At 42.4% G+C, this 60,948-nt stretch overlaps 2 protein-coding genes across 2 annotated transcripts; both read left to right on the top strand.

Moving 5' to 3' along the window:
* Positions 1-431: 431 nt before the first annotated feature.
* On the top strand, positions 432-41,423 carry LOC120043683 (ectodysplasin-A-like). Its single transcript, XM_038988237.1, has 5 exons — positions 432-554; positions 39,812-39,961; positions 40,171-40,222; positions 40,480-40,610; positions 41,163-41,423. The coding sequence occupies exons 1-5, from the start codon at positions 432-434 to the stop codon at positions 41,421-41,423; spliced, it is 717 nt and encodes a 238-aa protein (XP_038844165.1).
* A 7,792-nt stretch (positions 41,424-49,215) lies between these two features.
* On the top strand, positions 49,216-51,309 carry LOC120043682 (protein Wnt-11-like). The gene is made up of 5 exons (XM_038988235.1): positions 49,216-49,223; positions 49,858-50,093; positions 50,212-50,489; positions 50,696-50,988; positions 51,135-51,309. Exons 1-5 carry the CDS (start codon positions 49,216-49,218, stop codon positions 51,307-51,309), a joined length of 990 nt encoding a protein of 329 aa, XP_038844163.1.
* Positions 51,310-60,948: the final 9,639 nt, after the last annotated feature.

Here is a 60,948-nt window from a genome sequence, read left to right as displayed (position 1 = left end):
CCGGCTTTCTAGTCACCACCGATCCATTTTTCTGTTTCGTTTTGTTTTGTCTGCATAATTACACACCTGGTTTCAATTCCCCTATTATGTTCCCTATTTAACCCTCTGGCTTTCATTTCTGTTTTGTCCGTGATTGTTTGTTACGTTAGTGGTTGTAGTTATTTCATAATATGTTTTGTAATTATTCCCTTTGTGGAATTTTGCTGTCATTTTTGAGTAAACGTTTTGTGTTTCGCTCAACACCTGTGTCCTGCATTTGACTCTGCTACTTCGCCGCACACAACCCTGACAGAATCACGGACCAAACTTCAAATGGAGTCAGCAGGCACAGCCAGCCCCTCTCTTCCAGTCGGGGAGCAAGTTCAACAGCACGCGACCATGTTGCACAGTTTAGGGACCGCCATGGATCGCGTGCTGCAGACAATGGACCGATGGGAGAGAGGAAGTCTCCCGGTAAATCATACCCCATCACCCCCACCCGCGCCTCTCCCTACTCCACCGGTCATCCCTCCATCGTCAGGACCCAGTGGGATTCGGCTCTCGCTCCCAGGAGCGTATGATGGTACAGCAGCCGGGTGTCAGGGGTTCCTCCTACAGTTGGAGTTATACCTGGCAACTGTTCATCCGACCCCTTCAGGACGAGAGAGAGTGGGCGCCCTCATCTCCTGTCTGACTGGAAAGGCCCTGGAGTGGGCCAACGCCATCTGGGGAAGAGAGGGCCAAACCCTGGATGACTATGATGACTTCTCTCGCCGCTTCCGGACGGTCTTTGATCATCCACCTGAAGGGAGAGCGGCGGGAGAGCGTTTGTTCCATCTCAGACAGGGGATGAGGAGCGCTCAAGATTTCGCCCTGGATTTCCGTACTCTGGCCGCTGGTGCGGGATGGAATGAGCGGGCCCTGATCGATCACTACAGGTGTAGTCTACGAGAGGACGTTCGTAGGGAGTTAGCCTGCAGGGACACCACTCTTAACCTGGACCAGCTGGTGGATTTATCTATCCGGCTGGATAACCTGTTGGCCTCCCGCGGACGTCTAGATCGGGGTCCGCCCGTTCCATTACCCAGCCCCTTGGATCCTACACCGATGGAGTTAGGAGGGGCTGCTAGAAGGGAGACCGGAGGGAGGACCACTCCATGCACCAACTGTGGACGCAGAGGACACACTGCTGTCCGGTGCTGGGGTGTTTCTCCTGGAAGTCGAGGTAGCAGGCGGAGCACTGATGGGTCATCTCCGGTGAGTAGGCACATAACTCACCCAGAGTCTTCTGTTGCGCACATGTGGTTACATATAGAATTTCCTGAGTTTTCCTCGCATCCCCAGCATAAGGCGCTAGTAGATTCAGGCGCAGCTGGGAACTTTATTGATCGCTCTTTAGCACATAGATTAGGGATCCCTATTATTCCTGTTGATGTTCCCTTCCCTGTACATGCCTTAGATAGTCGTCCTTTGGGGTCGGGGCTGATTGGGGAGGTCACAGCGCCCATCGCTATGAGAACGCAGGGGGATCACGAGGAGAGAATTAGTCTCTTTTTGATCGACTCTCCTGCGTTTCCTGTTGTGTTGGGTCTTCCCTGGTTGGCCTCTCATGATCCGATTATTTCGTGGCAACAGAGGACTCTCAAGGGATGGTCCTGTCAGTGTTCAGGTAGAGGTGTAGGTGTTTCCTTAGGTGCCACTACGGTGGAAAGTCCAAACCAGGTTTCCAACATGCACATTCCTCCCGAATATGCCGATTTGGCACTCGCCTTCTGTAAGAAGAAGGCGACTCAATTACCACCCCATCAACCGGGGGATTGTGCGATAGATCTCTTGGTAGACGCTAAACTTCCCAGGAGTCATGTGTATCCTCTGTCACAGGAGGAGACGGTGGCTATGGAGACATATGTCACCGAATCTCTGGGACAGGGATACATTCGGCCTTCCATCTCACCTGTCTCCTCGAGTTTCTTTTTTGTGAAGAAGAAGGATGGAGGTTTGCGCCCGTGTATTGATTATCGAGGATTAAATAAGATCACGGTAAAATACAGTTACCCGCTACCACTCATAGCCAGTATGACCGAGTCATTACACGGGGCGCGCTTCTTTACAAAATTGGACCTCAGGAGCGCTTACAACCTGGTGCGTATTAAGGGGGGAGATGAGTGGAAGACAGCATTTAGCACCACTTCTGGGCATTATGAGTACCTCGTCATGCCGTACGGGTTAATGAATGCTCCATCAGTCTTCCAATCATTTGTGGATGAGATCTTCAGGGACCTGCACGGGCAGGGTGTAGTGGTGTATATCGATGACATTCTAATATACTCCGCTGCACGCGCCGAGCATGTGTCCCTGGTGCGTAGGGTGCTTGGTAGACTGTTGGAGCATGACCTGTACGTCAAGGCTGAGAAATGTCTGTTCTTCCAACGATCCATCTCCTTCCTAGGGTACCGCTTTTCAGCGTCAGAGGTAGAGATGGAGAATGACCGCATTTCAGCCGTGTGTAATTGGCCGACTCCAACCACGGTAAAGGAGGTGCAGCGGTTTTTAGGGTTTGCCAACTACTACCGGAGATTTATCCGGGGTTTTGGTCAGGTAGCGGCTCCCATTACCTCACTGCTGAAGGGAGGACCGGTGCGACTGCAGTGGACAGCTGGGGCGGACAGGGCTTTTGGTCACCTGAAGGCTCTGTTTACCTCGGCTCCAGTTCTGGCTCATCCTGATCCTTCCTTAGCATTCATAGTTGAGGTGGACGCGTCCGAGGCGGGGATAGGGGCTGTGCTGTCTCAGCGTTCGGGTACGCCACTAAAGCTCCGCCCCTGTGCATTCTTTTCGAAGAAGCTCAGCCCGGCGGAGCGAAACTATGATGTGGGGGACCGGGAGTTGCTGGCTGTTGTCATGGCTCTGAAAGCGTGGAGACACTGGCTTGAGGGGGCTAGACACCCTTTTCTCATTTGGACTGACCACCGCAATCTGGAGTACATACGGGCAGCGAGGAGAATGAACCCTCGCCAGGCAAGGTGGGCCATGTTTTTCACCCGTTTTGATTTCACCCTTACCTACAAACCAGGTTCCCAGAACGTTAAGGCAGATGCACTGTCCCGGCTGTATGATACAGAGGAGAGGTCCACAGATCCCACTCCCATAATTACAGCCTCTCGCCTGGTGGCACCGGTGGTGTGGGAGGTGGACGCGGACATCGAACGGGCGTCACGTACAGAGTCCATTCCACATGACTGTCCAGCTGGGCGTATGTACGTTCCGTTTGATGTCCGCGATCGTTTGATCTGTTGGGCTCATACGTCACCCTCCTCTGGTCATCCTGGTATCGGTCGGACGGTGCGCTGCCTTTCTGGGAAGTACTGGTGGCCCACTTTAGCTAAGGACGTGCGGGTTTATGTTTCCTCCTGTTCGGTATGTGCACAGTGCAAGGCACCTAGACATCTGCCCAGAGGGAAATTACAACCCCTTCCCGTTCCACAGCGACCATGGTCACACCTATCGGTGGATTTCGTGACGGATCTTCCCCCGTCGCGGGGTAACACCACGATCCTGGTCGTTGTGGATCGGTTTTCTAAGTCCTGCCGTCTCCTTCCTTTGCCCGGTCTCCCTACGGCTCTACAAACTGCGGAGGCTCTGTTCACCCATGTATTCCGGCACTACGGGGTGCCTGAGGATATAGTTTCTGATCGGGGTCCCCAATTTACGTCTAGAGTCTGGAGGGCGTTTATGGAACGCCTGGGGATCTCGGTCAGCCTTACCTCAGGTTTCCACCCCGAGAGCAACGGGCAGGTGGAAAGAGTAAACCAGGATGTGGGTAGGTTTCTGAGGTCCTATTGCCAGGACCGGCCGGGGGAGTGGGCAGCTTACATCCCCTGGGCCGAGATGGCCCAAAACTCCCTCCGCCACTCCTCTACCAACCTATCACCTTTTCAGTGTGTGCTAGGTTACCAGCCGGTCCTGGCACCATGGCATCAGAGCCAGATTGAGGCTCCTGCGGTGGATGAATGGTTTCGGCACTCAGAGGAGACTTGGAACGCTGCCCACGTACGGCTACAACGTGCCATCAGGAGACAAAAAGCGAGTGCCGACCGCCACCGCAGTGAGGCCCCGGTGTATGCACCGGGGGATCGGGTCTGGCTCTCGACCCGAAACCTACCCCTTCACCTGCCCTGCCGGAAACTGGGTCCGCGGTTTGTGGGGCCATTTAAAGTCCTGAGGAGATTGAACGAGGTTTGTTATAGGTTACAACTCCCCCCTGATTACCGTATTAACCCCTCGTTCCATGTGTCTCTCCTCAGGCCGGTGGTGGCTGGTCCGCTCCAGCAGTCTGAGGTGCGGGAGGTTCCTCCGCCCCCTCTTGACATCGAGGGGGTCCCGGCGTATAGCGTAAGAGCCATCATGGATTCTAGGCGTCGGGCGAGGGGCCTTCAGTACCTCGTGGAGTGGGAGGGGTACGGTCCGGAGGAGAGATGCTGGGTACCGGTGGAGGACATTCTAGATCCATCTATGTTACAAGAGTTTCACCGTCTCCACCCGGATTGCCCTGCACCTCGCCCTCCGGGTCGTCCTCGAGGCCGGTGTCGTCGCGCTGCTGGAGCCGCGCGTCAAGGGGGGGGTACTGTCACGACTTCCGCCGAAGTCGGCCCTTCTCCTTGTTCGGGTGGTGTTCGGCGGTCGACGTCACCGGCTTTCTAGTCACCACCGATCCATTTTTCTGTTTCGTTTTGTTTTGTCTGCATAATTACACACCTGGTTTCAATTCCCCTATTATGTTCCCTATTTAACCCCCTGGCTTTCATTTCTGTTTTGTCCGTGATTGTTTGTTACGTTAGTGGTTGTAGTTATTTCATAATATGTTTTGTAATTATTCCCTTTGTGGAATTTTGCTGTCATTTTTGAGTAAACGTTTTGTGTTTCGCTCAACACCTGTGTCCTGCATTTGACTCTGCTACTTCGCCGCACACAACCCTGACATACACTGTATTTCTGATCAATTTGATCTTATTTTAATGGACAAAAAATTGCTTTTGTTTCAAAAACAAGGACATTTCTAAGTAACCCAAAACTTTTGACCGATAGTGTACATAGTTCTGCCGAGACGCTCTTTTAAATGTATAGTTGTTTCCTCAATGACTGGAAGTCTATGTGAACAGCTAGTATGGCATTGCACTAACACTAGTTGCAATGCACCCCCTCCCCCCACTACCCTTTGCCATCACTGCTGAAAAAATCCTAGGGAAAACACTGCATATGTACAGTACATACTTTTCCACTCCAATGTCGCATAATCATTCAGACTGACCCCTCAGCAACAGTACATGCTGTTTAGACAGAGAGAGGAAAGACATTTTTCAAACTCAACTCCACACAGAATAGAACAGTGTTGGCCTTTCGTCAAGGGCAAGACACTGGGTGGTCTGTTTTCAGCAGTGATGAGGAATAAGTCAAATCTCTTGTGTTTTTCTACCCACTGTCTCTCCAGCCCCCTCAGGGGTTAGCGTGTGTGTCTGACTGACTGTGGGCTCCCTCTTGGGCTTGGCCCCTAAGCAGAACACATATCTGACATAGGAGCCTTTAAATCAAGCCTCAGACCCAAGTACATGTTGATGTGACCTCAGGCTCCAGATGTGGACTTGTTGTAACCTTATGATTGAGGCATCATTCAATGTCTTTCAATCCAGTTCGTGCGGGCAAGAATATCACACTAATTAAAGTTGTTATAACCATTGTTCTACTGAAATGATGTATGCAGTCTTCCTTGCCCAAGTATGCTTAGCGGGCCTACATTTGTTTGATACGTTACATGTTGCCAGACACAAAACTGAGGTTATAGCACATTGGAAACATGTCTACTGAGCTTGTTCCAGTATCAGGCATGATATGCAAACAAGTGCTAAACAAAGTATGTTAAACACCCATTGTTATGCTAATCAACAAATGTGTCCCTGATTTTAATTGGTCTGATTTGTGATAAACAATTTGTGACAAACCTTTTTTGGAAGTGGTTATTTTGTGTACAATAATGGCCTGGTAGGAGGGTCCATGCATTATAGACCTTCCTGGTCTCTTGACTGTGTGGAGTTCAGTTGAGTACATCATCCCGGTCCCAGTCCCAGCTGCACTACTAGAAACAGGGTGAAAGGTCTGTACTCTGATCTCCCCTATTACAGTGTGATGAATGAGATGGCAATGTCCACCATCAGTATAAAAGGTGCAATTTAAAACGCACCTGGAAACGCCACCTGTATAGAAATGCTCCATGTCTCACGGCAGACTCATGTTGCATAGTCTAGACAGCGCGTCTCTCCAGCCTTTCAGAGCCCCGGCGCATTAGGTTAGCATTTGGCAGGTCAGCATCTGTTCCGGTAGTGGTGATACTCCCCACTCCGCCCCAGCCCCCACTGGGTTCCTCTAATATTGGATGTGTTCCCCTTGCTCCCCAGGGAACCTCTCTCTCATTCTCTCTCTCTCTGCTACCTTCTATCTTGTCTCCTGTCTGATTTACTTAGTATCTGTTCTCCTGTTGCTTTACACACCGCCTGGGGCGGCAGGTAGCCTAGTGGTTAGAGCGTTGGGCCAGTAACCGAAAGGTTGGGAAATCAAATCCCCGAGCTGACAAGGTAAAAATCTGTCGTTCTGCTCCTGAACAAGGCAATTAACCCACTGTTCTTAGAGCTGTCATTGTAAATAAGAATATGTTCTTAACTGACTTGCCTAGTTAAATAAAGGGTAAATATAAAATAAACACAGTCTCTCTTCTCCCCACATCTCATGCTGTTTGACCTGTCTAATGAATCACTGTTATCTCCAAGCTGCAGATGTTACCTAATTTGATCCTTTTCCAACCTGTGTGCACATTTGACATACTACAAGGTAGAATCAAAGTAGAGGCTTATATTGGAACATGTACTGTACAATAGATTGTATTGTAAAGGGATTTAAAACGAGACAGTAGATTTGTGTTTCACTGTGAGTCAGTGGCGGTCGGTGCCGTTTAAGATGAGGGAGGATTATTTTTTTTTATGAGCATGGCCTTATTTCTATTACAGCATATTGGATGACTGTCATTCATATTCCATTCACCCAGCTCAATGTAACAGCAATAGGTTTTGGCTTCTACATGATACTCAAATGTTCCCTGTACCCATTATGAGGTTGCTACAACCTAGCCTATGGATGAAAGTTTACAACATAGATGCACAGGTCGAGAGAATTTTGAGTAATCAAGGTGACAGACAGTGACACATTCAATACCACCTTGCACACTCTTGCCTGCATCTAGCTGATCTAGGGTGTAATCATTAGTCCAACAATTGCAAATTAGAGTTTATATTGGACAAATTCAGGTATGTTTATCCCCAATTGGTTCCATTTGGTTCCGTTTAAGAAACGTTTTTCAACAGAATCGGCGGAAATAAATACACCCCTGATCACACGCAAAACAGTTCACTTTCATAGCAGCCACATTCAAACAGCATGATCACTTTGCTCAATGTATATATAATTCCTTCTTCCAACTATCTACACGCTCTCCTCCTCTCACCTTTTCCCTTCGCTTGTGGACTTCAGTGCTGTCTGTGACCAGGTGAAAAAACCTTTCCAAGCCAAACCTTCATATCATGACAGCTAACCACTACACACAGCCTACATCGTTGTCAACTAAAACTACTAGAACTAACACGTTAGTAAACCCGCTACAATCATGCAGTACATTGTACAGTCAGAAATCAGTTTAGCAGTTACCAGTGGGCCCCAGTGGCAATAAATTAATAAAACCAAAAGCTTACGTTGATTTGGATGAGTTCCAGTGTTGGATAGCCATAACCACCTAGCGAACATAGCATTCCTCTCTGTTTGAGCAGGGTGTTTGAGTAGGCTAAACTAGCTAGCTGCATTTGCTAGCTAAGTGAAAGTGAAAGTTTAAAAAAAAATACAACCAAATATAGCTAGCTCGCTCTTCTCCTTCATTTTGAAAGAAATTAATTTGTTTAAAACTGTTAATCTATTGTCTTTCACCCTCTTTGATTCAACTACTCACCACATTTTATGCAGTGCTAGCTAGCTGTAGCTTATGCTTTCAGTACTAAATTCATTATCTAATCCTTTGATTGGGAGGACAACATACTGCAAGAGCTCTGATAGGTTGGAGGACATCCTCCGGAAGTTGTCATAATTACTGTGTAAATCTGTGGAAGGGGTGAGAACCATGAGACTCCTATGTTTTGTATTGAAGTCAATGTACCCAGAGGAGGACAGAAGCTAGCTGTCTTCCGGCTACACCACGGGGCTACACTACAGAGTGCTGCTGAGGCTAATGTAGATCTTCATTGCAAAACAGTGTTTTTTATCAATTATTTGGTGATGTGAATATATTTAGAATAGTTTTATCTAAAAAGGATAACTTTTTTAATTTTTCACTATTTAGATTTTTATGAAATTCACTGAGGAGGATGGTCCTCCCCCTCCTCCTCTGAGGAGCCTCCACTGCTATGAGTACAGTATTATCATGTTTTGCATATTCTTTCTGGTCTGGATTTCTTCTGGGAGGGTTTCATGATAGAACTCTAAGTACATATTTGTAATTGTCATGCCATGGGCCATCACATATAGATTTCACATGTCTTTGTGCACCATACATATGGCAACTGCTGTAGAGTACTGTGAACACAGTTTACCTAGCAGATTGTTAGTTTTACCCATCCCACTGAAAGACAATATCTGCTCGGAGAGCATGTTCTCCTGCCAATTGTTGAGACCTTAATTCTTAATCCTGTAAGTATGAAACCCAATACCTTTAATAAATGCTTTAAGGAACGCTCCCACTGGACACACTGGTTGAATCAACATTGTTTCAATGTAATTTTCAATGTATTGTGACGTGGAATCAACAGGGAAAATACATTGGATTTTTTTTTAAAGTCATTAACCAGTACTGTTTTCATCTAATTTCAAACAGAGTTGTAAACACTGAAATTAGGGTAAAACTTCAATTTAAATACATTGACATAACAACCTGTTAGTCAGGTTAAGACAATCTAATTTCAACATAATCATCAGAACTCTGTATACGTTGAAATTGCGTTGAAAATTCCTCATCCTATATTCAATGTATTGGGTGGTTGAAATTCTGTTGAATCATATACAAGACAATATCCAAAGATAAAATTGTGTTATTAATACCATGCATTTGGCATCCTATTCATAGAGCTTAAGGTAACTACTTCTAAATTTCAAAAGATCCAGTCAACCATAGACGAATGATAGTATATTGTATGTAGCTAGCTTCACGTTGAAATGATGGTGTGCTTTGGGCAAATCAGATGTTAATAGAGCCTACATAAAGCCAACCTCACTCCGAATTTACTTTCACACACAGCTTGTTTAAGAAAAGTTAGAGTTACTTTCAACTATTCAATGTTATTTAGGTAGTCTACTCAAATGAGTATAGAAGCTGATCAATGTCTGAATATTTTGACATGATAGCTCAGCTGAAACTAAAAAGAGCTTGTTTCCAAAGCTAAGCAGCGTACATAGAGGTAGGCATCTGGATGGTATCGTTGGACTGTGGCTTCACATTTTATCTCAATCTACCTCTTTATTTAGGTTGTTAGCATGACGCTGAAACAATGATGTTGATTCAAACAAACATTTTACTATCAACATTGAAACAAGGTCAAATAACATGTCTAATTAAACCTAAAATTCAACCCAATATGGCCAATTTATTAGGTACACCACCCTATTCACAAAAAAAATGTTCTCTCCTACAGACAGTGAGTCACGTCGCTATGGCTTGCTATATAAAGCAGGCAGACAGGCATCGAGGCATTCAGTTACTGTTCGATTGATCATTAGAATGGGCAAAACAAGTGACCTAAGCGACTTTGAGCGTGGTATGATCGTCGGTGCTAGGAGCGCCGGTTCCAGTATCTCAGAAAGGGTCGGCCTCTTGGGCTTTTTACGCATGACAGTGTCTAGGGTTTACAGAGAAATGTGCGACAAACAAAAAACATCCAGTTAGCGGCAGTCCTGTGGCCAAAAACAGCTTGTTGATGAGAGAGGTCGAAGGAGAATGGCAAGAATAGTGACATTTGGGGGGGTTAGCGTGTGCAATTTTTATGGGCCTAATAATAAAGGTAAAATAATAAAAGGTAAAACACCTTTTAATGTGGCATAAACACAACCAGTCATGATTGTCATACAAATCACTTTAAAAAGTAGGCTACCGGTGCATGTTCGTCCAGTCCAAAATAATTTCAGCATCCAAACTGCATGTATACTCGTGCCATTTGATGAATGGAAATAGACATCTGTTACAAAACACCAAAAAGTGTTCCTAATGACAATCAGCAATTGCCATTGATTAGGCCTACATGAATTGATACGTCTTGCTGACAAATGTATATTTTTTGTAGCCTGAAAAGTTGGGACACGTGAAAAGGGGCTGAAACTATTCCTTGAAAACGGGATGGTCACCCTAACACATGGTGAATTTACTAGACTACGCTGCAATGTGTATTACCATGAACTTCAAATAGGCAGCCAGTGATGTGGTGGTAAAGAAATAGGTGGGTAAACTCTGATTGCCGGATGCTGCAAAAACAAATTACACTCCCTATACTTTTTTCTGAATTTTTTGAGAAAAAGGTGGATAAACGGTGTTTACTTGCGTTTACCCTACACTAGGCCACCTCTGCCGGTAGCTTACCCTCTCAGCCGAGGCAATTTTGCAGACATGAATACACAGAGAACAGGTAGCCTACATTCAATATAATACATTCATTGAATCAAAACATGTTTTACACCCTAGTTCATGAGTTGTTAATGCTTGGAGTCTTCACAGATTGTGCAACATAAAACACTACCTTTCTTTCCTTACGTTAATGACATTTATGAGAGTATTAATTGTCATTATTAAGCATTTAACAATTGAATTAGAACATTGAACTTAAACCCTTTATGGATCTTGGAGATCTCTGAAAATGCACTGTAAGTGTAACTATGCCACGTAACACTTCATTACGTTTCGTCATGAAAACAGTTCTCATGGGCACACAAATCCAAAATAATGTAGGCCTATCGCATTGCAAAATCGAATGCTTCTAAACGAACGTTAACCTCTTCTAACCGAAAGAGTCATCTTATAGGCTTACTGTCATTAACGTATACTTGTTGGATGGATTGGATGCGCATTACTGTCTAGCTGTAGGCTAGTTGTCTAGTGATATTGTCGACCATCATCAGCTGATCCAGGAAAAAAAACAAATATTGGTAGAAAATAATAAAGCTACATAAATGGTCTACTACTTCTGGCCACAGATGGCGCCGGAGAACACCAGTACCCGCGCGCACCTGGAAAACAAAGCAATGAGCGTTCTAAACAGCTGACTGACAAAAGCAAACAATGATAAATCAACAAATACATCTAATGCATTGACATATAGGCTCTTTTTATCAAGGATGCATGGCAAACAAATGGCAAAAATGAGGAAGTACAAAGGAAAATCTATGCGTAAAGGATCTCAGCTTAGGCTGAAATTCAGCACTACTGAGTGGACCAACCAGCTCTCACAGTCTCACGTCAGAATTAGACGTTCATCCATGTTTCAAAAAAATTATCAAAGTAGTTCCAAACGTCAAATTAAACCTAACCATTACAAAAAATATATTTCTATTGCTGGATTTTAACATGCAACATTTGCCCCTTTGGAATCAGAGGCAGATGCTTACACCCATCCATCATCCACGTCCACAACGCCCTAGAAAACCGAAACCTACTTGAAGGTAACAGTGCTCATTGTTGCCCCTAGTGGCCGGTTTTCATGCAGTCTCCTGATGTCCTCAGACATGGATGGACGTCGAAAACGTACTTGTATCACGAGTGATCTGCCTGGAGTGGACAGCACTGAAACATAGAAATCAATGTTTTAAGCCATGACAGAGAGGTGGAGGTGTTAATTTCATATGGAAGCTTTTACTACATTTTAAACAAATAGGAGAATAGTTAAATTAGCATTATTTAGAGACCCTCTCCACCCCCACCCAATGTTGGACTTCTGTTGCATTTAGTGGTGCTACAGTAGTGTGTATTCATGGATGCCAAGGAAAAAAAGGCTTCTCAAAAAAAATGACCAACAAAAAAACATACAATTATTTATCTTTCGTCTCTCTGTGTTTCATAATTTTCCTTCAATTCGCAAGTGGCTGAATGTATCTCACAGGAGAAAGCATTCGAGCAAGTGAAACTGTGCCCCTCTGTCTCTCTACGTGTAGGCCATCTATCTGATGCTGTCTGGTCCAAACGAGTATGACATCGTCGCCACCAGTAGCATTGAAGGCAAGGGAAACCAGCGAGCATTTGGCCTCCCTTGATTAAAAAAAAGTGTACAAAATTAGCCAATCAGCGTTGAGCTAATCTGAGCGAGCTCAACTGTGAATGGTCCTGGCGCACCAAAAAAAAGTGTAAAGGGAACCCAGCTTGGATTTGGCTTCACTCCTATCAAATCCCATTGTAAGCATACGTCCTTGACAGAAAAACTTGAATTGTTGCATCTGGTTTTGCTGTTATCCTCCGGTGGCTAGCTAGCCAGCTGGCAAAAATTGTCCCTTTACTAAATTAGCCATGGATGGAGATAGGGAATTGGACTTGTGGTTTTACTTAATTCTCCGTATTGGCCAATGATTATAACGACGATTCTGATCCAACCATTAATTCATACATTGTTGTGCCCCTGGCCTTAAAGGATGGAAGTTCAATATGTAGCTAGATGTATAAGGCTAATGTTAACTAGCTAACATTTCCCATGAATGTAAGTTAGGCTTTTAGCCAAGTAGCCTAGGACAACAAAAAATATAAGCGTGTACTGTATGACAGAGTGGTGGACAGTTTCGTTAACATGAAAGAGAGAAGGATGGTATTGGCGTTTCTCTACAAGTAGGGTGAGTCAGCACATGTTTTCTACTTGCACAAACATGCACGCACACACACACACAGAAATCAGAACCATGGACAGCCACAACATATTTAGCTTACATTGATTGGACTAAATTGTTTTTGGTATCTTTTAGTTGTCAGTGTATTAGACTAAGCAGAGGTGATTTGATGATGTTGATATGTCAAAATTGAAATGGTGCTGGAATAGTGGAGGCAGCTCCTGTTTTCTTTGTGACTCGCGGTAACTCTCTGTGGTTATAAATCAATAGTTGTTTTGTGGTCGGAAAATATTGGAAACATTAACCATTAACTTGCTTGACCATTCTGTAGGTCATGTAACTGTTTGTTACTGTACGTGCAATATGCTTTGTGAACTTCACTGGACAGAGGTTGCTATCCGGTTTTGTGATAAAACAAATGTGTGGTTGAATTTTCCCCATTGATTTTACCCGCGCACTGCTACTGGGGAGCTAATGTCTCATTCAGGGGAGCTGTGCCCCACCTGGCTCCCCTGTAAAATCGCACCTTGGGCGGACCACAAACAGGCAAATAATGGTACAGTACAACAGTTGTGTGCAGAATGGCATCTCAGAATGCACAACTCATCGGTCCTTCTTGCGGATGGGCTGTTGCAGCAGACGACCACACCGGGTTCCACTCCTATCAGCTAAAAACAAGAAGAAGCGGCTCCCGTGGGCATGCGATCACCAACCAACACTGGACAATTGAGGAGTGGAAAAACATTGCTTGGTTCAATGAATCCCAGTTCCTGTTGCGTCATGCTGATGGCAGAGTCAGGATTTGGCGTAAGCAGCATGAGTCCATGGCCCCATCCTGCCTGGTGTCAACAGTACAGGCTGGTGGCGGTTGTGTAATTGTGTGGGGAATGTTTTCCTGGCACACGTTAGGTCCCTTGACACCAATTTCGCAATGTTTGAACACCACACCTTGTAGAATCCATGCCCCGAAGAACTCAGGCTGTTCTGGAGGCAAAGGGGGGGTCTGACCCGATACATGGGTGTACCTAATTAACACCAATGAGTATAGGATGATCAAAAAAATTATTATAATATGTGGAATTTTCAACACAATTTCAATGTATACAGTACATAGTTCTGATGATTATATTGAAATTAGATTGATGTAACAACCTATTAGTCAAGTTAAGTCCATTTATTTAGGTTGAAGTTTTACTCTAATTTCAATGTATACAATGCTTGTGTGATCGTTTTTAAGACCTCAAATTACTTTTCATTAATAATCTTGTCTAACAACATGTATTACTGGGCAGTGCAAATTAAAATCAAATCAAATGTTTTTGGTCACATACACATGGTTAGCAGATGTTAAAGCGAGTGTAGTGAAATGCCTGTGCTTCTAGTTCCAACAGTACAGTAATATCTAAAAAATAATCTAACAATTCCCAACAACTTCCTAATACACACAAATCTCACAAGTAATGTAACAATTCCCCAACAACTACCTAATACACACAAATCTAAAGGGGTGAATGAGAATATGTACATATAAATATATGGATGAGCGATGGCCGAGCGGCATAGGCAAGGTGCAGTAGATGGTATAAAATACAGTATATACATGTGATATGAGTAATGTAAGATATGTAAACCTTATTAAAGTGACTAGTGATCCATTTATTAAAGTGTCCAGTGATCGGGTCTCAATGTGGGCAGCAGCCTCCCTGAGTTAGTGATTGCTGTTTAGCAGTCTGATGGCCTTGAAATAGAAGTTGTTTGTCAATCTCTCGGTCCCAGCTTTGATGTACCTGTACTGACCTCACCTTCTGGATGATAGCGGTGTGAACAGGCAGTGGCTTGGGGAGGTTGTTGTCCTTGATGATCTTTTTGGCCTTCCTGTGACATCGGGTGCTGTAGGTGTCATGGAGGGTAGGTAGTTTGCCCCCGGTGATGCTTTGAGAAGACCGCACCACCCTCTGGAGAGCCTTGCTGTTGAGGGTGGTGCAGTTGCCGTACCAGGCTGTGATACAGCCCGACAGGATGCCTTCGATTGTGCATCTGTAAAATTTTCTCAGGGTTTTGGGTACAAGCCAAATTTCTTCAGCCTCCTGAGGTTGAAGAAGCGCTGTTGGGCCTTCTAGCACCACACTGTCTGTGTGGGTGGACCATTTCAGTTTGTCCGTGATGTGTACGCCGAGGAAATTAAAACTTTCCACCTTCTCCACTGCTGTACCTGCGATGTGGATAGGGTGTGCTCCCTCTGCTGTTTCCTGAAGTCCACGATCATCTCCTTTGTTTTGTTGCCGTTGAGTGAGAGGTTGTTTTCCTGACACCACACTCCGAGTGCCCTCACCTCCTCCCTGTAGGCCGTCTCGTCGTTGTTGGTAATCAAGCCTACCACTGTAGTGTCGTCTGCAAACTTGATGATTGAGTTGGAGGTGTGCATGGTCACGCAGTCGTGTGTGAACAGGGAGTACAGGAGAGGGCTCAGAACGCACCCTTGTGGGGCCCCAGTGTTGAGGATCAGCGGGGTGGAGATGTTGTTACCTACCCTCACCACCTGGGGGCGGCCTGTCAGAAAGTCCAGGACCCAGTTGCACAGGGATGGGGTTGAGACCCAGGGCCTCCAACTTGATGATGAGCTTGGAGGGTACTATGGTGTTGAATGCTGAGCTGTAGTCAATGAACAGCATTCTTCCATAGGTATTATTTTTGTCCAGATGAGATAGGTGCAGTGCAATGGTGATTGCGTCATCTGTGGACCTGTTGGGGAGGAATGCAAACTGAAGTGGGTCTAGGGTGGCCGGTAAGGTTGAGGTGATATGATCCTTGACTAGCCTCTCAAAGCACTTCATGATGACAGAAGTGAGTGCTACGGGGCGGTAGTCATTTAGTTCAGTTATCTTGCCTTCTTGGGTACAGAAACAATGTTAGCCATCTTGAAACATCTGGGGATAACAGACTGGGATAGGGGGCGATTAAATATGTCCGTAAACACACCAGCCAGCTGGTCTGCTCATGCTCTGAGGACGTGGCTAGGGATGCCGTCTGGGCCAGCAGCCTTGCAAGGGTTAACATGTTTATATGTTTTTCTCACATCAGCCACTGAGAAAGAGAGGGTGGGGGTGCAGACTTTGTTAGCGAACTGCGACGGTGGCACTGTATTATCCTCAAAGCAGGCAAAGAAGGGGTTTAGTTTGTCTGGAAGCGTGACATCGGTATCCGTGACGTGGTTGTATTTTGTTTTTGTAGTCCGTGATTTCCTGTAGAAATTATATGTCTTTTTTATTTGAAACTGAACCAGCCCTTTCTTGGAAATGTTTCCTCTTAATGAAAAGGTTGGGAGTAATATTATCTACAAGTGGAACCCCAAGACTATATCAACAAAAACGAGCAATCCCTGTACCATCAATTTAGTAAGTTATTTGGTCTGAAACAAGACTTGTCACCCAATACACCTCTGTGGCAAAACAGACTCCTGCCAATGATCTTGAATAGCAAAACATTTCAACAGTGGCATGAGAAGTGAATAACGCATTTACAACATTGTTATATAGATGGGGTGCTTATGTCATTTAGAACATTGTTATATAGATGGGGTGCTAATGTCATTTAGAACATTGTTATATAGATGGGGTGCTTATGTCATTTAGAACATTGTTATATAGATGGGGTGCTTATGTCATTTAGAACATTGTTATATAGATGGGGTGCTTATGTCATTTAGAACATTGTTATATAGATGGGGTGCTTATGCCATTTAGAACATTGTTATATAGATGGGGTGCTAATGTCATTTAGAACATTGTTATATAGATGGGGTGCTTATGTCATTTAGAACATTGTTATATAGATGGGGTGCTAATGTCATTTAGAACATTGTTATATAGATGGGGTGCTAATGTCATTTAGAACATTGTTATATAGATGGGGTGCTAATGTCATTTAGAACATTGTTATATAGATGGGGTGCTAATGTCATTTAGAACATTGTTATATAGATGGGGTGCTTATGTCATTTAGAACATTGTTATATAGATGGGGTGCTAATGTCATTTAGAACATTGTTATATAGATGGGGTGCTTATGTCATTTAGAACATTGTTATATAGATGGGGTGCTTATGTCATTTAGAACATTGTTATATAGATGGGGTGCTTATGTCATTTAGAACATTGTTATATAGATGGGGTGCTAATGTCATTTAGAACATTGTTATATAGATGGGGTGCTAATGTCATTTAGAACATTGTTATATAGATGGGGTGCTAATGTCATTTAGAACATTGTTATATAGATGGGGTGCTTATGTCATTTAGAACATTGTTATATAGATGGGGTGCTAATGTCATTTAGAACATTGTTATATAGATGGGGTGCTTATGTCATTTAGAACATTGTTATATAGATGGGGTGCTTATGTCATTTAGAACATTGTTATATAGATGGGGTGCTTATGTCATTTAGAACATTGTTATATAGATGGGGTGCTTATGTCATTTAGAACATTGTTATATAGATGGGGTGCTTATGTCATTTAGAACATTGTTATATAGATGGGGTGCTTATGTCATTTAGAACATTGTTATATAGATGGGGTGCTTATGTCATTTAGAACATTGTTATATAGATGGGGTGCTTATGTCATTTAGAACATTGTTATATAGATGGGGTGCTTATGTCATTTGAGCTGAAAGAGAAATATACCAGTTATCCAATAATAGTTTATTTTGTTATTTACAGTTAAGAAACTTTCTCAGAAGCAGTCTTGGAGACATTACTTTTCTACATCTATCAAGTATTGAACGACTACTCCATAATAACCATGACTCATATAGATTTATATCCAGAGTGTACTCATTGCTAATGCAACAATGACCAAAACCAGATGTACATAAGTCAAGAGAGCAATGGGAATCTGATTTGAATATTACAATTGATGAGGGGGTATGGTCGGACCTATGCCAAGATAGTGTGTCAGTGACTATCAACACTAGATACAGACTTATACATTACACCTTCCTCCACCAACTCTATCTGACACCTCAGAGGCTACATATATATAACCTTGAAATATCAGAAATGTGTTTCAGATGTGGAACAACAGAAGGCATTTTTTTGCATTCTACTTGGCAGTGTACTATATAATTATGGAGGTCCCTTTCCCACTTGACCCTGAAATATGCCTTCTGGGTAACTTTACAAATGTGAGTTTGAGGAATAACTTCAATATCATATTTACAAAAATCGCCCTTGCCACTGCAAGAAAATGTGTTGCATTGACATGGAAATCTGATTCCCCTCTCCCAATTCCAAGATGGCTCTCTGAAATTAATAAGTGTATTCCTATTAAGAAGATGACCTATGCTTTAAGAAATAAATTTAACTACTACTTTGTATGGCAACCCTTCCTGGACTATATGGAAATACTTCCATTGGGGTTGGTGATATGTGCTTGTAGATCGATGTTAATATTGTCTCTCCGTAATGTACTGTTTATATTGCTTTATGTATGTGTTGGTCTCTCTTGTCTTTTGCCTTATTTAGTCATTATTAGTATTAGTATTATTCAAACATTATTTTAAAAAAAATTGTAATTTGTAATTGTTTTAATAAAAAAAATATTTTGGGGGAGGGGTGGGGAGGGCTGAATAAGCTTTTTTTGTAGTACTTACTCTTGCTGTGTTGTATTGTTCGGTTGTTCAATAATTGAAAATTAAAATGAAATAATTGTTATTATGTTCTTTCTCGCTATAGGCTGTGTTTGCAGATATCTTGTTTCATTCAGTATATATTTGATTGACATGCTCAGTAATTGTCAGGATGTAGTGATCTTCTGTTGGGGTGAATCAAATGAGATTACATCATAGTGTTTGTCATCCCATACTTGTCATTTTTTTGGGACAGGATCTCCTCTGTAATAATTGGATGGAAGCCTCTTGTTAGATTGTAAGGTACACATTTACTCTTCATATTTATAACTTTTTGTAATGTAGATAGCATTTGTATCATAAAGGTGAGCAACAGCATACTGTATAAACTACATCTATTTGGTTGTTATAATACCTCAATGGAAAAGTACTTGGTGAGAGTCAAGTTGACACAAAGCTGCGGTTCAGAGGTCTTGTCTCAGGCTCTACAGACTATAATGAGTGCCTGTCAGGGTAACTAAAGTTTTGGCTGTCCTCTCCCTTTACGGGCTGGCTGGGATATCAAAGGCCCCGCTGATAAACAAAATAAACTCCCACCACTGCTTTCACCCTTTATTGTCCTGCCCGGTTTTAATGTTGGCCAGGTGCAGAGTTAAGCACAAACTCTAGCATTTTTAAGCCGGCATGCAGCGAGCAAAGCATCCACAGAAGCATGCCTGTTGTTGGTATCACTCAGCTACAGTATGACCGTACATCCTCAGTACTGCTGAATAAATCCATTGTTATTACATTGTATTTGATTGTATCCATTGGTTACAGTTCTCGTGTAACATTCCTGTCCTGAACGCCAATATTTTAGAGTAAAGTATGTCATGTAAGGTAGTAAGTACCCTGATATCAGTGCAATATCCATATAGAACTGAGACTACTCTATAAACGCTGACACGCGTATACCAGCATATGCGACTCACCTCTGAAGAGTCTAATGATAGTTGGTGGAAGTGGACTATCACCCCAAAGGAATGTAGAGGGGCCATAAAATGAAACTTTTGGCTGGGAGTCATGTGACAGATGGGTAATGCTCATTGTTCACGTTTGGCAAGCCCTAGTCTCTCTTGCACATTTTCCCATAATTTTACAGGTACGTTATTGCCTTAATCAGCATCACTCATTTATGTAGGGCTTTTGAAACAGTAGTTTGAAGACACGTTTATGGAAAACGGAACTAGTGAAAATGAGCTATTAGTGTCCTGTAATGTATTGGGGCAAAACTCCCTATAACTGTTCACCCAGGCTTTATATAAGCAGGCTAACACAATCTTTTGGAATGCAGACAACCCATGTTTAAACCCAGTCAAGAGTAACATTTATTTTCCTGCCCTAAGGTTATTGGTGGACTTTTGGAATTTATGGCTGCTGCTTTCTATTGTCATAAAATGTGCTATTTTCAATGAGTAATCAATACCACATCTCAAGTAGGATCCTCGGCAACGAGCGGCCTGCTCTGCCAAGGGCAGCGTTATGAGCTCAACATAGGATTGTCTACTATCCAACAGACAGAGACTGCCTGGGTTTGGTTTTCTGCATCTTGTACCCAAGCCTAATGCCTTCCGTCAATGGAATCATGTTTTCACATGGTTTCCCCTGGAGTTGGGCATGCATCTGAAATGTTCATCTCTTGCACACTATCTCCCTCTCCCATTCTTCCTATCCCCTCTTCTTAGTATCTGTGGAGAGGAACTCTGCTTATCGCGTTGCAGTTTGGTCTAATTTATGTTCCATAAGTGCAGGTCTCATAAATACTCAAAGTGAACAAAGCCAAGTAATTCAATCCTGTGTCAACAAAGGCCCAAAAAAACAGACAAATCTAACCCCAGTCTGGATATGAAATATAATTTGAAAGAACATACACTTTTTCTTCTTTTGCACACATTGCCCGTGATTTCCATGAATGTTATGAGATAATAGGAACACATTTTGTTTATCTTATGCAAGTATTCATGCCTTGCTTGTTGAAATGATAAAGACTCCAATGCAAACAACAGTTCTATTTCAATTTTATAACACTTTTCCTTGTTTCCTTCACTGACCAACAGAATAGGTTGCCTCTGGGGAACAGTGACGAAAGCTCTCACCTCAAAGAAGACAGAGACAATGCTGGCCATCGCACCAAAAGGAGCCAGCAGAATAAACGACTTGATTCGGGTATGGATTCTTTCTTGGAACAACGATTTCATTACATTCAGAGAATGCCTTAAACTTTCATGTTCTAATTTGTTAAATGACTGGATGGATGGGTATACATCAAGGTTTTACCTCCAGGTAAAAGACTCAAGACAGCAGGGATAGAGCAGGCCTGAACCCAGTATGCTGTATGGTTCATGGTGGGCAGTGGTATAATGGAAACTATACGCAGGTATACACCGTAACCCCGTTTCTTTTCAGTGTACATTGCGTATATTCAGTTCTTAATCCCCACTGATGCGTATCAAAATAGTGTAGTGGAGTTATAAGCCGTATCAATTAATAAGGCTGATGGAATATATCATAATGTTTAGCTTAAAATGTTGATAAACTATTATTTCTTCACATTTTAAGCGCAGCAAGGAATGTGCACACAGTGGTAGGCCTACAAGAGAATTCACTAGAACATGTTTTCTAGCCAACCTAATTAATTTAAATGACCTAAATCATAATTTAAGTACACGTTTAAATGTCACATGATAAGAACAACCATCTATCAAAACGAGTCAATGGCTAGCTAACAGTCTAGTCTACTGACAAGCTAGCTAACTAGCTGTTTAGCTGGCTAGCATACCCACAAACTCGTTTTAATCATATTAACCAGCTAGCTAGCACATTATCTTGTCAAACTGTTAAATTAGTAGCCAGACAGTTTCAAGTGATGTTAAATAACAATATAAGTCTTCTACAAACTTTGAGGGTGGTTTCTCTAAACAGTTCATCAGGGAGACCTCCGTTGTAACTAGCTATGCTGCGCTCTATTGGAATAGTTAATACTCAAATTATACATTGTTTTGAAGCTTAAAATGTCCTCTTTCCAACAGTGTATATAACTTCCAATGTGCTTAGGGGTCAATGTGACTGATTATGATAGAACAAGCCACATATGACTAGCATAATGCCTTTGACCTCCTAGACATTGAAAGAAAGTTGATTTGAAAGCCAAGAGAACAGGAGACTGCATATGAGGAACTGTTTATAAAATATTTATTTCTATGTTCGGTTTTTGGCGTGGCTATTTTGAACAAAGGTAAGACATGCCTCATAATATGAAGTAAAACATCCAGGATACAAACAATTAAGGAACAGGAAAAATATAGTGATGCTAGTGATCGGCCTATCGTCTTCTGGTAGCCTAGATGGAAAGGCTTTACCAAAATCTTTCTCATTTAATGTTAACTAGCTATAAAGTAGCCTATGCCTACCTGGCAGAATGATATCATGATTATTTGCATCAATCCAGTGGACATTGGTTTTGCAAACTCCATCTCATGTGCGCTACAGAAACACCACTAACCAAACAACAGTGCTAGTGCCTGTGCACTTGAATTAAAGGGTAACTACACTCAAAAATCTACATTTCTTAAAAGTGATCTCCTGATTTGGATTTAGAATATCCAATTATGTTGCTTTTCTATTTTTTATTAAATGGTGAGAGCGAAAACCTGAAAACATTTTGAAAAAATCTGAAACGTATGAATTTCTGACACAGTTGACAGCTTAATTTATGTATTTCAATAGTAGACCTACTATACCAAGATGAGTGAGAGACCATGCGGTAGGATTTTACAGTGAGGAGACAACAGCAGTTCTTTACTTTTCTTGCCCAGGTGAGGCTTTTACTAGCAAACAGGAAAATAAGCCACCAAAAACTTTACAATTATTTACAAAAGAAAGTAACAAACTGGAAGTTGCAACAGGAACATAAACTGGGGATAACTCCCAAAACAGTTGCACTCAAATAACTCCGAACTTAATAATACCTGTCCACAACCAGTCCCTTGCCTGGCCTAGACAGAAATTACAAGGCTTAGATAGCCTACCTGGAACCTTCACTATGGACCGTCCAATTATTAACCAATCATCAAGTATCAGTTTCAATATGGACCACACCATTATTAACCAATCATCAATTAGCATTTTTTTAATTTTTTTATTTTATTTCACCTTTATTTAACCAGGTAAGCTAGTTGAGAACAAGTTCTCATTTACAACTGCGACCTGGCCAAGATAAAGCAAAGCAGTGCGACACAAACAACAACACAGAGTTACACATAGAATAAATAAGCATACAGTCAATAACACAATAGACAAAAAAGAAAGTTTATATACAGTGTGTGCAAATGGCGTGAGGAGGTAAGGCAATAAATAGGCCATAGTAGCGAAGTAATTACAATTTAGCAAATTAACACTGGAGTGATAGATGAGGAGATGATGGTGTGTAAGTAGTGATACTGGTGTGCAAAAGAACAGAAAAGTAAATAAAACAATATGGGGATGAGGTAGGTAGATTGGGTGGGCTATTTACAGATGGGCTATGTACAGCTGCAGCGATCGGTTAGCTGCTCAGATAGCTGATGTTTAAAGTTAGTGAGGGAAATATAAGTCTCCAGCTTCAGCGATTTTTGCAATTCATTCCAGTCATTGGCAGCAGAGAACTGGAAGGAAAGGCGGCCAAAGGAGGTGTTGGCTTTGGGGACGACCAGTGAGATATACCTGCTGGAGCGCGTGCTACGGGTGGGTGTTGTTATCATGACCAGTGAGCTTTACCTAGCGTAGACTTATAGATGACCTGGAGCCAGTGCGTCTGGCGACGAATATGTAGCGAGGGCCAGCCGACTTGAGCATACAGGTCGCAGTGGTGGGTGGTATAAGGGGCTTTGGTGACAAAACGGATGGCACTGTGATAGACTGCATCCAGTTTGCTGAGTAGAGTATTGGAAGCTATTTTGTAAATTACATCGCCGAAGTTGAGGATCGGTAGGATAGTCAGTTTTACAAGGGTATGTTTGACGGCATGAGTGAACGAGGCTTTGTTGCGAAATAGGAAGCCGATTCTAGATTTAATTTTGGATTGGAGATGTTTAATATGAGTCTGGAAGGAGAGTTTACAGTCTACAGTCTAAACACCTAGGTATTTGTAGTTGTCCACATATTCTAAGTCAGAACCGTCCAGAGTAGTGATGCTAGTCGGGCGGGCGGGTGCGGGCTGCGAACGGTTGAAAAGCAGGCATTTGGTTTTACTAGCATTTAAGAGCAGTTGAAGGCCACGGAAGGAGCTGTTGTATGGCGTTGAAGCTCGTTTGGAGGTTAGTTAGCACAGTGTCCAAAGAAGGGCAAGATGTATGCAGAATGGTGTCATCTGCGTAGAGGTGGATCAGGGAATCACTCGCAGCAAGAGCGACATCGTTGATATATACAGAGAAAAGAGTCGGCCCGAGAATTGAACCCTGTGGTACCCCCATAGAGACTGCCAGAGATCCGGACAACAGGCTCTCCGATTTGACACACTGAACTCTGTCTGCGAAGTAGTTAGTGAACCAGGCGAGGCAGTCATTTGAGAAACCAAGGCTGTTGAGTCTGCCGATAAGGATACGGTGATTGACAGAGTCGAAAGCCTTGACTTCGAAAGCATGTCGACAGCATGTTCAAATACAGGCATGAATGCACAATAAACATATTCAGACAATAATCAATATATTACTAAATATATACACACTTCAGTCAATAGTGTAGGACCCTGCATAAAGCAGGGTAACATTTGTTCTCCCTTGGAATTTAACCACATTACAGATCTCAGTAACACATGATAAGTAGCGCTCCTGAACACGGCTGTGTTTGACACACCTCCTGATGCAGCAGGAACAAAGGATTCACCTCTTCATTCAACGAGGATTACCGGTATGTTTGCAAACAATTTTTTACCTTTAACCTAGCGATTGCATCACCAAAATATTTGCACTTGAAGCATACTAAGACTGAGTAACATAGCGCTACAAACAAATGGCTGGCGCATCCAAAACCAAATTAATGTTGGCGTGAACTCTAACATGCATTTCTCTCTCATTACAGGCGAACATCGGCAGTACTGAAGGACATGGCTAAACACATATTACATTCAATAAATTAATTTGAATTCTCATAAACCCTTAAAGTGTTTCAAATGTCTGGTTACTTATATAAGGCATGTCTTTAGATTGTGAAAGAGATTATTTGGACGATCATCACAATTGGGTTTATCATTTTAGGTCATTCAGAGTACATGTCACTGTTTCTCATGTTTAAAAAATTACACAGGGCGCCTTTCCTTCACTGGGCAGGCCGTTTAGTTGCATTTACAGAGGCTGGATCTATGCACTTTGGGAGGGAGACGTTGTTCCCCACTTCTATGTTGTTGGTATAAAACCAGAATATAAGTAATTACATTTTTGCGGCCGTTCTCCTGATTTCTTGGTTTGAAAGGAGTGAGCACTGGATTTTTGATGTGGTATTCAGTTCAAAGCCTGACATGCATTGCATTGGAACATTTACAATGCAGTAATTTGTTTGGGCGCTCTGTCATTAGAGGGTTTAAGTCTCTCTCTCTCCCTCACTCTCTCTTTCCATTGTGGGCTACTGCTGCTGCTTAGATATCAGTTGAAGTGAGTCTACATATTTCAGCTTCACACAATAAGGTTGGTATGATCCTGCCAGAATTAGGATCTGCTGGTGAGGCATTGTTCCTTTCCTCGGATTACCTCCAGTCAGGGGAGGCTGAGGAGATGATTGACATGTGTTTTGGACGCTGCTGCTTTCTGCTCTGAGGATGTATTTACATGTAAATATGGTGCAGGTCCAGTGTTTTCATTGGAGAGGTACTGTAGGGAAGAAGTGGTGCTGTGATTCCAGCTGGAGAGCTGCTCTTTTGGCTTAAAGGAAAGATTCACCCATTTTGAATGTTACTATATATTTTTTCTTATCTCTGAGACAAAATATGCATATCAGAGATGCACAAAAACTACACTGAACAAAAATATAAATGCAACATGTAAAGTGTTGGTCCCATGTTTCATGAGCTGAAATAAAAAATCCCAGAAATGTTCCATATGCACCAAAAGCTTATTTCTCTCAAATTGTGTGCACAAATTTGTTTACATTCCTGTTAGTGAATATTTTTCCTTTGCCAAGATAATCCATCCACCTGACAGGTGTGGCATACCAAGAACTTTAAAATGTGCAGTTTTGTCACACAACACAATGCCACGGATGTCTCAAGTTTTGAGGGAGCATGCAATTGGCATGCTGACTGCAGGAATGTCCAACAGACATTCATGCTTCTCTGTTTCCAGAGAATGTAATGTTAATTTCTTACCATAAGCTGCCTCTAATGTTGTTTTAGAGAATTTGGCAGTACGTCCAACCGGCCTCACAACTGCAGACCACGTGTAACCACACCAGCCTAGGACCTCCACATCCGGCTTCTTCACCTGTGGGATCATATATCTTTGACATTGTTGCATGTTGCGATTATATTTTGTTCAGTGTATATATAACATTAAAAATGGGTGACTCTTTCCTTTAATGCTGAGGATCTCCCCTGATGGTCACTGATGAGGTGTCAGTCACCAAGAACAATTAGGGAATAGGATATTAGGAGTTAGAAAGTAGTATGTTAGATTGGTGCCAGGAAAGGTTTCCACTGGTGATAAAGATACACACAAGCACAAAGGTTCTGCATGCCATATGAAGTGTGCCAGAGCACAGAGTATTGCAAGATAGGTGTTGGCAGAGCCCAGAAATGACAGGGTTTTTGGCTGCCTCAGAAATGCCTGCCTGGCCTTGAACTACACGCATTCCCAAGATCAGCATTGAAGAGTGACTCCCCTACAAACATCCAAAGAAAAAGTATTGGAAAGAGAACAGGTACTGTATGGAAGGAAAGGCCTCTCCGAAAGAGCCCCCAAAAGAATGTGACAAGAATAGGCAATATGGAGGGCTACAGCAACTGCAAATGTATATTTTCACTGGACTGAAAATACACCAGACGGTTCGTGTATGATCACACTGCTCAGGCTTAGGGCACTTCCGCCTGCCTTAGAACCAGACGAGACGCTTGTGCGGTGAACAAACCTTCTGTGACACCTTATCTGTTTTGATCATACCACCTTGGGTTTAGGAGACAAAGCAGGAGGAAGGGAGGGAACCTACTCCTTCTGTACTTCCTCCCTGGGGAGATTTAACAATGTATTGAGGGTGGCATTAATCTTTACAAGCACAAAATGATTGTGATTTTTCATCTGTCAAAGAGTACGGGGTCAGTGTTGTAACCGGTAGAAGTGGGATCGCTGGGAGACATGCCCTGACACAGACGACTGCTGCTGTTGAAAGGAAGAGCTTTATGTTCACCTGTCATGAAGTTCCTCATCCTTATCACCTACATGTGTCACTGAATTTATTCACAGAGATGTGTTCACACCGCAAAACCCATCTGTCTTCGCTTCACAGTCGAATCTAATTCAGTTTAACAGAATTTTTATTCCAAGATATTTATTCATTCTTTCTGGAGTGTAGAGTTTGTGGTTGCATTGGAAATGGATTGTGAGAGTGAGTCATGAAAGCCTTGTCCTTGTATGCTCTGTGTGCCATAGTGTAAACTGGAACACTCAGCATGGGGACTATCAGAATGACATATGTATACATACATATGTGAGTCTTCAGAGTTGGTTGGCCCTACATATGCTTCGTACACCGGATATGCCTCTTCTCTGTCTCACCGCAAAATGGATTTGTCAGTTTTATAGGGGATATCTTTAAACACAGACAGGTACAGAGTTTCATGGATCTAAGGGGAAAGACTGCAGCCTTACTAAATCAGAGGCTTATTATGTCAAATAATTCTTAGTCTGTTTTGGTGCAGTCATAGTTCTACTGTTATATGGAAGAATGGTGCCGGAGGGGATGGCTGCCGTTTTACGGGCTCTTTAACCAATTGTTCTATTTTGTGTGTTTTTTCACATTGTTTCTCATTTATTTTGTACATAATGTTGACGCTACCGTCTCTTATGACCGAAAAGAGCTTCTGGATATCAGAACAGAGATTACTCACCTCGAACTGGACAAATATTTTTTCTTTAATGAGTCGGACACAAAGGATACAATGTTGCTCTCAGACAAGGCCCAAATCCTTGTCATTAGCATGAAGAAAATAATTAAATACAGGGGGCGGAGATCAGGGTGCCTTGTGAGAATTTTTCAGTGAGTGGGTAACCCGCCTCTAGTATCCATTCTATTAGCCAACGTGTAATCACTGTATGAGCTCAGTTCAAGACTATCCTACCAACGGGACATTAAAAACTGTAGTATCTTATGTTTCACCGAGTCGTGGCTGAACGACGACATGGATAATATACATTTACTTGGTTTTTCGTGCATCGGCAGGACAGAACAGCTACGTCTGGTAAAACGAGGGCTGGGGGTGTGTGTCTGTTTGTCAATAAAAGCTGGTGCACTTTATTTAACTAGGGAAGTCAGTTAAGAACAAATTAATATTTACAATGACGGCTTACCCTGGCCAAACCCTAACCTGGACAAAGCTGGGCCAATTGTGCGCTGCCCTATGGGACTCCCAATCACGGCCGGTTGTGGTACAGCCTGGAATCGAACCAGGATCTGTAGTGACGCCTCTAGCATTGAGATGCAGTGCCTTAGACTGCTGCACCACTCAGGGGCCCTATTAAGGTAGTCTCGAGGTATTGCTCACCTGAGTTAGAGTACCTCATGATAAGCTGTAGACCACACTATCTCCCAAAAGAGTTTTCATCTATATTTTTCGTAGCCTTCTACTACCACTACAAACCGTCTCTGGCACTAAGACCGCACTCAACGAGCTGTATAAGGCCATAAGCAAACAAGAAAATGTTCATCCAGAAGTGGCACTCATAGTGGCCGGGGACTCCAATGCAGGCAAACTTAAATCTGTTTTACCTCATTTCTACCAGCATGTCACATGTACAACCAAAGGAGAAAAAAATCTAGACCACCTTTAATCCACACATAAAGACACGTACAAAGCTCTCTCTCGCCTTCTATTTGAAAAATATTGACCATAATTCTATCCTCCTGATTCCTGCTTACAAGTAAAAACTAAAGCAGGAAGTATCAGTGGCTCTCTCAATACGGAAGTGGTCAGATGACGCGGATGAAACGCTACAGGACTGTTTTGCTAGCACAGATGAGAATATGTTCTGGGATTCATCCAATGGCATTGAGGAGCATACCACCTCAGTCACCGGCTTCATCAATAAGTGTGTCGACGACTTCGTCCCCACAGTGACTGTATGTACATATCCCAAACAGAAGCCATGGATTACAGGCAACATCCGCATCGAGCTAAAAGCTAGACACTACTCCGGCCGCTTATAAGAAATCCCGCTATGCCCTCAGACGAACCATCAAACAGGCAAAGCGTCTATACAGAACTAAGATTGAATCCTACTACTCCGGCTCTGACGCTCATCGGATGTGGCAGGGCTTGGAAACCAAGCTGCGAGCTGCCCAGTGACGCAGGCCTACCAGACAGGTTAAATGCCTTTATGCTCGCTTTGAGGCAAGCAACACTGAATCATGCACGAGAGCATCAGCTGTTCCGGAAGACTGTGTGATCACGCTCTCCGTAGCTGATGTGAGCAAGACCTTTAAACAGGTCAACATTCACAAGGCTGCGGGAGCAGACGGATTACCAGGACGTGTACTCAGAGCATGGGTGGACCAACTGGCAAGTGCCTTCACTGACATGTTCAACCTCTCCCTGACCGAGTCTGTAATACCTACATGTTTCAAGCAGACCATCACAGTCCCTGTGCCCAAGAAAGCGAATGTAACCTGTCTAAATGACTTCCGCCACATAGCCCTCACGTCGGTAGCCATGAAGTGCTTTGAAAGGCTGGTCATGGCTCAAATCAACACCATCTTCCCGGAAACCCTAGACCCACTCCAATTCGCATACCGCCCCAACAGATCCACAGATGATGCAATCTCAATTGCACTCCAAACTGGCCTTTCTCACCTGGACAAAAGGAACACCTATGTGAGAATGCTGTTCATTGACCACAGCTCAGCATTCAACACCATAGTGCCCACAAAGCTCAACATTAAGCTAAGGACCCTGGGACTAAACACCTCCCTCTGCAACTGGATTCTGGTCTTCCTGACGGGCTGCCCCCAGGTGGTAAGGGTAGGCAACAACACATCTGCCACGTTGATCCTCAACACGGGGGCCCCTCAGGGGTGCGTGCTTAGTCCCCTCCTTTCTCCCTTTTCACCCACGACTGTGTAATCAAGCACGACTCCAACACCATCATTAAGTTTGCTGACAACACAACGGTGGTAGGCCTGATCACCGACAACGATGAGACAGCCTATAGGGAGGTCAGAGACTGACAACAACCTCTCCCTCAACGTGAGCAAGACAAAGGAGATGATCGTGGACTACATGAAAAGGAAGGCCGAACACGCCACCATTCACATCGACTGGGCTGTAGTGGAGCGGGTTGAGAGTTTCAAGTTCCTTGGTGTCCACATCACCAACAAACTATCATGGTCCAAACACACCAAGAAAGTCGTGAAGAGGGCATGCCTTTTTCCCCTCAGGAGACTGAAAAGATTTGGCATGGCTCCCCAGATCCTCATAATCCTCATAGCATCCTGACCGGTTGCATCACCGCCTGGTATGGCAATTACCCGGCATCCGACCATAATGCGCTACAGGGGGTAGTACATGCAGCCCAGTACATCACTGGGGTCAAGCTTCCTGCCAATCCATTTTATTTATTTATTGAACCTTTATTTAACTAGGCAAGCCAGTTAAGAACAAATTCTTACTTACAATGAAGGCCTATCCGCGCAGCCCTATGGGACTCCCAATCATGGCCGGGTGTGATGCAGCCTGGAGTATACTAGGCGGTGTCAGATAAAGGCCCAAAAGTCATAGACTGTTGTCCCTGTTACCGCACGGCAAGCAGTACCGGAGCACTAAGTCTAGGTTAAAAGGCTCCTTAACAGCTTCTACTCCCAAGCCATAAGACTGCTGCACATACAATATATAATGTGCAGAGTACATATCGTACCTCACAAATCCACAAAGGTCAATTACAAAGACATAACTTTAAAAGTATTCAAGGAACTAATGCAGTGTCATTTCAATACTGCTTGGTAATGGGCCGCAACTGATCCGGCCTCCTACTGTGAGACCTGTCCAAATTGCAACAATGAAGCTGCTGGCTAACTTCACTCTTTTTTAAATCAAATTAGCCAGAGAGACGACAGATTGGCCAATTGGCTCATCTTCTTGTTACTCCCCCCCCCCCCCCCCCCCACTCATCCCCTCTCTGCTTGTGTTAGGTTCCCCTGGGCCACTCCTCTTCTCAGACAGCATACCATGACAAGGCCTTTGGCAGGACTGGCCTTACACCAGCTCACTGGATTATATAATGATGTTTTTCCCCTTCAAGTAGAGCAGGAGAGAGTAGAGCAAATTTTCAGATCTGACCATTGGCTTACTCATTGTCTAGAATAACAGCTGTTTGTTTTTATAATTCAATTTGATTTAAACATTTCTTGTCCATTACTTTTAAGGACCAAGCAGCCCCGGTCTAAAGGTCTTTCCAAATTAGCTAAAAAGACAGATGATGTTATCGAACAAGCTGAGTATGGTTGAATTAGCAAATGGATATGTGAGTTTAGCTCTACATTACAAGCTTATTCAATTAAGGCTGAGCTTTAAAGCAAATAGCGAAATTCTCAGGCCTAAGGAATGCATGTTAACAATTTCCCCCACCTGCTTCCTGGCAGGTCTGTCCTTTTATTTTGATTAAAAGAAAAAAAGACCATGTATTACAATCCCATGCCATGAATCACAGTCTGAGCTCAGGGGTTAGAGCTGCACTGTGCAGGACCGATGCAGTATGAGGTTACACAAAGCAGATCCTATTCCATTTGGACAACTGGTGAGGGCTTCTTGACAGTCAGATATTTTAGGTTTGCGTTGTGCCTTTTTTATTAGATTTTGGGGGGGAATAGGCATGTTGCCATGTGGTAGTACATGTATGTACTTTCAGTTAGTACAGAAGAAACAAAGCAGAAATATTTTCTCAAAGTTCTAGCCATTACAAGAGATTAAGTATCCTTGTTTTAAATCAGGCTATTTTGCATTAGTGGCTTTGAGCAGGAATGAACACTCCCAACCCAAAGTGTTGACAGTGAACACTCCCAACCCTCAGTGTTGACACACTGAGTGTTTTCACACATTGACTCCCTCTATGTTCTCCGTTTGATCGCCATAATATATGAATTCTGTTCCCTCACTGCTAGATTTCAATTCACTAATGACAAAGTGATTGAATGACAGAGAGACTGGTATGTATCTATAATTGAATGTATTGCAATTTGTTTGTTTAACACATGCTAACAAACATCATAGCTAAGTATGCTTCCGGCAGTGACATGATGTCTGACATATGCCAGACTGTGCACAGTGCTATGTAGAACAGTGTTTGTCACATGTATCCAAAATAACAGAGGTTACCCCAGTGCAAATGTTTTGTATTGATTCCAAATGGTAGACCGAGGGACCATCTGTAATCTTTTGACTGTTAACAGTTAACACTAAAGTGTGGGATACAACAGAGTCCTCAGCTGTTGAGCCATGACTGGATGTGTTAATGATGGAAGTATATCAGCTGGCCCTGGGAGAGGACTTAAAAGAGCCCTCTGCACTATCAAGCCAAAGGAGCTGGTACTGAAGCATTTGCCAAAATAATAATTTCTCTTTCATGTCAGATGCACTTTGCCTTCATAAATATGCAGTTTGCCTTTGCAAGCCATTTCACAGCAGATGTGTTTTTGTAGTACGTGTTGTGAAAATGTGTTTTCAATGTTGGACCTCTTTGATGCTAATTTGTTCCATTCATTAAAGCATTGTACCACTTTTGTTGTCACAATCTGTTTATAGATGGAATATGGGAGATTATTTTCAGAAATCAATTATCATGAGTGTACGGACATTAGAGCTGTGTCACACCATATCCCCAACCATTAAATTCCTGGTGCACCTCTGGAGGCTGTGCTGAGCCATGTGCCTAAGTGGGGACACCTCTTGTAAAAACAGCTGAGTAATGAACATTGTGTGTGTGTGTGTGTGTGTGTGTGTGTGTGTGTGTGTGTGTGTGTGTGTGTGTGTGTGTGTGTGTGTGTGTGTGTGTGTGTGTGTGTGTGTGTGTGTGTGTGTGTGTGTGTGTGTGTGTGTGTGTGTGTGTGTGTAATGGAGCTCATCTGGGCCAGGACCTGTCCCTGTTTACCAGGGTGATGGGAGGAGGACTTGACCTTGCTAGTTGGGATGAGTGGTTAGAGCATTGGGCCAGTAACCGAAAGGTCACTGGTTTGAATACAGGAGCCGACAAGGTGAAAACTCTGTTGATGTACCCTTGAGCAAGGCATTTAACCCTAATTTGCTTCAGGGGTGCAGTCCTACTATGGCTGACCCTGTAAAAATCTATCCGGTGTATGTGACAATAATATATATATATATTTTTTTTTTGTCATCATGTTCTTATTTTCACTCAACAAGAATATGCTTGTTGCTGGGGAAAATGTATGATGGAGAAATGACCACGGTTTCCCCATCAACATTTACCGCTCGTCTATTGTCAAGGCAGGCAGGGTGTGTCCAAGGCTGTGGACATGCTGGCCTTTGGTGTCAACATTTTGTGACTGACAACCTGAACATAAAACATACTTATGGCGGCAGAGTAGAAGAGCTTAAGCATTACCGTAACTATCTATCTACTGGTAACAAAGCTGTCCATGTTGACTGATACAGTACGGCCATGAGAGTAAGCAGACACACTTGGGATGGAGGGGAGATTGTGTTTAAATGTTTGTTATATCTGTACAAATCTCTTGTCAAACTGGATTTGTTCAAGGCGCAATGTCATCATAACTATCTTAGACAAGTGTTTATTCGGTTAGGTCAGAAATGGAGACTTCAATGATTCTGTCTCACTCTCCAACCATTGCATGTTTCATCCAAACAGAGCAAAGGAGTGTTAACTCATATATTATACACACATTACAATGTGTAAATACACAAAACTCCTCAGTGAAAAGATCAATCATTTTGTTCTTTCTCACATATGGACATGGATGCTTTGGTAGTTATATAAAAATACAGAGTACAAATAAGTCTTATTCTTTTCTAATCTTTTGAATCTTATATCTGATTGATGATTAATCGACATGGGGTTTGTTTTCCGAACTATCTGTATGCAGAGAGTTTGCTGAAGGCATTTTGATCTGTTACAGATGAGAGATCTTAATTTGAGCCAGATTGCTACAGCAGAAAAATAATCCTGCAGCAACAGGAAATGTGAAATATTATGTGTATTATAATGAATTGACATTTTTCTTAGGGGTTGATACATTTTGCGTTAGGGCAAATCAAGTATGACATTTTAAAGTGGAAATTACAAACTTAAGAAGCCTTCAGCAACAAAAGAGTGATCAAATTTAAGATCCTACATCTAGCTTTCAATTCCTCTTTCCGGTAAAACAGTCTGTTCCCAGACGTCTGCCAATGAAAACAAAGTGAAAAGTATTGTTATCACTTATCCAACCGATTAGTAAGTTGTTTAATGAGTAATGCTCCCTTTGGCTGTTTTCTGGCTATGACAGATTCCAAGATTCTCTGCTAGGGTTTTAGACAGATTGATTAGTGAGTGGGTGTTGTTGTAGGTGGACAGTTTCCTTTAATATGAGGAGACTTCTATCTTGTTTATACAATATAGTTCCTGCATGTAAAGTCTTTCACATTTTAGCACAGTTGGGCCTGTATGCACATTGACAAAACGAAGGAAGATCCAGTGAATTGGAATGTTTTGGAGTCTGTTTCATGTGCTCTCAGACCCATCTTCCCATCTTCAATGTAAAGTTGTTCACCATTCAGATCCATAGTTAGCCATGCAATACATGTTTACTTTGCACATCAAAGAAACTATTTAACTCATTTGAAATGAAAGTCATCTGGAATAAATACAACATTTAAGCTAGCGTCTTAAGCAAATTGTTCTTCTTACTTTTGATCTCTTATGTTTTGAGAAAAATATATATATTGCGTGAGAAGACAACCAGAAAACATTAAGAAACAATGGTAATTAAAACAGCAAAATGATGACATTTATTGAGAAAACAACTTCTAAGCCAATTCAAACAGACACACAAAAGTGCATATCACAGGTCTTACAGTGTGATTGACAGTCTTCTTACGTATTTTCACTTTTTTTGCTGTACAGATGTTGTTTATTGAGTTGAACAAGGATGTTAGGATATTATTTTCCAATTGTATAATTGTAGCGCTTTGGATGGGTCCATTCATGCAATTCAACTCAAATAAATGACATGTGCTGTGCACTCGTTACAGTGAATTTTACTTTCACTGTCCATCCCAGACTCTGATTCGGGTCCAGTAATATCCAAGTCTTGTTGTTTTTGGAGTCCTGACATTAATTACATTGTGCTCAGCAAGTCCCATGCTTGCAGTACCTGGCAGAAAGCTGTGGTTAGGGAAGTTGTTTTCAGGAAACCCTAACACACTTTATACAAAGAAACGGGTCCAAATAGACCACAGAGCACAGCAGCGGGCACAGCGCCACACCATCTCTCACTGATAACAAGTGTTTCAGCTCAGGGCCCTCATGGCTTTCATGGACACAGTGATTGGGATTTTTTAACATCTCTGAAATAAATATTTATGTAACTTTTGGAATGTGAGATTTCCCCAGTTTTGCTTTCTTAAAAGTTGTTCTTATGACTCATGTAACACACAATGCTCTTAACTTCTTTTCATTCCATGTCAACATTTGGGAGAGAAGCTTCTCAAGCAATGGTCAACTCAAACTCTCTGTTTGTGTTGTTTGACATAGCCAAAGCTACTGCAACATACAGCAGTATAAACAATGAAAACGACCTTCAGAGACATTTTCCTCAAATCAGTAAAATTCCTGAGTCTTTAAATGATAATTACTCCCAGACCACCTCCTGCTCTAGACTTTTCACAAAGGGTTTGGCATTTCAGATGTTTCACTCTTAATGTGTTCCAGATTTTATATCACTTATTAAAGAGAAACATTTTAAAGTGGAAATTACAAACTTTTGTGCATTCACAAAATGTCCAAAATTAGAAAATCTGTTTATGTCTCGATACATTATCTTGATACATCTACAAGGGTTAGGCATACTGGGTGTCCTCTCAAAACTAAGCCCTCTAATTTCATGAACAGACTATTTTAAAATCATATTTGTCGAGTTTATTGAATTCAGGTCAATAGCATGCTGATTCTTTTCATAGCATTTGGGTTCAGCTTGTGTTAGCCACAAACATCCTCAAACTAACTCCAATCATTTACTCCACATGCTTCTACACTATTATATGACTCATGGGTTATCTGTAATTCTGCAATCCAGACTAGGGGAAAGATGAGATGGAAAACCGTAAATACATAGCTTTGAGAACTGATCAGAAGTGGCATACATCTTGTGCCAGGGGTGGAGTGTTTTAAGCTGTAATGTCCTGCATCTGCATCCCCCTATTCTTGTTTGACTCTCTCTATCTGTATGTTCTCTCTCTTTCACATGGATGGAATCACATCAGAATCACATGGAAACAAACGAAAAGAAAGGAAAAAAGGTACAGTAAAAGAAAAACATTCCTACATCTATCCTTAAAGGAAAGGTTCACACATTTTGAATGTTATATTGCTTTTGTGTATCTCTGAGTGATGTTCTATCGATTCACTGGGTCATTTCATGTTTTATCTGAGTTATAGGCTTTCAAGCAGGCAGAAATCCGGCCAGTGTGATGTAGCACTGTGATATAGTCGCTCTCAATACACTGGAAGTTAATAGAAATCCGACTTTTAGATCGCGAAAATGTTTATCATAAATGTCAGATTTCAATACTGGCCGATGTCATAACTCGGGAGGATGTCTTCTCTCGAATGAGCCATTGATCATATTTTTGCAATATTCTTACCTTAAGAAATTTGTAATTTAATGGAGGATCTAGCACATTTTTCCTATTTGTCTGCCTCTCCAGTCCAGGGTACATTGCATGGTGCCGTTGCCAGAGATATTAGAGAAAGGAGATAGGAATCCAAAGAATGAAGGAACATATAACGCCCCACCCAGCAGACTGTCGACCAATCTCGTTCACGTTGTCATGCTGCGTCACGCGATTGCTAAGCTAATCGTCACGCAATCCTTTCTCAAAGTCAGTGTATATGTCGAGAAACGTGACTATTGTCCTCTAAAGTACGTAATGTCATGAATCCAAAACTATACGATATTACAGAGAGCAAGTTAATCACATCTCGGAAGAGTTATTTGTAACTTATTTTCTACATAATGTTTCCGACACCGTCTCTGATGACCAAAAAGAGCTTCTGGATATCAGGACAGCGATTTACTCACCTCGTACTGGACAAAGATTTTTTTCTTTAATGAGTCTGACGCGAAAGATTTACTTCAGACACCCGACAAGGCCCAAATCCCTGTCATTCGCATGAAGAAGAGACGGAGATATCGGGGACGTGGGTTGGGGTGCCTTGTAAGGATCTGAACGTTGAGTGAGTAATCCCCCTCTACCATCAGTCCTATTAGCCAATGTGCAATCATTGGACAACAAAATGGATGTGCTCTGATCAAGACTATCCTACCAACGGGACATTAAAAACTGTAATATCTTATGTTTCACTGAGTCGTGGCTGAACGACGACATGGATAACATACAGCTGGCTGGGTTTTCGGTCCATCGGCAAGATAGAACAGCTGCCTCTGGTAAGACAAGGGGTGGCGGTCTGTGTCTATTTGTAAATAACAGCTGGTGCACGAAATCTAATATTAAGGAAGTCTTGAGGTTTTGCTCGCCTGACGTAGAGTATCTCATAATAAGCTGTAGACCATACTATTTACCAACAGAGTTTTCATCTATATTTTTCGTAGCTGTCTATTTACCATCACAAACCGATGCTGGCACTAAGACGGCACTCAACGAGCTGTATAAGGCCATAAGCAAACACGAAAATGCTCATCCAGAGGCGGCGCTCCTAGTGGGCGGGGACTTTAATGCAGGCAAACTTAAATCCGTTTTACCTCATTTCTACCAGCATGTCAAATGTGCAACCAGAGGGGGAAAAAACTTTACACCACCTTTACACCACACACAGAGACACATACAAAGCTGTCCCTCGCCCTCCATTTCGCAAATCTGAACATAAATCTATCCTCCTGATTCCTGCTTACAAGCAAAGACTAAAGCAGGAAGTACCAGTGACTCGCTCAATAAGGAAGTGGTCAGATGACGCAGATGCTAAGCTACAGGACTGTTTTGCTAGCACAGACTGGAATATGTTCCGGGATTCTTCCGATGGCATTGAGTCACTGGCTTCATCAATAAGTGCATCGAGGACGTCATCCCCACAGTGATCCCCACAGTACATACCCCAACCAGCCATGGATTACAGGCAACATCCGCTATGAGTTAAAGGGTAGAGCTGCCGCTTTCAATGAGCGGGATGCTTATAAGAAATCCCGCTATGCCCTCCGACAAACCATCAAACAGGCAAAGCGTCAGTACAGGACTAAGATTGAATCGTACTACACCGGCTCCAACACTCGTCGGATGTGGCAGGGCTTGCAAACTATTACGGACTACAAAGGGAAGCACAGCCGCGAGCTGCCCAGTGACACGGGCCTACGAGACGAGCTAAATTACTTCTATTCTCGCTTCGAGGCAAGCAACACTGAAGCATGCATGCAAGCATCAGCTGTTCCAGACGATTGTGTGATCACGCTCTTCGTAGCTGATGTGAGTAAGACGTTTAAACAGGCCAACATTCACAAGGCTGCAGGGCCAGAAGGATTACCAGGACCTGTACTCCCAGCATGCGCTGACCAACTGGCAAGTGTCTTCACTGACATGTTCAACCTCTCCCTGACCGAGTCTGTAATACCAACATCTTTCAAGCAGACCACAATAGTCCCTGTGCCCAAGAACACCAAGCTAAACTGCCTAAATGACTACCGACCCGTAGCACTCACATCTGTAGCCATGAAGTGCTTTGAAAGGCTGGCCATGGCTCACATCAACACCATTATCCCAGAAACACTAGACCCACTCCAATTTTCATACCACCCCAACAGATCCACAGATGATGCAATCTCTATTGCACTCCACACTGCCCTTTCCCACCTGGACAAAAGGAACCTACGGGAGAATGCTGTTCATTGTTTACAGCTCAGCGTTCAACACCAAAGCTCATCACTAAGCTAAGGACCCTGGGACTAAACACCTCCCTTTACAACTTGATCCTGGACTTCCTGACGGGCAGCCCCCAGGTGGTAAGGGTAGGTAACAACACATCTGCCACGCTGATCCTCAACATGGGGGCCCTTCAGGGGTGCGTGCTCAGACCCCTCCTGTACTTCTTGTTCACCCATCACTGCATGGTCAAGCACGACTCCAACATCATAATTAAGTTTGCCGACGACACAACAGTGGTAGTGGACTGATCACCAACAACAATGAGACAGCATATAGGGAGGAGGTCAGAGACCTGGCAGTGTGGTGCCAGGATAACAATCTCTCCTTCAATGTGATCAAGACAAAGGAGATGATTGTGGACTACAGAAAAAGGAGGACCGAGCCCGCCCCCATTCTCATCGACGGGGCTGTAGTGGAGCAGGTTGAGAGCTTCAATTTCCTTGGTGTCTGCATCACCAACAAACTATCATGGTCCAAACACACCAGATACTGACTGTTACTTTTGATTTTGACCCCTCTTTGTTCAAGGACACATTATTCCATTTCTGTTAGTCACGTCTGTGGAACTTGTTCAGTTTATGTCTCAGTTATTGAATCTTGTTATGTTCATACAAATATTTACACATGTTAAGTTTGATGAAAATAAACGCTGTTGACAGTGAGAGGATGTTTCTTTTTTTGCTGAGTTTATTAGTGTTATTTAACACTGTAAATTAAAGGAATGAGTGGTTTTGGGTGGATTTTTCCTTTAAGTGAACGCTTCCATTGCTACAGGTGATGGTGCAGTGCTGATGAGGTTATTTGTATTTTCTTTCATGTCATAGTACCCACGAATTCAGATTTTACTTTTTAGGTAAGAAGGGCCCTCCGGGTGCACCTGGCCCCCTAGGCCCTCCAGGGCCACAGGGGCCACCTGGTATTCCTGGCATTCCAGGCATCCCTGGGAACAACGCCATGGGCCCCTCAGGACCACCCGGACCTCCAGGCCCTGCTGGACCCCCAGGGCCACAGGGACCCCCTGGTCTTCAAGGACCCTCAGGTACCTCCACACTTTCATTCCATTTGGCCCAAATCCTGATTTATTTGTGTTGTTCAACCTTTCATAAAAAAACTGACACAGTAATTGTTTTCTAATCTACAGGGGGCAGAGTCAGAGATAGCCAGGTGTGTTACTCTTTCAATTTTTTTATGATTTATTTTATGTATGTCCACTTTTCCACAAATGAATTATTTATTGTTGTGTTACAGCCTGCTGTGGTACATCTTCAAGGCCAAGAAACAACAATACAGGTCAAGGAAGGTAAGAGTTAAATTTTAGATCCTCTCGTCCTCACATCCCTGAATTACTCAAATAAACGCAAATTTACAGTCAGAAATATTTTTCAAGAAGTCTATTATTTGTTATTAGTTTCTCTTAGAATAGATCGGAATAAGTTAAGACAATTCACTGCAGGAGACATACACATACACATTGTATTTACTGCAGTTTATTTTTTGCCTGTCTATAATTGTATGGCAATGACGGATGTTGAGTGACTGCCCTTTTCTCACGCTGAGATCTTTCAGAAGGCGTACTGAGAAACTGGAAAATGATATCCATGCATCACAAGGTGTTCAAGATGCACTCGAGATCTGGGGAGCTGGAGGTGTTGGTAGATGGCACCTACTTCATCTATAGTCAGGTAGAAGTGAGTACGGTCTTAGGCCTAACTCTTCCTATCGCCTGCATGTCACTCATCCTTTCTCTCTGCAGTCCCAGTGAATTATGATCTCAAAGGTTAGTAAGGTCAAAAAATCTAAATTGGCTGTGGTAAGGCTGACTATACTAGGCATAATCTATAATGAATCCTTAGCATTGAGTCTAAACTTTATTATTGACAGAAATCCAAATTAGATTTCCCCATGAAATTACTTGTATTAAATAGCAATTATCTGGATTACTGTAGGCTACATTTCTCAGAACACACATGGTTGATTTTGACTGTGCTTTTGGCTGCAGAGGGAAATGTCTGGATGAGTGAAGTGAATGTATTGTATGCCCTTCAAACTGAACCACATTGTACAAAGTGACTCATATGCTGTGGTAGTTTTTGCCCAGTTTGCCTGCTATATCTCATGATTGGAAATAAATTCAGTTAAATAAGTAGTCTCATTATCTGTATTCTCATATTTGTGTTATTTCCTCAGAATTTAAAATAATATGTATGGCATGTTTGTGCACACATAAATTTGCCTACCAGGTTTACTACCTCAACTTCACTGACATTGCTAGCTATGAGGTGATGGTGGACAAGACGCCGTTCCTGCGCTGTACGCGGAGCATTGAGACGGGACAGCGCAAGTTCAACACCTGCTATACGGCTGGGGTGTGTCTGTTGCGTGCCCGGCAGAAGATCTCCATCAAGATGGTGTACGAGGACACCTCCATCAGTATGACCAATCACACCACCTTCTTGGGGAGCATCCGCCTCGGGGATGCCCCCCCGGCCAGCCACTCCTGAAGAGGCAGGCCTACCAACCTGTTTGTCAAGCCACAACCCACCCCTCTACCAGCATATCCACTTATGGCCCGGGGGAGGCTCCTCCCATTCTACTTTTCCTCTACAACCATCACCACCACCTATCACATATCAACCAATAGGAGATGAGGATAACCACCTACTCCAGAGATGACATCATGTACAGTACTAAAGTATCTGCCCTCAGCCTGGGCCAGGCCCACCCCTTCAGGCTACTACTGAGCTGATAAGCCCCACCCTCCCTTATAATAGTGGGATGACCTGGTGTAATGATATTAACCGCTGCCTGTTATCTTTTAATGGAAGATTGCTTCCACAGAGCGATGAGGACTAAGATCTTCGGAGGTGATGATGGACAAATATGCACCCAACGTGTCTTAGCATTAAGAAAGGGAGGAGTTGTTAGAAGAAAAAATACATTAGACTTTACTTTTAGAATTGTGCATTTATAGATAATAACTTGGTTTCCCTGGTCATGACATGCTTGAGAAACCAAGGTTGACAGGAGTCAGTCATGTCTCCACTGAAAGAACTGTCTGTTAGTTAGACAACATAGGTACATACTGTAAAAGTTTTTGAAAACAGTATAGAAATACAATGTGTGGAAGTTGTCTGATGAAATTAACATTTATAGCTGAAACAAAAACATTTCTCTGTTAGAATGTGCACTGGTTAAAGCATCTCTCTCTCTCTCTCTCTCTCTCTCTCTCTCTCTCTCTCTCTCTCTCTCTCTCTCTCTCTCTCTCTCTCTCTCTCTCTCTCTCTCTCTCTCTCTCTCTCATAATAAAAAGGTCAGTATGAATGTTTCTTTTTTATTTGAAATTAAGTTGTTTGTCAAATATGGAATCACTTGGAATAATACTGTAGATTAAATGTTTTATTTTTCCAAATTACTAATAGCATGACCTGAAATGCTATTCATCATTTTACTATGTTGACCGGTCATGATCACAATACTTTTCTGGATGGGGTTATATTTCCTTTCTTTATTTAGTTCTGCTTTGGTTTGTTTGAAATAACTAATTCACTTGTCATTCCCTTTGAGCTGAACCAGTCATGTCCTGTTTCTGGAAGGCCATTTGTGTTTCAGTTTTTCTCAGAAGAATTCTGTCTTTCCATATACATAGGCAGCTTGACGCTTTTGTAAATATCACACACAGTCAAAATATTTTTCGGCATATAACTCCTTCTCATGTTCATGTTTATATGTGAGTGAACACATTAGTCTTTAAGAAATAATTTAAGGGCACAGAGTATCTGTCAGCGTGCAGTTTCTGGATGTTTATGAAACTGCTCTGCACTGTGCATGTACTGTTATTATTACACGGTTTGGTCGATCACCATGCAGTCAACCTTCTGGAAAATTGGTGACAAAAGCAGAATCTGGTCCAGTTGTTTTGAAAAATTTTCAAAACAGTTACGGAAGGAACAATAGATGAAGAGTTTCATTCCAAACACTATATATACATTTTCAGAAATGTTGGTAAATTAGTTTTTATTGTTTAGATAACTTATGAAAGAGATTGTTGTGTTTTCACCATCTAATCTTGGCATGGGGTTGTTCGATGACAGACATGTATTTGTTTAAAATCTATCACTTGATGGTTTAATTTCAGAGAGACAAATAATCATGTTTTGTTGCAAAACGCTATATATCCGCCTCACTCTCAGAGAAGTACAGTACCAATCAAAAGTTTGGACACACCTACTCATTCAAGGGTTTTTCTTTATTTTTACTATTTTCTACATTGTAGAATAATAGTGAAGACATCAAAACTATGAAATAGCACATGGAATCACGTAATAAACAAAAAAGTGTTAAACAAATCAAAATATATTTTTTATTTTAGATTCTTCAAAGTAGCCACCCTTCCACACATGCGGAGATCATCCGTTCAACTACTCTGCGTCTCACAAAGACGACGGTTGGAACCAGAAATCTCAAATTTGGACTCATCAGACCAAAGGACAGATTTCCACTGGTCTAATGTCCATTGCTCGTGTTTCTCGGCCCAAGCAAGTCTATTCTTCTTCATGTTGGTGTCCCTTAGTAGTGGTTTCTTTGCAGCAATTTGACCATGAGAGACAGTTTCATCATAGCGCTTGATGGTTTTTGCGACTGCACTTGAAGAAACTTTAAAAGTTATTGAAAATTTCCGGATTGACTGACCTTCATGTCTTAAAGTAATGATGGACAGTCATTTCTCTTTGCTTATTTGAGCTGTTCTTGCCATAATATGAACTTGGTCTTTTACCAAATAGGGCTATCTTCTGTATACCACCCCTACCTTGTCACAACACAACTGATTGGCTCAAACGCATTAAGAAGGAAAGAAATTCCACAAATTAACTTTTAACAAGGCACCTAACTTGTAATGCATTCCAGGTGACTACCTCATGAAGTTGGTTGAGAGAATCCCAAGATTGTTTAAAGCTGTCATCAAGGCAAAAGGTGGCTACTTTGAAGAATCTCAAATATAAAATTGATTTAGATTTGTTTAACACTTTTTGGTTTACTTCGTGATTCCATATGTGTTATTTCATAGTTTTGATGTCTTCACTATTATTCTACTATGTAGAAAATGGTCAAATAAAGAAAAACCTTTGAATGAGTAGGTGTGTGCAAACTTTTGACTGGTACTGTAAGTAGTACTGCTAGGTTTTACACAGTCAAATGTGACAAATAACTACATATATAATAAAGAACTGTACACATTATATATTTGTGACATCCATATTTAAATATTAAAACATTTTTTGTAAATGAACCAATACAGGAGTAGAGAGCAATAGTAAAGGCGTCTTTTTGTAGGCACTAACTCCACCAGGGTTTTTGGATAAACACTGATAATAAGGTCTGTAGTAAACACAGGCTTAGGATATCTTATACGTTTTGTTCTATGGGATCATCTTCATCAGCTAATGTCACTTTTTGTGAATTTTTTTGCCTTTTTGTCATTTAAAAAAGCACATAAAGGCTTCATAATTCATAAAGGTCATGTGACTGACATTATCTCATAGAACAAAATGTATAAGATCTACTAAGCCTGTGTTAACCTCAGACCTTATTTTCAGTGTTCATCCCAAAACATTATTCTTTCCCCATTAATTTTCCCCATAGGAATGGCTGACTGAACCAGATGTAACTAATTTCCAATTTTTAGGACTACGTGCTGGCAAGCTTTATATGAGATCTGTATGTAAAATATTTATATTTGACATTTTAGTCATTAGCGGATGCTATTATCCTGAGCAATTCACAGTTAGTGCATTCATCTTAAGATAGCTAGGTGAGACAACCACATATCACAGTCAAATGTACAAGATATGAACATTCCATTTTGGCTTAACAATGTATATATAGCATTTTGCAAAAAAAAACTTTTTAATCTAAAATCTATTCATAAAAAACCTGAGAACAGGTATATTTTACACACACATGAAGGTACCCATAAGCAATCACTTCTGATGAAAAAGTACAAATGTGAAAAATTGGTGGATATAGCGTTTTGGAACCGAAACTCTTCATATATTAAACCATTTACCAAAGGAAGTTCAAACATATTACTTTTCAGTTATTATGGTAATTCTACATTATCCAGTAGCCTAATTTCCGCAATAAGAGTTGGTATAAAACATTACAACTTGCAGTTTACAAACATGCCCAAAAAGGACAGTGAGCCATGGTGTTGTAGTATTACATATTATTAGTACTTTGGTTCAATTCAGTGCTTAGAATGGTTAATTCTCCAATTCATGCTTTGCGATTAAATTCAATGCCTTTGTCAAGTTGAGTCAAGATAGAATTGGCCCAAACTCTGGTAGCTATATGTCCCTTAATTAAAACTTTGTTTAGTTGAAGTGTACATTGTGGTTTGTGTTGGAATATGCATTATTTGGATTGTTTGTAGGTAAATAGGATATATTTGTTTCCCTGCTTTGTTGAATATAATGTACATTTGTATACTCTGTTGTGATTGTAAATATGTATAGAAAATATAATTCTGTTTTTGTAAATTGAATTGATTTATAATATTAAATTGTATTAAATTCACACTTGTTATATGATATATTTTTTAACAATGCATATGGCAGCCAAAAGTTCCATTAAAACCATAGTCTTCTACAGTATTGACATACTGAGGTATATATTGCCTCTTTTGAAAATAGAGCAAATATACTGTATGTAGCTTGCTGCAAGCTTCTGTTTGCAGGTTTGATGCAGGCTAAAATGCTGTTTGCTTTCCACCCATGGGGGCCATGGACATACTAAGAGTACTAAGAGTAAGCGTAACCTCAATCAACCAGCTTTACCCACCATACAGGTATTCACCTTCATACATGTAGTTATGAAAATAAGACAATATTATTGGCCTACCATTACATAAAGTACAATATCAATGTCCATCATTACAAGTCCTCTGGGTACACGTACACCTAAAAAGGCGTTCTGACTAGGTAGAATACAGCTACAACCTGAAGTTAGGATATTTAACATGGCAGGTTAGGATAATTAGGTTAGGGATAGGAAAGGGGATAAGGTTAGCTAAAATGCTAAACCCTAAAAAGGGCCCAGCTAGCAACAAGCTGTATGTAAAGGCCTGGTTACACCTTGCATTAACATGTGGTTTTTGTCACCTGTCAAGATGATCCAATCAGTATCTGATTGAGACAGTAGATGTGGATTCCATGGCATCATCCTGCTCCACCAGTACAAGAAAATCAAACCTATCTTGTCTTTCCACAGAGCTAGACTGGGCTGGGGCCTCCATTTACTTGTCTGCAGATCAAGGACAGTGAAGGAGCTGTTCACGTGGTTGAATTAAGCAGTAAAGGAAGAACAATGCGTAGAAGTACAGCATTTCAATGTCGGCCTAATGTTTGGAAATAAAAGGTCTAGTGACAGCTATGGATACACATTGTGTTGATGTACAGTGCCCCCTTTTGGTAAGAAATCATATTCAGAACATTTTAGCAACAGAGAGGACTCATAACTGAAGTTTAATCAATATATTTGTGGCGTAGGAGCATTTATTTGAGTACCATCTCTAGACTATGAGAGAATATTTGGTAAAAATGCAATAATGATTAATACTCACTATTAACTTTGGAGCTGTGATATGATATAGGGAGAACCAATATATAAGAAGAATTTATATTTTTTGGGTCAATTCAGGTAATTTTGAAAGAAATGTAATGAAATTAAAATCAGTGCATGTTTGCTGTTATCAGTTGTAAAGATGCATAGCCTATAAGACCTATGCAATCCTTTTTCATCACTCACAAGACGCAATACCCTTTCAGAAAAGACTTCAAACGTCTGCCTCTCCAACACCCAATACACACTATTTGTCATTTTGTGTGTGTATACTTCCATTCCTTTGGTGAAATGTTTAACTGTAGAACCCGTGAATAAGCATTATCAGAGGAAGAAAAGGAGAAACAGGAAGGGCCAAACTTTGCATGCCAGCTCACACCCAAAAATGCACCTTTCATAAACATGAATGATTTCTCACTTCTCAAGCCTAACACCCAATCTAAAGCTGGATATCCAACAAAAGGAAGGATTTGCTTTGGAGTAGAATGGTTTTCACAGCAGAGAGAATGTTCTGGGGGGATGGAGAGTGGCTGTGTCAAATACACTCCACTTCATTTCAGAATTACATAGGCTAGGTGAGAGCAAGACAAGATGAAACTAAAAGTAGCTCACAGGCCCCACTGGAGAGAAAATGCATTTCATTTTTGTCAAGCAATAATATAAGTTTTGACAGTGAATATTTTGTTTTCATAATGAGACACAGGACTTGACGTTAACCAACCAATTGTAATATGAGATGCAACAAGGGAAGAAGCAATCAGCTAAAGATTAGAATAATTGTAACCTCTAGGCAACTTCAAAAAGCATAAAGAAAAGCATTGAACTGATACGACAAAAACAGAGGATAAACTGATGCTACAATAAAAGCGTGATGACATTCACATTAGTAATTTAGACACTCTTATCCAGAGGGACTTATAGGGCACATTGACAGATTTTTCACCTGGTCTGCTCAGAGGATTTGATCCAACAACCTTCTGGTTACTGGGCCAATACTCTTAATCACTAGGCTACCTGCTGCCAGAAAACCCCCAGGACACAGTGGCAGAAATCTGCTGCTGTTCAGGTGGCCTTGCTGGTGTAAGAAAATCAGTTATCTCACCACGGAAGTACAGAGCATTTATCTTGTTTTAGCTGTAACAGGAATTGTGGATCTGCCAGAAGGTTCTAAGAAAGGCTACTCAGGGGAAGAAATGGTGTATATCAAGGCTAAACATGAACATATTACAATACATGCACAATACTGAATCGCCATCCTTTGCTGATTATTTGTGGGACCACATGTGTTGAATAGATTAATTAAAATGGAAAAGCAATAATAGTGAAATTAGCAGTGGCAAGTCCCCTTTCAAAAACACTTTTAACATTATCCCCTACCGTGTTCCCATTGACAGTAATCAAGACACTAATAAGGTGTTCTGGCAAAGTCTTACCATAAGACTACTTCTAAGAGGAAATCCAGCATCTCTCATGGAGGGAATATAATAGGGGTTAGATAAACACAAGTTTAAATAATCCTCTCACTAAGAAACCCTCTTTCAACCACTAATCCTTTGCTCATACCACATGCAGATAATTAACCATTTATACTGCCTTATTTGACCATGCCACTGAAATCCCTGTTTCTGGTTCCCTGTTTTCTTTGTTGATAAGGATTTGTTGGGTAGACTTTACTATAAGTCCAGAGGCTATAGTGTGATTCTATCAGGGGAGTAATGTGTATATCACACACAAACACACATACTTGAAAAACTGATAGCATCAAACCTTTAAGTGTAAGATGTTCTGTTTTGGTGGTTAGAATTCAGTAGCCTACCTTGATCATGGGCCTTGTTAATTGGATTAGTTGAGCTAAAGTGAGTTTATTATTTAGTTTGTCAATCGGTCGGTTCAGTCATTAATTTCCCCAAACAAAGGTTTAGCTAAATCGTTTCGCTTGCCCACTCTACTACTGTAGATCAAACATAAATGTTTTCGATACCATTATGCCTACCTCTCTAATCTACTAGTTTAATTTCTTGATGAACACTTTGGTGGATACATGGAACATCCAAAAACTGCGCTCGTCCGGAATTTGAACCCACGTCCTCTCGCAACTTAAGCGAGAATCACACACACCTTACGAGCCGACCTATCCTTCATTTGTGAAGAATTCAATCTTGAACGTTTGTTTAAAGTCCAATGTAAAACGTTGTAATGCCACTTATACGCGCACGTAATATCGACATCGGTCAGGGATTCCCGCTATTCCAGCTATTTAGAGATATCAAATTATCAAACGTTCTCATACGTATTGGACTGCACAAAATAGGCCTCCACATATCATTTGAACACAGAGAGCAGAGTTTAAATATTGTACAATTGTGGAAGTTATTTTACTGGCAAAGATTGGAAATGTTATCAGTGTCAGATTGTCACACATTGATTTAGATTAGATTACAATGTTGCAGATTATTTTTCAAAGGAACTCTTCAAATGACTTTAGGGCTAGTTAATTTAAGTGTTGAATATCAATTCATCAATGTATCCCGCTTTAGCCTACATGTCTAACACTTTGGATGGATGGCTTTTAATCAATCATGATTAATGGCACATTAATGGCAATCTTTTGAAACGCATAGGATGCATAGGAACTTCTAATAGGCCTATGTTACAGTTTCATCTCAATAATTCGAGATGGATACGTGTGCCTGTGTTCATTCCATGGTTCATTCACAAAATAAATCACCTGGGAGCATGAGCAGCGGTGTGCGGCGTTTTCCTTTTTATTTTCCATAAATTCACCTACAACTCCAGCACCTGCAAAAAGTACCTCGGTGTGCGTATGTTCTTCAGCCTTTGTCATTCACAAATCGCCAATTGAATGAGGCGTGGCTATCGTGGCGGTGACATAAGACTCCCTGGAGTCGAGGTCACACCACCAGTGGCTTGCAGCATAGGCTATAGGAGGGCCATACCGCCTGACCCCAGACCGCAGAGGTAAACTGAAAACAACACGTATCACTGGATACTCACATTGGACTACCAAAGGAATCGTTTGGAGCTATACTTTTATTTTCGGCAGAGGATTCACTATTTCTTTTTTACAATGAAATTCCGCATGGATTTATTTCTAGTGACATTTATTGTGAACGCGAACTGTTGTGCTGCTATATATTGGCTGTAAGTATTCCTTACTATTTTATTTGTATGTAGCTATTGGTCTATTCAGATGCCTATGCTACTTTGTTTACTGACATATTTTTGTTATTTTAATAGGCCTATACCATATGAAATAGCTGATTACCTAATTCAATGTTGTTGTTTTTACCTTTGCAGTGGACTTACTGTAAAGGGGAGCTCTGTAGGCTGGAATCAAACTCATCATTGCAAGCTACTAGATTGGTTGGCCCCTGATCAATCGCAACTTTGCCGGAGAAACCTCGAGCTGATGCACAGTATTGTCCAAGCAGCCAAGTTGACCAAAAATACCTGTCAGAACACCTTCAATGACATGCGATGGAACTGTTCATCTGTTGAAAAAGCCCCTCGTTTTACACCAGATTTGGCAAAAGGTAGGCTAAAGACACTTTAAAAAGTATCTTAGAAATTGGAGTATATCATGTGGCCTGTAAACTTTTGTGATTGGTTGTGATTTGCATTGATTTATCTGTTGGCTGTGCTCTATTGCAGGCACCAGGGAGTCCGCATTTGTGTTTTCGCTAGCGGCTGCTTTAGTGAGTCACTCCATTGCCAGAGCCTGCTCGTCTGGAGAGCTCCCCAGTTGCTCGTGCGCTCCAGCCCCTGCTGAACAGGCCGGGCCCGACTTCATATGGGGAGGATGCGGTGATAACCTGCGCTACGGTCTCCAAATGGGATCTGCCTTTTCTGATGCACCGATGAGAAACAGCAGATCTGGCTCTCAGGCGTTCAGACTCATGCACTTGCACAATAATGCAGTTGGAAGACAGGTAATGATCTAATCCCACATTGACAAGAAATATACATTTTTATACATGGGTAATTACGCACGAGTTATTGTGCCATTGTTTTTAATAGTGGCATTGGCTTTTTGACAGTTTTTTATTACATCATAAACAACATATTATATTATTAATATCTGCAAAACCTGGCAACACACTTTTATATCATAATATAATTTTTGCTATACTTTCAGGCACTTATTGATGCTCAAGAGACAAAATGCAAATGCCACGGGGTGTCCGGGTCCTGCTCTGTCAAAACATGTTGGAAGGGCCTCCATGATATTAACCACATTGCCATGGATCTCAAATCCAAGTACCTGTCTGCCACCAAGGTGATCCATCGTCATGTTGGGACAAGGAAGCAGTTGGTCCCCAGAGAGTTGAACGTTCGACCAGTGAGAGAGAGTGAGTTGGTCTACCTGGTCAGCTCTCCGGATTACTGCACACACAATGAGAAGCATGGCTCACTCGGCACACAGGACAGGTATGTTTGTGTTTCTCTCAATGTTTCAGTGGAAATTGTGATTTTTACTCTACCTTTGACACCTTGAAGGTCTAATATGTTGATCCTCATTCATAAGAGTTTTATATTGTTGTTTATTGATTGGAACACATTTTTTTGGTCTCCAGACATTGCAATAAGACATCCAATGACAGTGGGAGTTGCAATCTCATGTGCTGTGGTCGTGGCTACAATGCCTACACTGAGAGGATTGTGGAGAGATGCCAGTGCAAGTACCACTGGTGCTGCTATGTCACCTGCAAGAGGTGCGAAAGGACAGTGGAGAGATATATATGCAAATGAACTTTGCCCAGAGACATGTGAGTGAACATGAAGCACTATTTTCACCACCATCATCTTGTCGAGTTGTGCAGACCCAGCAGTCATCTGACTTGACTCCCTGTGTGCTTCTGTGCTACTACATAGCCTGCAGGCTAAGTGCAATGAAAAACAAGAGGGGCAATTCACAGACACTACCAAAGATAAGCAGATGATCTGGACTCCGTTAGCTGTTTTAAAGAGACTGGAGGGCACTACTGTGAAGAAGATTGTGTTACTTGAAGAGCAAATGTGATTGATTGGGAGCTGTAGGCTATTTGAGTTTGATTAGTAAAATGTTCAGCAATAGGACAAGTTGAATAGATGACAAAGTGACTGAATCACAACAAAGACTTCCCAGAAGCTTCCCCAAATGCGAATAGGCCAGTCAGCTTTAAGATTTCCAACTGATAATGAAAAGCTTTTAACAATTTTACATCTTACACATTAACGAAATTGCAAATAAGAGGCAGAATAGCTGATTGATCTTATCTCCATTTTAGTCACACAGGGTTAATGCCATACTACTCAGTTTAGGGATATTCTGATCATAGGCATGCAACACACGTATTATCAAAAGTTTGAGCTGTATTTTTAGTTGTTTATGATTATATTGGGCATGTTGATGTACAGTTGAAGTCAGAAGTTTACATACACTTAGGTTGGAGTCATTAAAAATCATTTTTCAACCCCTCCACAAATTTCTTGTTATTAACAAACTATAGTTTTGGCAAGTTGGTTAGGACATCTACTTTGTGCATGACGCAAGTAATTTTTCCAACAATTGTTTACAGACAGATTATTTCACTTATAATTCACTGTATCACAATTCCAGTGGGTCAGACATTTACATACACTAAGTTGACTGTGCCACAGCTTTAAACAGCTTGGAAAATTCCAGAAAATGACGTCATGGCTTTAGAAGCTTCTGATAGCCTAATAGACTTAATTTGAGTCAATTGGAGGTGTACATGTGGATATATTTCAAGGCCTACCTTCAAACTCAGTGCCTCTTTGCTTGGCATCATGGGAAAATCAATAGAAATCAGCCAAGACCTCAGAAAAAAAATTGTAGACCTCCACAAGTCTGGTTCATCCTTGGGAGCAATTTCCAAACGCCTGAAGGTACCACGTTCATCTGTACAAACAATAGTACACAGGTATAAACACCATGGGACCACGCAGCCATCATACCGCTCAGGAAGGAGACGCGTTCTGTCTCCTAGAGATGAATGTACTTTGGTGCGAAAAGTGCAAATCAATTCCTGAACAACAGCAAAGGACCTTGTGAAGATGCTGGAGGAAACAGGTACAAAAGTATCTATATCCACAGTAAAACGAGTCCTATATCGACATAACCTGAAAGGCCACTCAGCAAGGAAGAAGCCACTGCTCCAAAACCGCCATAAAAAAGCCAGACTACGGTTTGCAACTGCACATGGGGACAAAGATCGTACTTTTTAGTGAAATGTCCTCTGGTTGATGAAACAAAAATAGAACTGTTTGGCCATGCTTTGGCCATGCTTTTCTGTTTGGAGGAAAAAGGGGAATGCTTGCAAGCCTAAGAACACCATGCCAACCGTGAAGCACGGGTTGGCAGCATCATGTTGTGGGAGTGCTTTGCTGCAGGAGGGACTGGTGCACTTCACAAAATAGATGGCGTCATGAGGGAGGAAAATGATGTGGATATATTGAAGCACATCTCAAGACATCAGTCAGGAAGTTAAATCTTGGTCGCAAATGGGTCTTCCAAATGGACAATGACCCCAAGCAAACTTCCAAAGTTGTGGCAAAATGGCTCAAGGACAACAAAGTCAAGGTATTGGAGTGGCCATCACAAAGCCCTGACCTCAATCCCATAGAAGATTTGTGGGCAGAACTGAAAAAGCGTGTGCGAGCAAGGAGGCCTGCAAATCTGATTCAGTTACACCAGCTCTGTCAGGGGGAATGGGCCAAAATTCACCCAACTTATTGTGGGAAGCTTGTGGAAGGCTACCCGAAACATTTGACCCAAGTTAAACAATATAAAGGCAATGCTACCAAATACTAGTTCAGTGTATGTAAACTTCTGACCCACTGGGAATGTGATGAAAGAAATAAATACTGAATTAAATCATTCTCTCTACTATTATTCTGACATTTCACATTCTTAAAATAAAGTGGTGATCCTAACTGACCTAAGACTGGATTTTTTTAAACTCTGATTAAATATCAGGAATTGTGAAAAACTGAGTTTAAATGTATTTGGCTAAGGTGTATGTAAATCTCCGACTTCAACTGTAGATAAGTGCAATTGTATATTTATTTTATTTAAAAAACGACACACAATGTGTCCTGTTAAGTTTTAACCATCTGTGTATCTGCCTGTGGCAGGTGCTGCCAAACTTGTAGACCTAATTTGTCTTTGGGTAAAGCAATAGTAACTGTAGTATTTATGCAGCAGAGGCTGTAGTAACTTGACACAATAACAAATCCACACTTTCATTAATTCCACTGAATTTAAGGCTCACACTGTTTATATCATCCACAGTTAGCTAAAAGTAAAATCGTGGTACTTCAATTTCTGAAATATTTAAGGCAACTTAATGACTTTTCAGTCAATTCCACAGACACGTTTTCTAAATGTGTCTGAAGCATGGAGTTCCAGTGCTAGAGAACTAAAGAGTTGACATCCAACTGTAAACGTCCCCCATGTTGATTCAGAACCTGGTGTGAATATGCTTGGAATGCACACAAGCCCTCCCAACTGTGTTCAGTCCAGAAGGGATTCAACTGGTGATCATTTTAAAGGGGTAATTTGCAGTTGCTGACATCCATTTTTTTTTACTTATGAATTGCTTAAGAATATAACTTATAAATGCATCATGAGCTTAATTTAACTGTCGTACCCCATCAGAACCCAAAATATAATATTGTTTTACTCCAAAGTTTGTAAACAAAGTAAATGTAAACAAACACTATATTGTCTCAAAACATTGTTATTAAAACTATCATTTTGATCAGTCCTTGCATCCATAGATCTCTATAGGAGCTATGGATGCATTTCTAAACTGCTGATTGCCTCTTTAAAGGGTCATGATCCACATACATATGGGCACATACCGTTATATCCTCATCATTATTAGTGGTAAAGATTGATTAATATTATAAACAAGAAAACTGCATAAAAACTGTAAAACAGAATTATATGGAATTGGTCAGTGGTCACTAAATATAAAGGTTTTCTGTCTGTGTTGGAGAATTTTGGATATGATTGATGGTGGCAACACATAGCTCCAAAAAGTATGGATGACTATTTACATTTGGGCTGTTGTTAGTCTTTCACATGTTTTAAAACCCTCCCGTGCAGCCATGGAAACTAATTACAAAAAAACAGGTGTTTCAGTTCTTGCTGCCTCCGAAATACACTCATGTTTCAGCCTGCCTTGTTGTGGAGCTAATTGCTGAAAAACATTGTTATTTTTGAGTGTTACATTTGTAGATGTCAAAAGCAAAACAGCATGCAATCTTTGGTTAGAATTCTATAGAATTCTATAGACTGCAGTAGGGGAGCTATAGGGCAGACGTACAGCCTAATTAGCTCTGCTTACTCTATGGGGGAGGGGGGGGGGTGCAGTGAGAAGGACATGTTGCACACTTTCTGCGATGGACTTCACTATTCCATGACACATAGACTGTGTTCAAAAAAAGCAAAACATAGGCCATGGAACCAATAGATGAATTGTCCTCTTAGAGCTTTGTTTATAGTCTAATGTTTAAGGAAATGGTGCACTCTGAACCCCTTATTTCCTCCCAGAGGACAGAAATGGATATACAGAGAGCATACCTTTTTTATGTTTGTTTGAAGAGTGCGGTAGATATAGTTACCACTAACACAATTTGAGACTTAAATTCAGTTTATCTCCTAACCCTACACTCTAGTCTAGCCCTACACTCTTTTCATTTGAATAACTATTTTTGTAAGAAAGGGTTCTTTGATGATTATTTGGAAGGCAAGAAGGATTCTTTGGAATGCAAAATGTGTTCTACATAGAACCCTTATGAATCTGAATAAGCTTTTATTTGTAATTTTGGTAACACTTCATTTGGATAGTCCCAAGTAGATTGTGGTTTTTAGATGTCAAATATCTGTCAACCACATTTCCATTAACCCTAGCACTAACCCTAACCTTAACTCTTATCATAACCCTAAACTTAACACTAATCCCAATCTTAACCCTTACACTAACCTTTATTCTAAACCTAACCCTAGCACTAACCGTAACCTTAGCAAGCAGTTGCTTATCAACATATAGTTTGTTGATAGTATGACCATCTGTAAATCATCTATATGGGACTATCCAAATAAAGTGTGAACGCATTTTATTTTATTTTAAATAGTGCCTGAGCATTAGTGTTTACCTCAGTGTTTAAACTTTGGCATCAGAAGTTTGAGTTTAAAAGGATAGATGAGAGAATGTTTTAACTGTACCTATATGGGAGTATTTTCAGTGATGTTATGGCACAGAGAGTAGGAGAATAGAAGGGAGCCCGTCTGGTTTTCAACCTTCCCGAGTTTTCTCATGTCACCCCGCTCCTCCGCAAACTCAACTGGCTTCCAGTCAAAGCTCGCATCCGCTACAAGACCATGGTGCTTACCTTTTGTATCGTCTGAGATTCCCAAAGATTGGAAAGCTGCTGCGGTCATCCCCCTCTTCAAAGGGGGTGACACTCTAGACCCAAACTGCTACAGACCTATATCTGTCCTACCCTGTCTTTCTAAGGTCTTTGAAAGCCAAATTAACAAACAGATTACCGACCATTTCGAATCCCACCGTACCTTCTCCGCTATGCAATCTGGTTTCAGAGCTGGTCATGGGTGCACCTCAGCCACGCTCAAGGTCCTAAACGACATCATAACCGCCATCGATGAGAGACATTACTGTGCAGCCGTATTCATCGACCTGGCCAAGGCTTTCGACTCTGTCAATCACCACATTCTTATTGGCAGACTCGACAGCCTTGGTTTCTCAAATGATTGCCTCGCCTGGTTTACCAACTACTTCTCTGATAGAGTTTAATGTGTCAAATCGGAGAGCCTGTTGTCCGGACCTCTGGCAGTCTCTATGGGGGTGCCACAGGGTTCAATTCTCGGGCGGACTCTCTTCTCTGTATACATCAATGATGTCGCTCTTGCTGCTGGTGATTCTCTGATCCATCTCTACGCAGACGACACCATTCTGTATACTTCTGGCCCCTCTTTGGACACTGTGTTAACTAACCTCCAGACGAGCTTCAATGCCATACAACTCTTCTTCCGTGGCCTCCAACTGCTCTTAAATGCAAGTAAAACTAAATGCATGCTATTCAATCGATCACTGCCCGCATCTGCCCGCATCTGCCCGCCCGCCCCTCCAGCATCACTACTCTGGACGGCTCTGACTTAGAATATGTGGACAACTACAAATACCTAGGTGTCTGGTTAGACTGTAAACTCTCCTTCCAGACTCACATTAAGCATCTCCAATCCAAAATTAAATCTAAAATTGGCTTCCTATATCGCAACAAAGCATCCTTCACTCATGCTGCCAAACATGCCCTCGTAAAACTGACCATCCTACCTGTCACAACCGTCGTTCGAGGAAGACCAAGGTGCAGCGTGGTGAGCATACATTTTCTTTTATTAGTAAAATGTCGCCAACAAAACAAGAAATAACAAAAACGACCGTGAAGCTACAAGGGCTATAGTGCCCCTAACAAAGACAACTTCCCACAATGACAAAAGGGTAAAAGGCTGCCTAAGTATGATTTCCAATCAGAGACAACGATAGACAGCTGTCCCTGATTAAGAACCATATCCGGCCAACACATAGAAATACAAAAACATAGAAATCAGAACATAGAATGCCCACCCCAAATCACACCCTGACCAAACCAAAATAGAGTCATAAAAAGGCTCTCTAAGGTCAGAGCGTGACAGTACCCCCCCCCAAAGGTGCGGACTCCGGCCGCAAAACTGAACCTATAGGGGAGGGTCTGGGTGGGCCGTAGACCCTGCTCCACCTCTGGCTCACCCCACTTTGGTGGCGCCTCTGGTGCGGGGACCCTCATCGCCGACCCGGACTGGGGACCCTCGTTGCGGGCCCCGGACTGGGGACCCTCGCTGCGGGCCCCAGACTGGGGACCCTCGCTGCGGGCCCCAGACTGGGGACCCTCGCTGCGGGCCCCGGACTGGGAACCCCCGTTGCGGGCCCCGGACTGGGGACCCTCGTTGCGGGCCCCGGACTGGGGACTCTCGTTGCGGGCCCCGGACTGGGAACCCTCGTTGCGGGCCCCGGACTGGGGACCCTCGTTGCGGGCCCCGGACTGGGGACCCTCGTTGCGGGCCCCGGACTGGGGACCGTCGCTGGAGGCTCCGGACTGGAGACCGTCGTTGGAGGCTCTGGACTGGAGGCCGTCGCTGGAGGCTCCAGACTGGAGACCGTCGTTGGAGGCTTTGGACTGGAGGCCGTCGTTGGAGGCTTCGTGCTATGGATCATTACTGGAGGCTTCATGCCATGGATCATCACTGGAGGCTTCGTGCCATGGATCATCACTGGAGGCTTTTTGCCATGGATCATCACTGGAGGCTTCGTGCCATGGATCAACACTGGAGGCTTCGTGCCATGGATCTTCACTGGATGCTTCGTGCCATGGATCATCACTGGAGGCTTCGTGCCCTGGATAATCACTGGAGGCTTCGTGCCCTGGATAATCACTGGAGGCTTCCTCCGTGGAGCCGGAACAGGTCTCAACGGACTGAGGAGACGTACTGGCAGCCTGGTGCGTGGAGCTGCCACTGGGCTTACCAGGCTGGGGAGACATACAGGAGGCCTGGGTCTGGGGGCAGGCACAGGACTCACCAGGCTGGGGAAACATACAGTAGGCCTGGTTCTGGGGGCAGGCACAGGATACACTGGGCCGTGGAGGCGCACTGAAGGTCTCGAGCGTAGAGCCTGCACAACCCGTCCTGGCTGGATGGTAATTTCGCCCTGCAGATGCGGGGCGCTGGCACAGGGCGCGCTGGGCTGTGCAGACGCACCAGAGACACAGTGTGCAGAGCCGGCGCAGGATATCCTGGGCCGTGGAGACGCACTGGAAGCCAGATGCGCTGAGCCGGCACCTTCCATCCTGGCTGGATGCTCACTCTAGCCCGTCCAATGCGGGGAGCTAGAATGTAGCGCACTGGGCTATGAACGCGCACTGGAGACACCGTGCGCTCCACCGCATAACACGGTTCCTGACCAGTACGACGCTCCCTCCGGTAAGCACGGGGAGTTGGCTCAGGTCTCCAACCTGACTCAGCCAATCTCCTCGTGTGCCCCCCCAATCATTTTTTGGGGGGCTGCCTCTCGTGCCTGCTCCGTTGCCGTAACTCCTGGTAGCGAAGTCGTTCCTCCCTCGCTACTTCAGCCTGTTTCCATGGCAGGATCTTGTCTCCTGCCATAACCTCCTCCCATGTCCAAGATGTCCTCCATTCTCTCTTCTCCCGGGCCCAAGATCCCTGCTCCTCCTGGCCACGCTGCTTGATCCTTTTGTGGTGGGAAGTTCTGTCACGACCGTTGTTCGAGGAAGACCAAGGTGCAGCGTGGTGAGCGTACATTTTCTTTTATTAGTAAAATGTCACCAACAAAACAAGAAATAACAAAAACGACCGTGAAGCTACAAGGGCTATAGTGCCCCTAACAAAGACAACTTCCCACAATGACAAAAGAGTAAAAGGCTGCCTAAGTATTATTCCCAATCAGAGACAACGATAGACAGCTGTCCCTGATTGAGAACCATACCCGGCCAACACATAGAAATACAAAAACATAGAAATCAGAACATAGAATGCCCACCCCAAATCACACCCTGACCAGGGCGTGACACTACCGATCCTCGACTTCGGCGATGTCATCTATAAAATAGCCTCCAACACCCTACTCAACAAATTGGATGCAATCTATCACAGTGCCATCCGTTTTGTCACCAAAGCCCCATACACTACCCATCACTGCGACCTGTACGCTCTCGTTGGTTGGCCCTCGCTTCATACTTGTCGCCAAACCCACTGGCTACAGGTTATCTACAAGTCTCTGCTAGGTAAAGCCTTGCCTTATCTCACTGGTCACCATAGCAACACCCACTCGTAGCACGCGCTCCAGCAGGTATATCTCACTGGTCACCCCCAAAGCCAATTCCTCTTTGGTCGCCTTTCCTTCCAGTTCTCTGCTGCTAATGACTGGAACGAACTGCAAAAATCACTGAAGCTGGAGACTCACATCTCCCTCACTAGTTTTAAGCACCAGCTGTCAGAGCAGCTTACAGATCACTGCACCTGTACATAGCCCATCTGTAAACAGCCCATCTATCTACCTCATCCCCATACTGTATTTATTTATTTATCTTGCTCCTTTGCACCCCAGTATCTCTACTTGCACATTCATCTTCTGCACATCTACCATTCCAGTGTTTAATTGCTATATTGTAATTACTTCGCCACCATGGCCTATTTATTGCCTTAACTCCCTTATCTTACCTCATTTGCACTCACTGTATATAGACTTTTGTTTTCTTTTTTTCTACTGTATTATTGACTGTATGTTTTGTTTATTCCATGTGTAACTCTGTGTTGTTGTATGTGTCGAATTGCTATGCTTTATCTTGACCAGGTCACAGTTGCAAATGAGAACTTGTTCTCAACTAGCCTACCTGGCTAAATAAAGGTGAAATAAAAATAAAAATAAATAAACCTACGGAATAGCAAGATGAACTGCCCCTCCCTACCTTCAGGCTATGCTCAAACCCTACACCCCAACCTGAGCACTCCGTTCTGCCACCTCAAGTCTCATGGCCCTCCCACCCGTACGGGAGGGCAGCTCCCACTCATCCCTGTCCAAGCTCTTTTCTGTCCTGGCACCCCAATGGTGGAACCAGATTCCCTCTGAAGCTATGACAGCAGAGCCCCTGCCCATCTCCCGAAAACATCTGAAACCCTACCTCTTCAAACAGTATCTTAAATAATCCTCCTTTAAATTAATCCAATAGCAAACAATGCAAGATACGTGTTTCAAATCGCCCTTCAAAGTGCTGAAAGTAATATGCTACAGTGCAGTCAATTACAGTTTTCACATTAGGCAATACACTTACATTACCCAACAAAACTGACAGAAAATGTATAATTTCTGTAATATCTATCCAATGTGTTGTCAAAGGTGTGATCAATGAAGACATCCTCTACAATTATTCATGCAAAAAAACAAAGGTGTACTGTCTGTAATCAAATGCAAGAAATTAAATGAATGAAAATAAAATATAACATTTAGCACACGTTTGCATCAAGCCTGTCTTGAGCATTCAGCCATAAATTCTCATCCACATCACAGTGAATGTCCTCATTGTTCATGCACCGTGGGAAAAACCTTTCCGCATGGCGAATCCAAGCTTGACATGGGTCTGCATTGATGTTGTCGCATGCCTCATCCATGGCCAGAAGAGGGTGGCACGCTCATGGGGATGGCGATCGTACACCTTCCACCTCCATGCTGAAAAGAAATCCTCAACAGGCCAACTCAATTTCATTAAGAAACACAATGAGGTGTGCAGCGTTGTAGGATCCAAGTA

The sequence above is a fragment of the Salvelinus namaycush genome, chromosome 3 (assembly GCF_016432855.1).
Source record: "Salvelinus namaycush isolate Seneca chromosome 3, SaNama_1.0, whole genome shotgun sequence".
Taxonomy (NCBI): domain Eukaryota; kingdom Metazoa; phylum Chordata; class Actinopteri; order Salmoniformes; family Salmonidae; genus Salvelinus; species Salvelinus namaycush.
The sequence above is the reverse complement of the archived record's forward strand: the minus strand, read 5'-3'. Positions and strand labels throughout refer to the sequence as shown.

Bases quoted from the DNA above. Each gene is read 5' to 3' on its own strand.
- LOC120043683 (XM_038988237.1), top strand. From the start codon at position 432: ATGGGAGAGAGGAAGTCTCCCGGTAAATCATACCCCATCACCCCCACC. The intron at 555-39,811 runs GTATGATGGTAC...CTGGCCCCCTAG, and splicing joins CGGCTCTCGCTCCCAGGAGC to GCCCTCCAGGGCCACAGGGG. The intron at 40,223-40,479 runs GTAAGAGTTAAA...TCTCACGCTGAG, and splicing joins AACAATACAGGTCAAGGAAG to ATCTTTCAGAAGGCGTACTG.
- LOC120043682 (XM_038988235.1), top strand. The intron at 50,490-50,695 runs GTAATGATCTAA...CTATACTTTCAG, and splicing joins ATAATGCAGTTGGAAGACAG to GCACTTATTGATGCTCAAGA. The intron at 50,989-51,134 runs GTATGTTTGTGT...TTTGGTCTCCAG, and splicing joins TCACTCGGCACACAGGACAG to ACATTGCAATAAGACATCCA.